Source organism: Leptodactylus fuscus, chromosome 5 (genome assembly GCF_031893055.1).
Source record: "Leptodactylus fuscus isolate aLepFus1 chromosome 5, aLepFus1.hap2, whole genome shotgun sequence".
NCBI classification, from domain to species: domain Eukaryota; kingdom Metazoa; phylum Chordata; class Amphibia; order Anura; family Leptodactylidae; genus Leptodactylus; species Leptodactylus fuscus.
This window is the reverse complement of record NC_134269.1, coordinates 149,395,435-149,467,523: the sequence shown is the minus strand read 5'-3', so window position 1 is coordinate 149,467,523 and position 72,089 is coordinate 149,395,435. Positions and strand designations below refer to the sequence as shown.

The 72,089-nt window shown below is 42.2% G+C and overlaps 1 protein-coding gene across 1 annotated transcript; it reads left to right on the top strand.

The window, feature by feature from the left end:
- The first annotated feature begins 40,804 nt into the window (after positions 1-40,804).
- NUDT4 (nudix hydrolase 4) lies at positions 40,805-67,046 on the top strand. The gene is made up of 5 exons (XM_075274470.1): positions 40,805-41,149; positions 62,901-63,011; positions 64,373-64,417; positions 65,144-65,228; positions 66,640-67,046. Exons 1-5 carry the CDS (start codon positions 41,051-41,053, stop codon positions 66,840-66,842), a joined length of 543 nt encoding a protein of 180 aa, XP_075130571.1. The 5' UTR covers positions 40,805-41,050; the 3' UTR covers positions 66,843-67,046.
- Positions 67,047-72,089: the final 5,043 nt, after the last annotated feature.

The window sequence follows — 72,089 nt, the reverse complement described above, 5'->3', positions numbered from 1 at the left end:
AACTGCAAGAAATTGATACAGAAATTATTCTGGAAAATTGTATAACTTTTCATCATACATTTGTTTCTCAATATTGGTCTCAAAGTGGCCACATTTATTGTGAAATTTTTATTGTGAACCAAAGGGTTGCTTTATTGGAGCTGGGCTTATGTGGAGGCTGCACATGAGTGACATGGATATATGGCCTCTGAATGTAATTGGCTCTATATGCAGGTTCCTTTTCCATATTGTTTGCAATATCTTTTAGCTTCAAATGTGGTACAATGTCTTGTGTCTTCTAAGTTTCAGTGTTCAATGTCTTCTTATCTAACAGCAGCTGACATGTCAGACACTATTAGATGAAGCCTACAGTGGATGTATTAGTGCTGACAGGCTAGAAACCTGAAACAGCTCATTGCTATAAGACTGTGGGATTTCCCTTTAACAACTTATCAGCTCATAGCTTACCACTGCCATATATTTTCTGGGCAGGGACAAGGAGTATGATAGGTAGGATCAGTCATACACAGTCCATAATGCTAAGCAAAGCTTGTAGCAAATAGTTTAAAATTCTCAAATTCCCTAGACATGTGGAAGCAGGTGCTAAAGACTTTCACCTGTACAGTAGAAACTCTACATTTTTTACAGAATTACAGTTCTTTTAGTATCCCCATCATTATCGTGATAAAGTAATTGTACTTTTGATGTACTATAGTTTCAGAATATCTTGTCAAATTCTCCCCAAAAATCTGAATATGTATTGCGTTAAGGATTGTCTAGGAATTGGACAAGCCACAGAGGGGGGTTGGGAAAGGTGTAAAATCATACTCTCTTGTGCCCAGTTCTCTGTTGCCCACTGCTGCTGTCTGTTCCACTATAGAACATGTAGAACAGTGCTTTTGGTGCCATATGAAAGATGAGCGTTTCAGAGACATGATCATTTTTTATGCAGCTGCTCCCAACTTGACTATGTTTGCAACTGATGATCTCTCTGGATATAATACAGATAGGCTAAGTCTCCACATAACGAGCCACAGCCAAAAAGCTCTGCGGAAAAGGTTTTTTTCACAGCATTTTTCACAGAAAGTCTGCAGAATTTACCCCTGTGGACTTTCTGTCCCTATCATACCTATACAAAAACCGCCAGAGTTTCCATGCTGCAATTTTCAAAAACACTAGAACTTTTGAAATCATAGCTTTTCAGCTACAGATTTTTTTTTTCTGAAATGTGTGGATGGGATTAGCTAGAATGTAAAAACGCAGAATTTTTTTGGCGTGGTGTTTCCGCCCTGGCAATAAGGGTGGGTTCACACACTAAAGTATCCAAGTGCTATGTCTGCCCACAGTGGTGAGACTAGACTAACTTAGCTAGACAATGCTAACTGGCATGACTACCAATGATGACTATGATAGCCAACTATAAGATAAGATAATCCTTTAATAGTCCCACAATGGGGAAATTTCAGTGATACAGTAGTATATAACAAGAGAGAAACACATACAAGCTCATGGCAGATAGAGAAATCCTAGGAATCAGAGCAACTAAAAAGGAAAGAAACACAGACACACTGCAGGATCATTTAGTTCTCTGTGTGGAGTGTTGTTAATAATAATAATACAGCCCGACCGTGGTTGGAGGACATGAGGAGGGGTCACAGCATGTGGATATAACAAACAGAAAACATTTTTGCAGAGGTGGGGGGCATATGCAGCTATCATGATAACATGTGGCAGTTCCTTTGGTAGGTGGTGAGATCTCCTGCTCACAGCTGATAGTTTGGTATCTTGTATCAGCACTATTGTCCATTAACCACAAAAAATGCCCCAAATGTCCTTCATCACAAGCCCTCCTCCTCCTCCTTCCTCCTTACCACTGTGTTCTACTTCCCCAGAGAAGTCTGAAGCAATCCAGGTAGACAGGGTGCTGCTCTCTTGCCAAGCTTCCATAACTCCTGGGGGTAGGTGGGTGATGGTTCCCAGGCTGTAACAGAGTCCCACGTGTACACAGTAATAGAAAGAAATTCCAGTCAGCTGTAGCATCTTCACACACCAGCAATACACTCCAAAAAACATCTCCTTGAAGGAAGAAGTCCGCATTTCCATGTAGGTTTCTCCTCCTTGCCGCATGGTGAGCCATGCTGTCCTAGCTCTGGGGGGATGGTAACAGGCACATGTGGAAACCAGCTGAACCAGGTCTTGTCATTGTCCATGCTTTACAATAGAAACAAAATACTCCACAGGGTCTTCCATTCGATTTATAGTTGCTAATTCATAGTGCTAGATTGCTTAGTTACACGATTCTTGAAGATACAGAGGAAAAGAGTGAGAAAGGAAAGATAGAGATTGCTCCCAGCTTGGAGCCCTGTATCGAGGCAGCCACTAAGGGCGCCAGGAAGTAGGAAGATATCATAGTCATCATAGGGCGGGAGTTACGGGGAATTGAGGGTCATTGTGAGACTATGCATAGGGAGTATTCCTGAATTAACCCTTTATCCACAGTACTCCTGCCTGCGACTAGACCTGGTAAGACCGTTTTTGTTTATTACATCTGATAGACGGTTGGTCTCTGCCACATGGGTGAGAAAAGAATAATACTCATGTTTTGAGTCCGTATGCTTGACTATCTATTTGTGTGTATTGTGTATTTTATATAGAAAGAAATAAATGTTATGTTTTAATATTGGGCATCAGTGCTTTTGCTTTTATTACATAATATGGTAGACACCGCAAACTAATAAAATTATGTCTGAATCGGTAACCAGAAAATAGTAATATTAATATTGAATACTAGACATAGCATTGAAACAATTCATTAGTGCCATAGCAGTATGTCCTATATAAGAGCAAAACTGAATGAGAAAATAATTAACCCATTTGGTGTAATATCCATGAATGGAGGAAACAGAGGGCTGACACCACTCCTGTCCTGGAGGTCTCATAGTCATATATACATACCAGTATACCATCCAAACATATTTTATGCAGCTGTGTAAAACATAGGCATGTACATGATATACATGGTTTAACTGATATCATTGTGTAGATACTATTGGTAGCCTTATGGGTTTACATCTGAAAACTCTTGAAGCTCTTAAAGAGGACCTTTCACCATATCTGGGCACAGGCAGTGTTATATACTGCCAGAAAGCTGACAGTGCGCTGAATTCAGCGCACTGTCGGCTTTCCCGATCCGTGCCCGGTGTAAAGCGCTATCGGTCCCGGTACCGTAGCGCTTTACAGTCAGAAGGGCGTTTCTGACCATTAGCCAGAGACGTCCTTCTGCCTCGCTGCGCCAATCGCGCTGTGCTGTGGAGCGGGGAGGAACGCCCCCCTCCCTCTCCTGATAATGCTAGTCTACGGACAAGCTGTGTGAGCAGAGGGAGGGGGCGTTCCTCCCCGCTCCACAGCACAGCGCGATTGGCGCCGCGAGGCAGAAGGACGTCTCTGGCTAATGGTCAGAAACGCCCTTCTGACCATAGAAGAGCTATGGTACCGGGCCGTAAGCTCTTCACACCGGGCACAGATCGGGAAAGCCGACAGTGCGCTGAATTCAGCGCACTGTCAGCTTTCTGGCAGTATATAGAACTGCCTGTGCCCGGATATGGTGAAAGGTCCTCTTTAAATATGTCATGATTTCAAATTGTGTAGACAATTGTGATAAACAGTAAAGCCATTAGTGATGTCATAATTCACATCACTGAGTTCTGGTTTGTTTTTTGGCAGTGGATTAAAGGTTTTTTTCTTATTAGAAATGGGCCTATTATTTTAACCCTATACCATGCTATTGTTGTCTGTGACTAGTATTGGGAGTGACCTGCAATAAAACACAGAGGCTATGGACAAAAGTGATGCTGTGTTCAAGAAAAAGAGCACCTTAAACCCCACATTTATTGCATTGTATGTCACCTCAACACCAAAAACTGTGATTAGATTAGACACATTAGTTATATGCTGACACTTTCCTGCTTTTTTTTTCTTCTTCTAATCGATCCAATACCCTTACCAGCTACTGCAAAAATGACTTTTGGTCACTGCACATTGCACAAAAAACTGTGCAGTGGATACAATGCAATTTCCAAAAACGTTTCGGTTGTGTAAATCGCAGCATAACAATTATACCTACGGAAACACCAGTGGTTTCCCTATAGGTATAATGGAAGCAGTAAGGGTGCATTCACACTGAGTATACGCTCACTGATTCTGAAAGTGTAACTCGTACCGAATCAGCGGCGTTAAAACAGATCCCATTGCTACGCACGTATCACATTGAAAGCAATAGGGAAAAAAGCAGCCCATTCATTTCTATGGGGAGCGCACATATGCCGGCTCCCATAGAAAGCAATGGGATCTGTTTTAACGCCGCTGATTCGGAACAAGTTACAGGTTCAGAATCAGTGAGCATATACTCCGTGTGAATGCACCCTAAGTCTGCAGAGGAAACCATGGCAGTTTTTCTCGCAGTGCTTTTTTGCTGTAGCCCATTATGTGGGGCCGTAGCCGAAAACACACAACATACTGAATACTGTTATTAATTTTGTTTTACTGTTTTATTTAGGTAATTTATTCAGTTTACTTGTATAATACATTACGATGAAATATATACATTATGGACTGGTGTGTTTTCCCTGATAATACAGGCTTCCAGACAGCCTCCTGACATTTGATAATGGGGTAAAAAATAATGGAATGCTATTCTATTGTTCTTCTTGAAATAGTGGTATGTAAGTCCAAAGGTATAAGATATTTAACCTTGAACTTATAGAATTACACCTATGATTTTCTGTTTTGTTTTTTGTTTTTTTTCTAAATTTAGCCCTCTTATTTATGAAGGATTACAAGGTTTTAGGATTCAAGTATTTCTGAATGCAAAAATTTTTTTTTTTTGAAAAATACACATTTAGTCCTGTGAAATGTAACACTAGTTTTGGAATGTGTGATATGTCTACATTATGTGTAGGCAAATGCTGTTAGTTGGTATGTGTTTCATTTAATGTGTACTTCAAGAAGCAAATGTAGCACCCAAATAATGTTTTTTTTTCGTTGTGGTCTGTGGCATTTTACAGCCACCACGCCTCTATAAAATAAGTGCACATTAGGCAGTCTGTATGGTGATTATTTCTCAGACATATCTATTGAAGTAAACCTGTTATACATCATAAAACACTAAATGTGGTTGTTTATTGCAGAGACATGTATTGAGAACGTGTTATAGGTACTTCCCTGTGACTTGTCTTCTGTTTTAATGACCGTTTTTTGTGTGGTGACCATATTTCTGTGCAGTGATTAGGTCCCTACGTCCTGTGCTACATCCATGTTCCTATGCTGTGACCTTGCTCCAATCTTATGTCCACATTTCAGTCCTAGCTCAATGTTCCAAGGTCCATGATCCAGTCTGTCCTATATCCAGGGTCATATCCATGTCTTCACACTTCTCATGATTTATTTACTTGTACTGACTTCATGATCCATGTCTAGTGTTGTATTTGTTCTACTATTGTTCTTAGTAAATCCCTCGGCCTGCTCGCCTTTACTGAAACTTGGATCCAGCAGGCAGACACGGCCTCCCCTGCTGCTCTGTGTCATGGTGGCCTACAATTCGCACACACCTCTAGGCCTGATAATAGGCAGGGTGGTGGGGTAGGATTACTGCTGTCACCTCAGTGCATTTTTCAGTCCATTCCCCCGGTCCCCTCACTCACATTCTCCTCATTTGAAGTCCATGCTATCAGACTTTTCCGCCCACTCTCCTTACGTGTAGCTGTGATCTACCGCCCACCTGGCTCACCCTACCAATTTTTGGACCACTTTGCTTCTTGGCTTCCCCACTTTTTATCCAGTGACATTCCTAACCTCATCATGGGTGACTTTAACATCCCTATTGCCCCCCCCCCCCCCCCTCACTCCCCGGCTGCCTCACAGTTTCTCTCATTAACCACTTCTCTTGGTCTCTCACAATGTTCTTCTTCTGCCACACATATAGACGGTAACATGACTGATCTAGTCTTCCATCGATTCCTCACAGTCTCTAAATTTTCTAACTCTTCTCTGCCGCTTTCTGACCACAATCTTCTATCTCTCACCATCAGTGCTCTCTCCCCTTCACAAGACGCCCCTACCCATCACACATATAGGAACTTGCGTGCTATTGACACCCAGCACCTCTCAGATACTCTACAGTCCTCCCTGTCCCCCATCTCTTCAATCTCCTGTCCCAATCTGGCCACCAGTCACTATAATGAAACCCTCAAAAATGCATTGGATGAGGTTGCTCCCCCCTCCACTCGTAAAGTCCCACATAGGAGGCAGCAGCCCTGGCACACGCCACAGACACGATTTCTTCAGCGCTGTTCTAGGTGTGCCGAACGTCTCTGGAGAAAATCACGCTCACCTGCAGATTTCCTCCACTTCAAGTTTATGCTTAAAACATATAGCTCTGCCCTTTACCTCGCCAAACAAGACTATTTCACCGCCCTCATCTCTTCTCTTTCCAGCAACCCTAAAAGGCTTTTTGAAACCTTTCACTCCTTACTCACACCCAAGGTGCAGACGCCATTCACAGACCTTAGTGCTGATGACCTGGCCATGTATTTCCATGATAAAATTGATAAGATCCGTCAGGAAATTACTGCCCAAGCCCCAGGTGGCATTGACTCCCACACCTACGATAGTACTGATCCCCTCACCAGCCGCACTTCAGACTGTCCATTCTCATCTTTTGAACCTGTCACAGAAGAGGAAGTCTCCCAGCTACTTTGTTCATCTCGCCCCACAACCTGCAGTAGTGACCCCTTCCCCTCACACCTTCTCCAATCTCTGTCCCCTGCTGTCACTACTTCCCTTACTAAAATATTTAACCTCTCTCTCTCTTCTGGAATCTTCCCATCCTCCTTCAAGCATGCTGTTATAACCCCGCTACTGAAAAAACCCTCCCTGGACCCATCCTGTGCTGCTAACTATCGACCCGTCTCTAACCTCCCCTTCATCTCTAAACTTTTGGAACGCCTGGTTTATTCTCGGTTAATCCGATATCTCTCTGTTAACTCTCTGCTTGACCCCTTACAATCTGGTTTCCGTGCTCTGCACTCTACTGAAACAGCTCTCACAAAAGTCTCTAATGATCTACTAAAGGCTAAATCCAATGGTGACTTCTCTCTTCTTATTCTTCTGGACCTCTCTGCAGCTTTTGACACTGTTGACCATCAACTTCTCCTCACTATGCTCCGCTCAGTCGGCCTCAATGACACTGCGCTCTCCTGGTTCTCCTCTTATCTCTCAGACCGCACTTTCAGTGTATCATTCGCGGGCTCTGTTTCCTCCCCTCTTTCCCTTGCTGTTGGGGTTCCTCAGGGCTCGGTCCTCGGCCCCCTGCTCTTTTCTCTCTACACAGCCCCCATTGGACAAACCATCGCCAGATTTGGCTTCAGGTACCATCTTTATGCTGATGACACCCAATTATACACATCTTCCCGTGACATCACCCCTGCACTCATACAGAACACCAGTGACTGTCTCTCTGCTGTCTCTAATATCATGTCCTCGCTCTATCTGAAACTAAATCTCTCTAAGACTGAACTACTACTGTTTCCACCATCTAACAGATCTGTCCCTGATATATCCATTGCAGTCTCAGGCCTTACTATAACTCCTAGGCAGCATGCCCGCTGCCTTGGGGTCATATTTGACGCAGACCTTTCCTTCACCCCTCATATTGAATCACTCGCACGTTCATGTCACCTCCACCTCAAAAACATCTCCAGAATACGCCCTTTCCTTACCAGAGATACACTAAAGACACTTATTGTCTCTCTGATTCATTCTCGCCTTGACTACTGTAACTCCTTACTAATCGGTCTTCCCCTCACTAAACTCTCCCCTCTACAATCTATTCTGAATGCAGCAGCCAGGCTCATCTATCAGGCTAGACGCTACAGCGATGCCTCTGGTCTGTGCCAGTCACTACATTGGCTGCCTATTCATTATAGAATAAAATATAAAGTTATTACTCTCATCCACAAGGCTCTCCATAATGCCGCACCTCCCTACATTTCTTCCCTCATCTCTGTCTACCGCCCAACCCGTGCTCTCCGCTCACTCAATGACCTAACACTTACATCCTCTATTATCAGAACCTCCCACGCTCGTATACAAGACTTCTCCCGAGCTGCACCACTTCTCTGGAATGCTCTACCCCAGACAATAAGATTAACTCCCAACTTCTACAGTTTCAAACGCAAACTAAAGACACATCTTTTCAGACTAGCCTATCACAATTCCTAATGCACAAAATTGTCTGAACACTGTATAAGCAATGCCGCCCCTGCTACCTCTTGTGTCACCCCCTCTACCTCATAGATTGTAAGCTCTTTTGAGCAGGGCCCTCAGTCCCATTGTGTGAAATGACGTTCTTTGTTATGTATGTCTGTATCTGAACCCTATAAATTGTACAGTGCTGCGGAATATGTTGGTGCTATATAAATAAAATGTATTATTATTATTATTCTTTTCTTGCTGCTAATTTGGATAACACTTGGTAAACTTCTTAAAAAAATAATGGGTCACTTTCAATTGAAAACTTTTTCTGAGAAGCTTTGTCAAACAAGAAGCCCATTCAACACAGAGGAAAACAGGTGCTAGGCCCAAGGATGAGAATATTTTGCCAACTATGGAGGGTATTGTGGCTGTCATGGGTGGGATTTTGGTTGAAATGGTAGGAATTGTGGCAGACATAGGAGGATTGGGAATGGAAAGGGAAGCTTGTGACTGGCAGGTTACTCAATGCAATATAGCAAATTACATACATAACACAACCTTGGTTAACCATGATTGTAGACTAGGGCATCAAGGTAGCCACATGTTTTCAGAGTCTGAGGGGGACGAAGGATCAACATCTACTATGAGTCCCTTAGTAACACCCCTGCCTGCTATGCCTGTGAGTGACAGCAAAAGATGAACTCAAGCATACTCTTCTTCGCATAGATCAGTTCTCTGAAAACCTGCCTCTCTCACTAACATCTTCATGTGTGGCAGTGACTCCACAGGGATAGGTCTGTTTCATCTGCTATTCCTAATCTGCCAGTGTGAATCTTGGAACTTAAACAAAAGAAATTGTAAACTGCATATGCAACAGCCACTAGGACTCCAGTGGAGCTAACCTAATGGACCACTTCCGGTCTGTGTTTGCATTACTTAAGACAATCGCTGGCCATAGTATCCACTTATGAACTATTAGATCCAGAGATGTAACTTGAAGCTGCTGCACCCCAATGCAAAATCTATAATGGGGCCCCTATCTAACTTGTGCTATTTACAATAGTGGTATATTTTATGTGGAAGAGGGACTTTTGGGGACCCCTCAGGGTCCAGGGTCTGTTAACAATTGGATTAGGTATAACCATTCTCAAGCCTCACCTTCCTTATTCCTTTTGCTTCTAGGAACTTACCTACCTTAGCATATAGCATCCTATATTGAATAATGTTTAGACTATTTATGACTATTTATTTATGTGGGATATTACTTCTAAATAAATCTCTAATATAACCTGATTATTCTTTGGAAGAAAACATTAGCCACGGTCCTATTTTTAGGCTTCATCTTCCAACACACCTTAAAGTATTATTGCTGCATTTAAAATGACAAGCTGCATAGTAGAAGAAGAGGAAGAACATGACTACTATGTATGGACATAACTGTGCAGCCTGGGATAGAGACCACAAACATTTCAGACACCATTAAACACTGCTGACTTTAAAAGCCTTTATGCAGAAAAGGAATCAGCTACATGAACAAGATGACAAATTGGTGAACTCAATATCTGCAGCAATAGACCATATGTGGTGGTTATTATAGTCTCATGTTCTTCTTTTCTCCATGTTTGTATATTGAGTTTTTGTGCTGAATAATTGTGAAGTTATATTATATATTTAATAAAGTAAAGCAAGTCTTACAATACGGAATAAGACAGGATGCTAGTTATTATATAATCTTGGACTCTGCGAGTGTCTTCTTTGTATAACTTGAATAGAATGTCTGAATGTAATACGTTAATCCAAATGGCTGCTAATAATTATTAATTAGGGCACTCCGCCTCTATTTAGTGAGCTGAGCAACATGAATGTTTCAGCTAAGATGTCTCTAAATAGATCTACATTCTGCTTCTTTAAAACCATACCTCCCAATGTTTCTGAGAGAGGAGAAAGGAAAACCCAATTCTGCTAACATTATTATTTATATCTTAATAGGTTGACATGATGCCAACATAGTCTGTGCCATGTAGTGCTTTGGTTAACAGAGCACAAATTGCCTGGAAAGTGCTGAACATTACAAATTCACTGGATACTATGCCCATGTAAATTTAAGTACCCACAGTGTCATACTTTGGTTGTATGAACCCTATGTGGCTCTGTGTAGCCAAGGTTGGACTTAGGCTCCTTTGGCCCACCAGATAAAATGATGAATGATCTCAAAACCTAAGGAACAGAGTAGGAAGGATACTAAGAAGGGAGGCTACCGGAAGGCCTTGATCTCTGTAATAGTAAAAAATAATGTAAACCCCCCTGAAACTAAAAATCTGCAACTTGTAGGATCTAAAACACTATGGCTTTACTAAAGGAAGATCATTTTAAACTAATCTTATTGATTTCTTTGACTGTATCACAAAAGTGTTGGACTAGGGTGACGCCTACCTCGATTTCAGCAAGGCTAACCGTGTAAGCGGCCACAAGAAAATGGCCGCTTACACAGCTTACTGTACAGTAACCTGTGTAAGCAGCCATTTTCTGGTGGCCGTGGGCATGTGCAGTCGGCTCTGCCTGAGGCCCAATGGCAGAGCCGACTGCGCATGTCTAGAAGATTGAAACCCAGGACGAAAGAAGACACAGGGAGAGGGCGTTCCAGAAGAAGATAGAGGCATCGCTGGAGATCTCTCTTGCAGCATTTGGGACGCCCCTGGTGCTGTTTGAGCGCTGAGGACCACCCCCAGTGCTACGAGAGAAATCATTTCCATACTGAAGAAAACACAGATTTCTATTGAACGGCGGCGCGGAGAAGACATCTAAAGGTAGGGGAAGAATAGCCTTTCTTAAGGCTATTCCTACATGTTAGTCAGAAAAAAAGGGTATCCAATGATAGGATCCCTTTAAAAATGAAGTGAAGCTAAGCAGCAGAGAAAGCAAATAAAGCAAGGTTGCAGAGCTGTATAGCTAGAGGTAGAGATATACCATAGAAAGAAATAGTTTGTAATACATCTGTATAGAGTACTGGTGAGACCACATCCAGAATACTGTGAACAGTTCTGTAGACCCCCCCCCCCCCTCCCGCCAACTACAAAAACGAAAATAGAACAAATGCAACGGCGGTCTACAAAAATGGCGTAAGCATAAAACATATCAGGAGAGGCTTAATCTGTATCACCTTGAGGAAAGAAGGGTAAGGGGCAACATGATTGAAACCTTTAAATATGTTATATAAATAAAGTTCAAGAGGGAAGCAGTTTTAATTAGAAAAAACATAAAATTAAACAGAAGAACAATTGGGCACAATCTGAGATGAGTTGGCGGAGAGATTAGAAGCAATGTCAGGAAATATTATTTAACTGAAAGAGTATCTGGGGCTTGAAAAAAACCTTAAATATGGTTGGGAAGAGTAAGTGCTTGGGACACGTCTATCCAAAGATAAGATGGAAATAATATAAAAGGTAGACTAGGTGGAACATGTGGTCCTTTTCTGCTGTCAATCCTACTTTATGTTTCTATGGCTTAGATTGTTAGAATAAACAACGTACATTTGGGTGTTTTACAAGAGGCAGCTTTTGGAAAAATGGCAATGAGAAAGCCACTGCTAGCCAAAAAGGATTTCTTGTAATATCTTTAACACTGCACAATTGTGCCATGTGCCCACAGTGCCAAGTTATTCTGTTTTTAACCTAAATCATAAGTGGATACTACATGACATATAGACTTCTTTTTCTGGATCATTTCATTAGTTTATCTATGAAAGATTCATCAAAAACTGCATTATGTAAATCACTTTTTTTTTTGATCAACAGACAAGTTTGGTGACTTTACTATTAAGGCTATCTAGGACTATAGTTCTAGTGTTCGCTTATATAATATGTAAGAATCATTAAATTGTCCTACAAGACAACAATGCATACGTGTTTCAGGCTTTCTATGAATCTTAGTCATACTGTGCAGGTAAACTTACATTAGGTTCACACCTGTGTTCAGCAGTCCGTTCTGTGGTTTCCGTCTTCTGCATGCAAGAAGACGGAAACCACAGACCGGGTCCGGCCTTGAGCGGCGGTGAGCGTTTTATGCTCTCCGCCGCGAAACTGTTTTTTTTAAATCCGGACACAGAGTACTGCATGTCCGACTCTATGTCCGGATTAAAATAAACGGTTTCGCGGCGGAGAGCATAAAACGGTCTCCGCCGCTCACGGCCGGACAGCTATCAAACCCATTCAAATGAATGGGTGAGAAAGAGTCCTGCAGGTTTCCGTCTCCTGCCTCTGTTTTGTGCAGGAAACGGAAACCTGCAGAACGAAGACCCGGCGCAGATGTGAATGAGCCCTTACAAGAATAGTTTAAGGCATCTGCCACTGCCAAAATCTAGTACACTGCCTAAATCTAGTAATCTAGTATCCAAATCTAGTACTTTGTTAGCTTCTTTTCATGGTGCTGGGCAACTAAACATCAATTGATTTTGCACTATAGGCCATCTGCTATACATGTATACTGGATTCACAAGTTGTATACTTCAAGGTGTGATTCCATCAAATAACCAATAAACCACCAGACTAAGCTGTGAGATCAAACTACAGAAAAAAAGAAAAAAATTGTAGCTAGAAAAAAATTTGCATTTTGGTTTGCGATTTAACAGATGATGGCCAGTTACACCAAACTGATACCACTGACCAAGAATCCAATCACCTTATTATATTTGTTCATGTAACTGTCCCACCAGGTACATCTTTTATACTACATTAAAGATGTAGGTTTGACAGCAGCACATGTGTAAATGGGTAGGTGCTGCGGACATCCATTGAACTGTATGGGGGAAGGACAATTGCCGTAGCAATTGTTTCTTACCCATGCACTTTGTATCGACCTGTGTAAAAGGCCAATGCAAACAAGTGGCGATTAGAGCCTTATATCATCAGCTGGTGCTCGGCAGTCAGGCTCCGGAAGCTTAAATCCAATTTTAGTCTGTAAAGGACACTTTGTATGTCAGCATATGTGTTACATGCACAGAAGTATTGAGTGTTGAGGAATAACTACAGCAACATTTCAGCTTTATTATGACAAATAGAAGCGATCAAGAAGATGAATAGACAATATTTCATGTGCCAAAGAAGTAGGTATTTGTGATGTATTTGTTTATATCTACTTGTAAGTTCTAGGAACATTACAGTCCTGTTCTCTTACCTTGGAGACGTTCCAGTGGTTTTAAGCTAGCAAATGTCAGTTAATAAATACAATGGTATAGTAGCTTAAGCATTAATTATTAAGGCTATTTCCCCAAAGCCTTGTTTAAAGGCAAGATTCAAATGTTATCTAATGTTATCTAATGGAAATTCTAAATGCTAAGCACTATAAAGTAAATTTATCAAGACTGGCGTATGGTGAACCATCCGCTTGGGTGATTTACTCCTAGTTTATTAATAGACATACATAAGGGACTATTATAATGTGTGCGGACATTATACTGTGGGGGAATAAAGGAGTATTATACAGTGTGAGGGGTTACAAGGGAGCATGGAGCTTGGAGATATGAAGGGCTATTATATTGCATGGGAATCATAAGGGGGTATTATACCATGAAGGAAGCACAAGACAGCAGTGTGCTTAGTGGGACCACAAAGATAGCATTATACTGTGTAGGGGTCAGACAGGGGGGCAAAATAGTGTGTGGGAAACTATATTGTGTAAAAACACAACGTATATGGTATTGTATGGTGTGTGACGGCCACCAAGGAGGCATTATATTGTTTGAGAAGCATTATACTGTATAGGAGCAGTAAGTAGACAATATACTGTTTGGAGGAACTAAGAGGAGGAATTATACTGTATTTGAAGGAATAAGGGGGCTTTATACTGTGTGCACCCTAAGGTTGCATTATACTGTGTGGGGGAACTGAAGTGGCATTATATTCTGTTTGAAGTGCAGTTTTCCTTAGCTGCCTAGGTCAGCAGAATACCTTTCCCTGTGCCTAGGTATAATCCCTAAATAACCAGAAAATTAATAAATAAAAGCTTTTGATAATAGATAATATTGAGATTTTGTTGTGAAGTTACTTCCTGATGTACAGAGATCTTTCTTATTAGTATGTACAATCCAGAGCTACAAGCATATAATAATTAGCTCATCGTTATCCAGCACTTGCAGTGTCTTATTGCTATTAGATAATGAATGACATTTCAAGGACTCTAGGATGTCTATGGCTGTCAGCTAAGATCATGTGTGAACTTCTGCACAAGAGTGGTTCTGAAAGGTGAAGATGTATGAGACGTTTTGATACTACTACATAGATCCTGCACAGATTGCAGTTACTTGAGTTAAAAAGGCTTATCTGGCGGCATATTATTTTCTTGGCTAATGCAAGAGGAACATGCTTGTTAACACCTGTTCTCGACTTGCAGGGTGGTATGTGAATCTGTCTACTCTGTGTTAAATTTAAGCATGACTGACAAAACAGTCAGGTCTTATCCGGATTCTGGAGCCATTTACCATCACCCATGAAACAATGAGACAAAACAGCAACCTGTTCGAATTTTATATGGCACGTGTTTACTATATTTATTATAGAATGGGTTGGGTTGGATAAAAATGTATAATGTATCCTGAATTTTCTGCTAGTGGAAAACAAAGCTAGCAGAACCCATTGAAATCAATAGGAGGCTTTTTTTTTCAGCGCTGAAAATTCAGCACCAAAAAAGCGTCATTTCCTCTGTGTGAATGGACCCTTAGGGCCCATTCACACGGGCACAGAGGGGGCGGATTATGGTGCGGAATCCACGTCATAATCCGCCCCCTCACGATGGTGGTCTATGGAGACCGCCTGCAATCTTTTTTCCGCTAGCGGCATGTTGCTGCTAGCGGAAAAAAGAAGTGAGCTGCCCTTTCTTCAGGTGGATTCTGCGGCTCGTTGAGCTGTGGAGTCCACCTCACGGCAGCAACCTCCGGAGTCGGCCCATTTATTTGAGCCTACTCCGGAGGGAAAAGCCGCGACTGCCAGAAGCCGCGACAGTTGTGGCAGGCGGATTTTGGCCCAAGAGTGACGCGGTGTACAGCATTCGACCAATCAACGCTGGTTCTGCCGGAGGCTCGTCTGTGAGGAGGCAGAGTGTAAGATCGGACCATAACAGTCTCCATTGTGGTCCGATCTTAGACTCCGCCTCCTCACAGACGAGCCTCCGGCAGAACCAGCGTTCATTGCCCGAATGCTGTACACTGGCCAATCAACGCTGGTCAATGCATTCCTATGACAAAAAAGTCAGCTCCCTCGTAACAGCAAGCTGCCAGCTTTCCCAACTAGCAAGGACGAGCCTGCTGCAGAACCAGCGTTGATTTGCCACAGGCTCGTCCTTGCTAGTCGGGAGAGCTTGCGGTTACGAGGGAGCTTACTTTTTATCAGCGCAACTGCAAGTGCTGTGCAGTTAAAGCGCACGGACCCCATAGACTATAATGGGGTCCGTGTGCTTTAACTGCACAGCGCTCCTCCTAAACACTCTCCTCCTGCTACTCGTGGACTTGGTGACTCTCCTTTAGTCGAATAGTGGTTCCCCTGAAACAAGCATTTTTTCCCATAGACTATAATTGGATTTGATATTTGATTGAGTAGTCGAATATTGAGGCTCTACTCAAAACGAATATCGAATATCGAATATTTCACTGTTCGCTCATGTCTAATTTTAACATTAAAGCGATGCAAAATGTTTTTTTTTAAAGATAAACATCATGGGTACATTGTAAAAAGCAATGGTTTTGGAGAAAAATTACCCCATTTTGATGGATTGTAAGTGCTATAAGCTTGTTGCTACGCGAGAGACATATGTGTGGCTGTGAGCCAAGTTGAGAAGTGATTATGAACTGGCTTTTGAAAGAAAAAAAAACACCAAAAATGATCCAGTGTTGGGATCAAATGTGGTGGCAGTTACTGTGGCAACGCATAATATGATGAACCAGGCCAGAGAACATGTCTGCTGAGTGGTGGCAGGCACTAGGCAGCTGTGGCAACTTGTGTACAGCAGGGTATAATATGATGCCGCAGTTACATATCAACTCACCCGGTATTCCAGGGAGTCTCCCAGTTTTTAGATCTCTCCTTCATCTCACCCTCTTTCACCCGGCTGCCCAGAGATTTTCTATGAATTTTAAAGTTTACCTTTATTTATTTTAGGTTTTAAGGATTTGTATATAAGGCTGTTACTCAACTGACTGAGGAACAACCTCTACTAGTTTCAATAGGGTTTGTTTTTTTTAACTATTGTACTGTAATGTATAATGTATTGTATATATAGAGATCTCATTATGTCAGTACATTGTACTGTATACTTAATCATATATTTTCTAAGCACACAATATACTGGTATATAGAGGGATTTCTCCATATATCATACATATGCAGTGAAAGGAAAAGGTTGGTATGAAAAAACATAATTAGTTGTTAGGGGACCCTGGAACGGGGACACAAGAGACAGTGAGCCCTAGGCTTATGCCCCCCGCTCTCCCTTCCTATTGCCAGGCCCTATCCTACGTAATAGGCGGCAACCACGAGGACAGTCCCTCCCTGAGTATGTGACACACAAAACGCAGACAAGACGAACAACAACAATGGGAAGTCAACTTAGCCAAGGGTCAGTAACAGTCGGGCAATACAGTACCAAATCGGAGTCCAAAAAGAGAAGTCAGTGAGGAAAGCCAAAGGTCAAGTATAATAGAGTAATCAAAAACAGCAACAGTCAGAGCAGGTATGCGCACGGCAATAGCAAGCGCCGGTGTGAACAGGAACCAAGGTTAAATAGGGAGGAAGAACGCGCCCATGGAGTTGACAGGAAGGCAGCTGTCAATCACAGGGCACGGCCAGATTAACCTCTAGAGGATCAGAGCAAACTGAAGGTGAAGGAGATGGGTGTGGTGGAAAATCAATCACCAAGGTGAAAGAATAGGGCAGTGTTCAGACAGAGCAAGGAGAACCAAACGGAAGAAAATCACAACCGAACACATCTCCTGCGCCGCAGCATGCGGCCGGATGTTACATTAGTAAAACAAATTATTAAAATAAGGCTTTAGCAATTTTTTTTAAAATAAATTATTATAAATAAATGTATATTTAGTATTGTGAAAAAATGAAACGAGGAAAGGGGAAATGGAACCATGGCTTGCCAAGTGATCCCAGGTTCAAGTTCACTAGTGAAACCATATATAAATAACAAAAGGAATTGGAAAGCTCATAAAAAAAATGAATAAATTATAAAAAATTGATTAAAAAAACTCTCTATCAATTTAAAAATAAATATAAACAACAGCAAAAAAATGAAGTGTTGCCAAGTACATGTAAGTCTTTACTATGCAAAAATAATGTTATTTATCCCATATGAAAATGTGATACCCCTAGCAAATAGTTTATCTCAAAATGTTGTTTTATTCAGTAATAGTGGTAAAAAATAATAAAACAGGTATAAATATAAGAATACTGTAATTGTAATGACAAAAAGTTGACAGACCTCCCAAAAACATTAATAAATACTAATCAAACATTTTATTATAAGCCCTCATATGGCTATGTTGAAAAATAAAAAAGTGATATAAAGTGAAATAAATGAATTTTGGAAAGAGGAAATGGAAAATAGGATACAAGTCACATAGTCTTAGCAACTAATCTACCCCACATCCTTAAAGGTATAACTTAACAGTAATTGATACTTAAGAAGTCTTCAGATATTCTCTCAGTCCTTATAAACATGGCTGTATTACAGATCTGTGTAGTAGGTAGTAACAGTTACTGACAGCCATGACCATGCTCTAATTTACAAAGTCTGTGAAGAAAAGGAATGATAATGGTTAGTAGGAACGCAGAATCAATAAGAACGGTAAGTTATTCTCACTAATTCATTCATACTCTAATATAAGTGCAATGCACTCATGAGAACTCAGATCACATGACTGGAGCATGCAGAATATGACACCACTGTATGACTGTGATGTACATTCTTCTAGGAGGACCAAAGGCCTAATGTGAGGACTTACATTTCCCTGCACTGCTTTAAACAGGAGCTAGAAAGTGTCTGTTCCTTCTGCGACTTCAAAAAAATGTGATGCCAAAACCAAGCAAAAAAAAAAGATGTCTGAGATGTTTTGTGAAGCTGGAGGAGTTTTTACAAGTTATTGTGATGGCAGATACCATCATTTTGCACTTCACAGTGAATGCTACTATGTTCCTATCACACTTCTGAAATACTGTACATACCTATATAACTTAACCCTTTAAAGGGATTCTACCACTAAAACCTTTTTTTTGTGGATAAGACGTCGGAATAGCCTTTAGAAAGGCTATTTGTCTCTTACCTTTAGACGTGGTCTCCGCCTCACGGTTCCTTAGAAATAAATTTTTTTACCGGTATGCTAATGAGTTCTCTGCAGCAATGAGGGCGGGCCCCAGCGCTCAAACGGTGATGAGTACGTCCCCACTGCTGCCCGAGAACAGGCTCCAGCGACGCCTTCTTCTTCAGCTGCATCCTCCCCTTCTCTGTCGTCTTCCTTCTTCATCAGCTCTGATGCCTGTGCAGTCTTGCCTTGCGGCCTCGAAAATATGGCCACCGGCCGGCATGCGCGGTCGGCTCTACCATTGTCTCGCTGGCAGAGCTGACTGCGCAGGCGTCAGAGCTGACGAAGAAGGAAGACAACAGAGAAGGGGAGGATGCAGCTGAAGAAGAAGCCGTTGCTGGAGCCTGTTCTTGGGCAGCAGTAGGGACGCCCCCATCGCCGTTTGAGCGCTGTGGCCCACCCTCATTGCTGCGGAGAACTCATTAGCATACCGGTAAAAAACGGTATTTCTAAGGAACGGCGCGGCGGAGACCACGTCTAAAGGTAAGAGATGAATAGCCTTTCTAAAGGCTATTCCGATGTCTAAAGCAGAAAAAAAACTGTGGTTTAGTGGTAGAATCCCTTTAAGAATGCAGGGTAATTTGTACGTTAATTCTCAGCCACTTTTTTTTCCTTTCCCGCTTTCCGAAATTCATAACTTTTTTATTTTTCTATTGACATATCTAAGTGAGGGCTTATTCTTTGCGTGACAAGTTGTTGTTTCACTTTGCACCATTTTGGGATGCATATAATATTTTGATACTTTTTAAAAATCAAGCATTTTCTTGGGGTCACCATATTCTGACACTTATAACTTTTTTTACTACTTTGCTGATGGAGATATGGGAGGGCTCTATATTTGCGAGGCAAATTGTCCTTTTTATTGGTACCAACGTTTGGTATAAATTACTTTGTGATCTTGCTATTTTTGTGGAAAGCGAAGTGACCAAAATATCTTAATTTGTACATTGCGGTATTTTTTATTTTTTTATGGTGTTCACCATACTAGATAAATGACACTATTTTTGGATAGCCAAGACATATATGCACATAGAGATATCAAACATGTTTGCTTATGTTTTTGTTTACATGCTTTTTGTTTTTTAAAACATTTGATTAAGTATTCCTTTTTCATACTTTATTTAATTTTCAACTTTTTAAAAAACATTTTTACCTGTTCCACAAGGGAACTTGAACCTGGGATGTTGCAGTTCAATGTACTGCAATACACTCACCGGCCACTTTATTAGGTACACCTGTCCAACTGCTCGTTAACACTTAATTTCTAATCAGCCAATCACATGGTGGCAACTCAGTGCATTTAGGCATGTAGACATGGTCAAGACAATCTCCTGCAGTTCAAACCGAGCATCAGTATGGGGAAGAAAGGTGATTTGAGTGCCTTTGAACATGGCATGGTTGTTGGTGCCAGAAGGGCTGGTCTGAGTATTTCAGAAACTGCTGATCTACTGGGATTTTCACGCACAACCATCTCTAGGGTTTACAGAGAATGGTCCGAAAAAGAAAAAACATCCAGTGAGCGGCAGTTCTGTGGACGGAAATGCGTTGTTGATGCCAGAGGTCAGAGGAGAATGGCCAGACTGGTTCGAGCTGATAGAAAGGCAACAGTGACTCAAATAGCCACCCGTTACAACCAAGGTAGCCAGAAGAGCATCTCTGAACGCACAGTACGTCGAACTTTGAGGCAGATGGGCTACAGCAGCAGAAGACCACACCGGGTGCCACTCCTTTCAGCTAAGAACAGGAAACTGAGGCTACAATTTGCACAAGCTCATCGAAATTGGACAATTGAAGATTGGAAAAACGTTGCCTGGTCTGATGAGTCTCGATTTCTGCTGCGACATTCGGATGGTAGGGTCAGAATTTGGCATCAACAACATGAAAGCATGGATCCATCCTGCCTTGTATCAACGGTTCAGGCTCGTGGTGGTGGTGTCATGGTGTGGGGAATATTTTCTTGGCACTCTTTGGGCCCCTTGGTACCAATTGAGCATCGTTGCAACGCCAAAGCCTACCTGAGTATTGTTGCTGACCATGTCCATCCCTTTATGACCACAATGTACCCAACATCTGATGGCTACTTTCAGCAGGATAATGCGCCATGTCATAAAGTTGGAATCATCTCAGACTGGTTTCTTGAACATGACAATGAGTTCACTGTACTCCAATGGCCTCCACAGTCACCAGATCTCAATCCAATAGAGCATCTTTGGGATGTGGTGGAACGGGAGATTCGCATCATGGATGTGCAGCCGACAAATCTGCGGCAACTGTGTGATGCCATCATGTCAATATGGACCAAAATCTCTGAGGAATGCTTCCAGTACCTTGTTGAATCTATGCCACGAAGAATTGAGGCAGTTCTGAAGGCAAAAGGGGGTCCAACCCGTTACTAGCATGGTGTACCTAATAAAGTGGCCGGTGAGTGTACATGCAGCACATCACTCATAGGCTCCCTATGTCTGATGGGAATTAGGCAATCAGGAGGCCATTGCAGTCAACTCCTCAGGCCCTGCAATCTTATTGGGGGATCCCAGGGGTGATGGAGTCCAATCTTTCCCCTGGATCCCCTGATTGCTATTGATTACGGCATCCAAGGGCTTAGTCCATTGAACTCAAGTGGCTAGTTTCAGGCCATGGCTGTGCAATATAGCCGAGTGCCAGAATTAATGCCGCATACAGTAAAGCGTCATTCTATTACGGTGCTGAGCATTAACTACATATTCAGCACAACGCAATAGTACAGTGCAGACTGGGAAGGGGTTAATGTTTTTATCATTTATTATGATTTTCTAATTATGTCTTTAATGCATTTTGTCCATACATTTTCATTAATTTGGTCAGAAAAAAAATAAATCAGGCTGGAAATTATGTATAGAACACATTGAAAGTGCCTGCTGCCAGTTTTTTCGCTGTTTCACCCCTGATAAAAAAAAATTTAATAAAAAGTGATCAAAGCAGTAGATATTCCCCAAAATGGTATAACTAAAAAGTACACCTGACCCTGCAAAAATAGAGTGAAATTACAAATGTTATCAGAATATTTCAGTTGTGCAATGTTAGGTTTTGGGCCTATATTTCAAGTCAGCATAGTATGATATGAAAAATATAAAAAGAGAAGGGGGTCATGTCTCTCGTACGCAGACATGTGTCCTCGACGCCTCACTTTTTACTATGAAATTTGTCTTCACCGGTCTGAATTGACCTTAGTCAGTGTCTTATCAGCTACCTTAGCTTCTGCTGCACACTTTCCCATAGTTTTAGGTCCAAACCAAAAGAGTAGCGTTACTGTAACCCTCAATGTGGATATTGTGTTCTGATGGGCCACAAGACGTCTTCCTTCAAATATTATTGTCCTCCCTTAAGGTGCCCACTGAACTCCCTTGAAAAGACCTCAGCTAGGCAACCCATCAGAGTTTTCCTCATTTCTGCCAATTCACTTTAGAGGGTTCCTTAAAGCCTTCCTACAATGTCCTCCATTAACTGAGGTGGCTGTGTCTGCCTGGTGACTTGACATACCTCATATTGCCCTTTTCCCTGGCTGGAAACTGAGATGTACAGAATACAGAAAGTCTGGGCACTCTGGTAAAGAGGACATTACAGGAGACAATGATTTTCTCCTCTTCTACATCTTGTTAGTGATCTTCCTGGTATCTTGCTTTAGACAATACTATATACTATGTCTCGGTCTCTCACTTAATGCTCTGTTTTCTTTTTGGGGACAGTGGGCCTGAGCTCTAGCTTTCATTACTCCACCATCACAGGTCGGTGGAAGAAGGCATAAGCCTCAATTAATACAAGGTCCTCTTTTAAAGCAGTTGCCCAGTGTTTTGACATCAGTTACCCATCCTAAAACCAGTGTCGATCACAGTGGAACGAGCTGGGAGCAGACAGATCCATTTATTCTATAGTGGCTGTGGTGGATTAGCTCAGCTCCAATTACAGCTCTGTAGCAACCCAGCATTGTCACTACACAATGGATAGAGCTGCCTGCTTTTGGCTCCATTCCTTGTATAGCTCAGACACCCATGTCTGCTCTGAACAGCTGATTGGTTGGTGTGCTCTCGTATAATATGAAATTGACCTGTCTTAAGAACAGGTCATCAATATCAAAAGGCTGGACAATTTTAATGATACCACCACTTGTACATGCTCTATTGGGGCCTGCTTTCCTTGGTGCCAGGGGTTTAATACCCCATGAGATATGCCTATTATTGGTCTTCCAACCACTATGCTTATAACCACCCCTGTGGGGTGCTTTGCTATAATTGATGTACATGACTAGTCTTTATATATGCCTGCTTATCCAGCCTGCTTTATGTCTGATTTATTGGTTTCACCCACATATATATTTATGCTTACCGTACCCTGTAGTTGGGAAGAACTGACCTTTGACATTACTTGTTGTAGGCAAGATCTACACAGGGGCACATATACTCCTACAAAGACGTGTTTACTGAACCCAAAATCTTGTATCCCAAATCGTATGATAAAATGAATTGTATTGGTTCGGATTTAGTCTTCACATTGTTTTGTTTTGTTTGTCTTTGTTTAGCAGGAACAATGTGTCTCATTTGACTTCAAAGCTGCAATACAATCTTAATACAAACTAAAGCTTTCGGTTTACAAGTTATTACACAGAGTAAAGGTACTTGAAGTGTTATCACTGGTCAATGGTTAAACTGTTATTACAGGACAGTACAGTGCATCTTGAATAATATCCTATGTTATCCATGAATGTTCCCTAACACAAGGCGTTGTTTTGCAATCTTTTATGTAAAGGTGGTATTAGAAGAGTAGATTTAAAAAACAAAACAAACAAACAACCCACGAGCGCTGATTGACAACAGAATATGACGATTAGCAATCGCTCTGCACTGGCATTATTACACAGGCTGATGCTAAAGCAATCATTCCTCCAGTATGTATTTTCGTTGTCCATCAGCAGCAGTTTTTTGGGTAGCAGCACATGGTCCTGACAATGATTTTTTGCCCGGCTGAAATAAGCTGTTCACCCAAATAACAAGCAAACGCTCCTTCGATGGGCAGTATTATTAGCCTGGCCCTTTGTCGGGAATTAGTGCATGTACAAGTGTTCATTACCTACAACTGGCTGCTAAATCTCCCCGTCTAACGGTAAGTTCACACAGAGTTTTTTGGTCCGGAACCTGAGGAGGAGGCCGCTTCAGGTTCCGGACTAAAATACAGGTAGCTGTGACTGGATGCTCGTGCAGTGTACCAGCATCCAGTCGCGCACTCCGCTCCGGATTAGGCCCAAATGAATGGAAGGGAGTGTCTTCAGGTGGATGTCGTGAAGCGAATTCACCTGAAAGAATGAGCATCTCGCTTCTTTTTCCGGGAGCCGGAACAAACTTCTTTTATATCAGGGTTAATCCATGGTTTGTTCTTAGAGAAGCACCTCACCACTTTCGTGGGTACTTTCGTGTTGTCCACACAGAAATTAATGTAGTCCGTTATGCAGTGTGTGAGACCTTCTATGTCATCCCCATATGAATCCTGCAGCTCTTCATAGGCAGCTGTGCCAAAACAATCCCTCAGAGCCTCATGACAATCCTTGGACCGGACCATATCCTCACTGTGCAAGTGACTGCTGGTTCACTATGTACAAGTGGCTTGTACACAGGTCGCAGATGCACCAGGTTGTGATCCTATCTTCCCAGGGGCAGTAGGGCTGATGAATTATATGCCTTCCTTCCATCGGCAAAGAACAAGTCCAATGTTTTGTTGTCTCTTGTGTGGTAATTTACATATGGTGTGAACTGGGCAGTGTGGATGATGGAGAGACATGGCTGAAATCTCCAAACACAAGAAGGAAGGCCTGGTAGTGTAATGACTGCAACTGGCTCACCGCGGCTTGTAGGACCTCACAGGCAGCTTAAGCTTTTGCAGAGGGAGGACATATGCATCTATCACGATGACATGCGATAGTTCCCTCGGTAAGTAGAAAGGTCTCATGCTCACAGCTAGTAGTTCAATATCCTTACAGCAAGTTTGCTCCTTAATCACAATGTGCCTAGAGTTACACCATCTACCATTCACAAATATCACCAGCCCTCCCTCCCTTTTATCTCTTACAGCTCTCCCTTGTCCTGTCCACCTGAAGAAGTTTAAAACCATCCAAGGAGGCAAGAGTGTCCAGAGCAACTTCAGTAAGCCAAGTCTCTCTAAACAACATCATGCTGCACTCTCGAAATGCCTGATTATGCCTGGCCAGCACTGCCAGTTCGTCCATCTTATTTGCAAGTGTTCTCACATTGCTCATAATGATGGAGGGTTCAACAGATCTATAGCCTCTCCTCCTAGTCCTCAGAAGAACTCCAGCTCTACACCCTCTTCTCTTTTTCTTCCTTATTTCCTGGTGGATGTCTGGTCTAGTAGCATGAAGCCCTGCTGTGTTCCTGAGCTGCAGAAGCTCTCTCCTGAAGTAGAAAAAAGAATCCTGGCTACATGCAGGATCTCAAGACACAATAGCTCCCAGTGAAAGCACAATAAAAAGTACTGCAAAGATCCAAGTCCAAGTCCTCACATGGTTATTTAAAGAGCAATGCCCCTTAAGTAGAGTAATAAGACAAAAAAGAGAAAGCTAAAGAAAAGAAAGCTCAAGTTGAACAGGAGTTGCAGTAACAGGCTACCAGCATAACAGTTATGCCAGCATAACTGGCATAACTACCAACGTAGCAGCCGAAGCAGCCCAAGACTGTAGGAGGCCCTGTGGGCCCCTGCTGCTTTTTTTTACATTATTTTTTGATAAAAAAACAACAACTTGCCATTATCTTCTGGAGTAACCCCAGTAGGTAATAGGCCCTATTTACTTACCGATCCCAGCTCCTAACCACTGCCGCCTCCTCTTCCCCTTGAGCCCTCTGCTGACACTGACATGATATGGGATGTACGGGGCCTCCTGGAGGGCTGAAGGGGAAGCGGAGGCAGTTGTGGACAGGAGTGGGAACTGGTAAGTAGGGCTGGGCCTGTGGTAAGAGAATTTGTTGGGCAAACCACAAGGTGCCAGTTTCATTTGGACTTAATATGTCAGAACCGAAACTGCTATTATTTTACTTGGGGATATCTTCACTCCCCCAAGTACAATAAACAGAGGCCTGGGGTCAGTGATCAAACTGAAAAATACAGTGTTACTCATCTCTTCTGGGCTCCGGAGTGACTCCCTGCTGTCTTTGGGCCTCTTTAATGGTGTCATGTCAGTCAGGTTGGCATCATGACGCATAATTATGCTGATGTAACCCATGTCTGTGACATCAGTGAAGAGGGCTGAAGACAGCAGGCAGGTGTGCCAGAGCCAAGGACAGGTAAGTAAAACTTTTTTATGTTTGTTCACGTCCCCTGGGCCTCAGCTCATTATACTTGGGGGTCTGAAAAAAAAAACTAAATATAATAGTTTGTGGGTGTGTACCCCATAAATTTCAGATTCTGCTGTACCCTAATTTTTTAAGTATTTGCCAAGAACACTGAAGGGGCCATTATGAGACATTTTACTGTGTGCAGGGGTTGCTATGGGACCATATACTGTATCCAGGGGCCACTATGGGACATTATACTGTGTGGAGGGGCCGCTATGGGACATTATATTGTGTTGAGGGGCCACTATGGGACATTATTATGTGTGGAGGCCATATTGAGACATGATATGTGTGTAAATGGGGTGTTGTACCATGTGGGGGCCAAGAAAGGGGGCGCCATGCCGTATTGGGGTGATGGTGGCCATGTTAAAGGTTTGCTATAGGGCCCAGTTTTTGCTACTTATGCCCCTGCCAAGGACATAAGGTTTTTCAGGCTGTTATCTCTCATGAAGATGTTTTGTCATCTCTTTTATATCTCTGTGGGTGTTGTAATAGAAGACGGGGATAATGACAATTTCACTTACCAGTAATTGGATTTCCTATGACAGTACCCCATTTAATTCCCACCCTTTTGGTTGATTTCTGCACTAGCAGCAACACTAAAAAAAAACAAAAAGCTTTGTAACTACATTGAAGCCAGAAGAAAGTCTGAAAAGATTTATGGATTACTGTCCTTGGAAGCAGCTCCTCCTCTCAAGGAAAAGAAAGAAAGAAAGTACACTATGAGTGCTGTTATGGGAGAAGGGAAAATGTAGATTTAATTTACAGCTCAAAAACTGTCAAGACCATGCCAATTTCATTCCTGAAATGCTTCATTCCTACAGTGAGTGCAGAGGCCAAGCTTTCCCTGTAAGCAAAATTCTGCAACAAAATCAGATTACATTACATCCATGTCATTTTACAGTAAAATTTACCAGATTTAATTAAATAAGTAGTAAAAACTACAGTAAAATTTTCCAGATTGATGCGTTTCGAAATTAGCAGTCTACGGTCAAAGCCACACCACACAACTACCACACAAAGGCGTGTATTCATAATCTGAGATTTATGAACCTTTACATTCAAAATAACAACTGAAAACAGTTTTGAGACATTTGTTGAGGCATTGTCATATCATAGTAAAGAAAGCAGAATCTTAGCATGCCAACATTCTTCCATATAATACTACTAGTTCCTATAAGCATAAAGCATATGCTGAAGAGACTCACATGTAGACACATGTAGACATTACTAAAACCCTGCACGATTGGCAACGGTCATCCAGCTAACACTGGGAACGTGGCACAAAAAGTGAAATGCATCTAACTTTAGACCAGTTCTCTGTCAACTGTTATCATATGCTAGTCAATGCCACTACACCTTCTACTATTATACTGCATATCCTAAACAGTGCAGATCTCCAGAAGCCAACCCCTCAAATATTGATCCAATGTGTTACAAGAACTACAGTATAATCTCTGGAAGGTCCTTGAAAGAGAAAAACAAGGATTTTTGTAATACATAAGGACAAGCAGCTCATGCGTTCAGCCCTTGCCAACCTCTCCACTGCAACTAGTGATGTCACATTGGGTGTAGAAGTGGAATTCCAACCTGGGAGCTCCAGAATGGATATGTAAACTAGCATAGGAAACACTCCAGCCAGGAGTGTGAACACCATGCACACAGCAAAAAGTCTGCTCCAAACTAGCTAGAAGTGGCATCAATACTTGGAGTACATAGTCCAGCAAGGATTAAAAAACAGCTTCCTCCTATGTGCTACAGAAGTCTCAGAGAGCTCCACAAGTTGAAACTTTAGGTTTTATCCATGGAACTTCCACTTACATTATGTACTATGGTGCCTAACCATTCAGATCCTACAAAATCATGTGATAGGGGTCAATTCACTCTGCTTCCTTTAATCTTGCACTCACCCTTCACTCAGGCTACAAACTGAGCGTAAATCACCCCCCAATTCAATTCATGCTCTCCAAATACACGCCACCACCTATTGTATTTTCAGTGCTATATATGAGAAAGACAAATAAAAGATAAGACAAGCAAACTGTTCTAAAAATTAAAGTAGGAAAGACCAAAGAACATAATAACCTAGAGTCATTTTGTTTCCATGGTGCTTTGGAGAAGAAATAATTTAATGATGGTAAGGTGGGAGGTCATTAGAAGTTCTTCTGGTAGTAAATTCAACTTTCACCCCTTACAAAAATATATATATAAAACACATGTAGTTTCAGAAAACCAACCTTTAATCAATGACAATATAGTAGAAAAAATTAAAAAATGAAGGATTTAAATGATCCAGCATCTTCAAATGTCTATAAAAAAGTTGGCTAAACATTCACCATAGTTGTACGGTGAACAGACATTACACTAAATTATATTATTGGTTACTAATCTATACCTATATAGCAGTTCTAGGCTACACTCAAAACATCTCTATCAATGCAACAAGTCAAAGTAGCCAATACATACACAGCGGGGACGATGGATAAGCCAACAAGATACATAGTGAACAGCCATTTCCCTGATCTCTATTGGAACCTAGACATGCTAATGATAATCCCAGTTCTAGGGAGTTTAATTCTCATGGTATCAACGACAACATAACATTTTGAAAGTTTGCAATAGTTCCACTCAGTCCTGACGCTCAAAGTAACCACTATCTTGTGAGGGGCCATGGATTAGCTGACATCCACCATACAGTGGTATGGTGAACAGCCATTTAAGTAGAGGGTATTATAATGCTAATGCTAGTGTGAGGGAGAACCAGTTTCATGTGATAACCCCTCCATTATCATAATAGCAGTGTGACAAACAGCCAGTATTTGGATAAGTACAGGGATTAGAAATCCCAACCAAGCCCGAAAGGAAAGTGAAATATATGATTGCTATATGACTTGTGAACTTCATGACAGCAGCTCCTTCCAGCTGGTGCAGATGTCCAGTGACTAGATGTGGTAGAGACTGAACTGAGGATGGAAGTTATTTCTTTCTGGAAGTCTAGGTCCAATATGTGACAGCAGCATCAAGTTCCCCTGTTAACAGAAAAATGTTGGGTTTAGTAATTTAATCGTGAAAATGTGCTGTACAATATTAGAAAAACATATCTGATTTATTACAAAAAGCCGCATCACACCTGCCCACGGCTCCCCTCCATTGAAGTGAACATGGCCAGGCTGCAATGCTGTATACAAACCATAGAAAGGTGTGGCACAGTTTTTCTAATTCTGTACATTTCTTTCCTTCACTAGTTAAGTTTTTCAAGCTAAAATCGGGTGTGAAGCAACAGTACAGGCGCTACTTTGTCAATCCATTCCTGGTTTTGGCTTCAAGGCTGAAACTAAAATCCTGAATGTGTCAACTTCAATTTACCATATGTCCCACATGTAGGATACCTGTGGCAGATACACAACAGAAACAAAACATATTCCCTGATGGATACTGCCAAAACACTATTTTACCTTTTTTATCTGTACAGTGGATACTGCCAAAACACTATTTTACCTTTTTTATCTGTACAGTGGAGGCCTATAAGTTAATTTAATATGTGCCAGGAGCATCCCGCACATTGTAGCTTGGATGCTAAGACCACAGCATGGGTCCACTGGTTTCCTACCACACTTTGTTTATGTCAGCCATATATTGTCAGCCATCTCAGGTATTTGGCTTCTGGCTGAATAAGATAAAACTCCCAGGGCAAACTGGCCCATCTCCTTTCACTGCTCTAACCTATTTGCTCAGAATTCCTTGGGATCAAAGTTATCTGATGGAATGTAAAAGTACTCTAGTTACGACTGTACCTACTGGGAAGCCGCTAGGTGTCAATTGACTGTAGGTTCACACTTGTGCTCAGGTTTCTGTTTTTCCACCTGAAAAATGCATTTTTTCAAACAGAATGGGGGACAGAATCCCCCGATGCTCACACAGTGAAAGTGTGAACCCAGCCTGAGTCAGGTGGACTGAGAGAGGGCAGAGATCACCTGGGCACACATGAAACTGGCACTTGCATCCCTAAAAGCTACTGCAAGTTGGGTATACAGACTATCCTGATTATGTGCCAATTTTGCTTCCCTTTGGGAGAAATCACCCATTTTAGCTTTATAGCAAGAGTCTAAAAGCACAGCGATCCAGTACTCATTCTTCTGTTTGATGCTAATAATACACTTCTCACTGTGTAAGCAGCAGAGCATACAGCCTGACGTGCTTGCATGTGGGTGCATGGGCACAGTGGTCTGCTATGGATGGTCTTCTTGGCCAGCGTTGTTACTATCACCACCATCTTCCTCATATTTCAGTTTGTCACCCTGAGCCAGGTCCTATCCATAAAAGAATAATTGTCATTGTCTTTACCGCTGATCATGGACATGGGATTCTTGGACATCCTCATAATTTTCATACCCAGATTTCCTCCTAGTGTCCCTACCAGAACGACAACCATTACTACACCCACTGTCATTACTCCACCTCCACCAGTTATGTCTTCCTCTACTTGCAAAAAATGCTGGGGCTAGAAAAGAATACATTGTGTCCTGGTTGTTTGCAAATCAGGCCAACCAGACAATAGTTATTGCATAGTTTAGATTACTTATATTCCCTCATTCATGCACTGTATATATTGTGAGAAGGTGACAGGCAGAGTGCTGGAGTCCCGGTATATCTCCCCCAGAATCCTCACATATGTGTGGTCCAGGGCGGGCTTGAGTAGGCCTCAGCCTAGGTGTGGGTCCCGGGCTCGTTACTGGGCCATAAAAGGCTGCAGAGACTGCACTTCAGGGCAGAACCTGAGAGTGAGAGAAGGCGACTGGGTCTGTCCTGAGTTTGGTGAGACTGTATTGCACTATTTTTGTTTACTCGTGTGGTTGGTAGTAAGCCACATGTACAGTTAGTACGTTATTGTTTAGTTAGAGCTCAGACGAGCAGGTTTTTGTTTGACATTCTTTTGCCTGAAGTTAAGGCTGTATTTTATTTTGCTCATTTTATGCATGAAGTGAAGGTTTATTTATTTTGCTGATGTTTCTAAATAAACCTGTTTGCTACAGATTTTGTGTCCCTGTCTCTGACTGATTGGGTCTTCAGCATTGCTTCTACCGAGCTACCTTCACGATATTTATATCATATAATTCTAACTACTGGACATATAATAATACGTCTACGCTCAGCTTAGACTTTTACTTGATGGCGGACCTTGGTCAATGGACCTTTACTAAAAATACTTGAGTACCACTGTCATATAAAATTACTTCTCCTGCAGCCACTATTCTAATGGTTTAGGGGATAGCAGCTGAGAGATGTCTGTAGCTCCCAACCAGTGTGAATATTAAAGATCAGGAAAAATACGGAATACCTCTCTCTTTTGCTCAAACCACTCCTGGCTTTGGCTCAAAAATTGCAGCAAAAAAAAGCTAATTTTCTGCAATGTGGGGCCTTAACCTAAATGGTTTTAGACTTGAATGGGAGCCGGCATACGTGCCCCCCCCCCCCCCCCCTGAAATCAATGGGAGGCTTTTTTCCCTATTGCTTTCAATGTATTACGTGCGTATCACATTGAAAGCAATAGGGAAAAAAAGCCTCCCATTGATTTCAATGAGGAGCGCACGTATGCCGGCTCCCATTCAAGTCAATGGGAGCTGCTTTTTACGCGTTCATTCTGAACGTGTTTTTACGTTCAGAATGAGCGCACCATAACTCTGTGTGAAGGCTCCCTTAGTATACTTTTGATGAGCTTTGCACAAAAGATAAAACGTTTTGGTGCAATTTGCAACTTTTTGTACTGTTTTATTTTGGGGATTAGTTTGCTCCAAAACCGGTGTAGAATAATAAATCCCCATCTGATTATTAATTTCTCACAATCATTGAAATCTCTGCTTGCTGTCAGTAAATTAAACCATTCTCATTTTGCTAAAAATGCAGCTTGTATAGTTTTGGAGTGCTGGCATATTAAAAACTTGCTGAACTCTTCATTATTTAGTAAATAAACTATATTTACATACAGTTGGGTCAGTATATCAGTCATGAATTTTGTACAATTACCAAATGGACTGTTCTAGAGATGACAGGTATACGAGGGCTTCCCTAACATCAAAGGTTTCTCCAACACAATCCTTTCTGTGAATGCTATATTAATGTTACCTTAAGAACATCTGATATATCCCAGGGCACGATGCTACAAAGACATAGTGTAATTTTATAATGGGTCTCACATTCTCACATAATTCGATGGCTCAAAAACTAGCTATTTTCTTAAAGAAGACGTCTACGCTTGTCTTTCTGCATTTTCTTCCAATAAACAGTTTACTCTATGGCAAGTCTAAGTCAACATGGTTGTTTGCAGAGTGCAACTGTTATTGGTTGTTGTCTTTGTAAAATGTTTTACTTTTTAATCATGAAAGATAGCATATCATTCTCAGATATTTGTTTAAGTTGTGGCATTGTTAAAACATTTATATGACTGTATCTGGAACGTGCCATAGAAAATGGTGAATGATATTATATATACAGTAGGTCCCAATGAGCATTAAGAGCACCTGTCACCTCTCCTGTCACGTCAATTTGAATAACTTTTCTATCATTGGGGTTGACCATTAATATAAGATCTGCAGAAGTCTAAAAGCCTGTAATGTTTACATATCAGGAGCCCTGCTGCTCCCTCACCATATCGTATAAAGCAGTGGCTTTAGGTACAGCAGTGCTGTCCTATAGACTTCAAATGGACAGCAATGCAGTACCTAAATCTGCCGCTACACCCTGTAGGGTAAGTGAGCAGTAAACATGACTGTAAGTTGTGCTGTCCAATTGACAGGGCCCCCACATATCTAATCGGATAGGCCGACAATATTAGAAAGTGGATAACGCCTTTAATGCGCTGTTTCCAGCTCATCTAAGAAAATAATAGTCAGCCTCTTCAACCTCAGGCACAGGGGCGTAACTAACGGGGTAGTACTAGTAGCAGCTGCCACAGGGCCCGGGACATTAGGGGGCCCAGCAGGCCCCTGATGTTTTTTTTTTTTTTTTTTTAATAGGCTGTTACTTGGAGTAACCCCAGCAGGTAACGGACCTTATTTCCTTACCGAGGCAGCTGTGATCAGGAGAGGAGATCGGTAAGTAAGGCCATGGGCCTGTAAACCCCACAAACACAGCTGTCATTATACTCGGGGGTCTTTTCAGACCATGTCAAATCTTCGCCTTAGGGCCCAGGCATTCCTAGTTATGCCACTGCTCAGGAACGTTATGAATCCACTTAGTTAACTGGCATTAAATATTGTAATGTTGTTCTTGTATTAGACATTGTAAGATTGCCTCAGAACCTACGGCACGTATGCCAGAGGTGGCACTCACAGCCCTCTCTGTGGGCACCCATCTGTGGAACAGACTGTACTGTGTGGGGGCCACTTTGCAGCAGATTGTACTGTGTGGGGGCCACTGTGGAGCAAATTGTACTGTGTGGGGGCCCTTCACTATTTATATCACACAGTCTCTGTTTTATACATGATATTAATACAGGCTGTAATAACATTGCACGTTCACTGTAAAACAGATCCTGTGCGATGTAAATAGTGAACATTAATTATTCAAAATTATGACAAATGCAAACTGTTACCTTTCAGTACAAAGCTGTTTTGTATCATTGAAAGCCCTATTCACACAACTGTATTTTGCGGGTCCGTAATTGTGTTCCACAGAGTAGTAAAGTTAATTTCCGTGTTGGTACTTTGTGATAAATTTGTGGATTTTGGATTGCAGTTTGGGCACTCTGTCTCTAATAGGCTCACCATCACTGCTCTAGGTGGACTAAAAGAGAAAGTCCTTTGTTTTCCACTATTTGTCATCATTGGCAGATAATCTTTCATGTGATATTCTAAAAGTAAATGTGCTGGTGGGATCAAAGTACGTACAGTAAACCTATTGCAATATAAGGAGGCAAATGATCACAGGTCAGATGAACTTAGTATTCTTACATAGTCATTTGCTTTTCTTATACGCAGCTATATCCTTCCGAACTAACGTGTATTACGCACAGCCACTCTTAGGTTGTTTTAAAAAAAAAACAAAAAACACAGTCAAAATACTCTGCAATAGAGCACAAAGAAAACAGAAAAATGCAGCGTTTCCACAAATAAAATGAACATGCTGCTTTTTCTACGGCATTTTTTTCTGCAATGTGTTCATCAGACTAAATTAAATCTCATTCACTTTGCTCAAACTGTAAAATGGTGTTTTTTTCCGATGCACTTCTGCAACAGCCATAAACGCTGAGTTTCGGCAACCTTTGGCCTCAGCCTTACTGCCAGAAGTAACCACGGCCTCCATTTCCTAGGGTAGAGATATTGCAAAATGTGCAAGATTGTGTACATAAAAGAAATGAAGGAAAGGTTGATCATACCGCCGCTCACTAAATCAGCTGGAATTTTCTCCAAATGTTATATTTGCCAGTGCTGGTAAGTTTATTGATATGGTAAAAAGTGTTGAAATACTGACATAGTTTAATGCATCGGAAATGATAGCAATGATAGTGGACAATTATTAACAAGAAAAGACTAAGGATAAATAGTTTTTTAATCCCATTCAAGACAATTGAAGACAACTACCTTTACTGACCTGTGAGTTTCATGCTTTTATAACCACAATAAATGGGACATAAAACTCCTCTGTGCCTTACTGAATGTTCCAGTCTGTTACAACTGGGTAACTAGTTATCTCACAGAGTTACTTCCTCTGAGTGTAAGGCTCCGTTCACATCTGCGTTTGGCCACTCCGTTCCCCTCTCCCAGCGCCGCACCTCCCATGAGGCGACTTGAAGCGACCGCTTCAGGCGGCGCCATGTCAGGGCCCCAGGGAGGGCGGCATTTTTACTTACCTAAGCCAGTCCAGGACAAGCTGTCCTGGACTGGCTTAGCACCGAGCGGTGGATTGGGGAGGCCACTGGAGCCTCCCCTCACGCTCAGGCAGAGAGCAGGTCATCTCCGTGCCTGCTCTCTGCCTGCGAACACCGCTAAGCCCCACCCCCTCCGCTCCATCACGCCCCCTCCTCCGGGGGGGGGGGGGGCTTTCTGTTGTTCGCCTCGGGCGGCGAAAGGGGAAGGTTCACCCCTGCCCTCTCCGCATGAAAAATGTGGAGAGAAAAGTCCTCCAAGCAGCACTTTTCGTGCGGAAATCACACAGACCCCATTATAGTCTATGGGATCCACCAGTTGCCTAAGGTAACTGCTTTTTTTATGCAGATTGGGTTTCGTTGGGGGGGTTCCACAGCGCATTCCCCGAACGGAACCCATGCACAGGTGTGAAGTTGGCCTAACATGCTGTGGAAGCACAGCTAAAAAATACACTGCGGAATAAAGCACAGCAAAAAGACTTGTGCGTTTTACTGCTTTTCCACAGCGTTTTTTTTCTTCACATAATATCATTCATTTTGCTATAATTGTAAACCAGAGGTTCCCAAACTTTTTTCTCATAGACCACTTTGAAAATTTTACTGGTTTTGGTGGACCCCCTGCTGCTACATTTTTACCATATTCCCAAAACTCGTCAAAAAATGTGAAGATGAGATCTAACGATGGATATTTGCGTCGCGGCTGAGTTCCAACCTTAAATTCGGAGTGGTAAAAAGAAAAATAGTATATTTACTTGTGTTCTATTTATTAAAATAATATGATTACAGACTTAATAGAATTAAAATGAAACATTAATATGGGAAATCAACAATATGCAAATCAACAATTAAAAAAATAGTCATAATTTTAATGGGAGGGATGTACTTGATGGATTGACAGCAAATTATCCATATTTGGCTTCAGTTTTGTGAGGAATAACCGCAAATCTCCCCGTTCTGTGATGTCCAATCTGCTCCATATAGGACTGTATGGTGAGGCATTTTATGGAGGAGGAATTTGAGTCAGTTTCCTGACCAAATTCCTCACCAAAAAACTCAGTGTGAACGCAGCCTAAGGCCTCGTTCACATCTGCGTTGGTATTCCGTCCGGGGGAGTCCGCATGAGGATCCCTGAATGGAATACTGAAAGTAACTGCAAGTGGTGTGCAATAAAAGCAGACGGACCCCATAGACTATAATGGGGTCCATGTGCTTGCCGCGCACTGCCCGCACGAATCATGCATACTGGAAAGTAGATTGCGAACTACTTTCCTGTCCGCATGATCCCTGCGGCGATCTGGTGGCAAGCACAGGGCCCCCATTATAGTCTATGGGGTCTGTGTGCTTTCACTGGCACACCGCTTGCAGTTGCGTTCGGTATTCCGTTCGGGGAAGGGGGGTCCTCATATGGACTCCCAATACCAATGCAGATGTGAATGAGGGCTAAGGCCCAGACCCCACATAGCGGCCACAGCAAAAAAGCACTGATGAGCCTACTTTCCAATATAAAAAGTCTAAAGGACCCAATTAGTCAAGGGGGAAGATGAAACCGAAACTGATCTATCATATTTGTAATGGATCCTGTAAAAACAGAAGTCATATACCACAATGAACAGAGCCATATTGATACCAAAATTATTACAGCCCCAACAAAGTGTGAATCATATACTATACATGTGTTAAAAGGCAACTGCATGCATGGTAACAAAATATCCACTGTTGTCTTCTTACAGCTTGAGTATTGTTGTGATATAATTTTCCCTGCCTAAACATGTTATATTGAGTCTAAATTTTACTCTTTCCCAATTTGTGCCGAATGAATTGCAGTTACTCGGCTGAGCATATTTAGTAGCCATGGGCTTTTGTAAAGAAATTTTCCAACCTGGTAGTTTAGTACCCACCCTTGGTTTAAACATCTTCTGTATATACACTTGTCTTGATCGTTCCTTTGGATGGTAATCTCTGCTTTCCTTATAGTGTGACTGCATTGGACATACATGGCATTAAGGTCAGGGCCCCACACGGTGTAAACCCCTGCGGACTTTCTGTGAAAAATGCTGCGGTAAAACCAGTGATGCGTCGCTGCTAGAGATGAGCGAACAGTGTTCTATCGAACACATGTTCGATCGGATATCAGGGTGTTCGCCATGTTCGAATCGAATCGAACACCACGTGGTAAAGTGCGCCAAAATTCGATTCCCCTCCCACCTTCCCTGGCGCCTTTTTTGCACCAATAACAGCGCAGGGGAGGTGGGACAGGAACTACGACACCGGGGGCATTGAAAAAAATTGGAAAAAGTCATTGGCTGCCGAAATCAGGTGACCTCCATTTTAGACGAATAGTGGATTTCAAATCCGGGTCATATGAGAATGTGAACTTTGTGACTATGAGACAGGGATAGCTGTACAGGCAGGGATAGCTAGGGATAACCTTTATTTAGGGGGGAATGTTATTAAAAATAACTTTTTGGGGCTCTATCGGGTGTGTAATTGTGATTTTTGTGAGATAAACTTTTTCCCATAGGGATGCATTGGCCAGCGCTGATTGGCCGAATTCCGTACTCTGGCCAATCAGTGCTGGCCAATGCATTCTATTAGCTTGATGAAGCAGAGTGTGCACAAGGGTTCAAGCGCACCCTCGGCTCTGATGTAGCAGAGCCGAGGCTGCACAAGGGTTCAAGCGCACCCTCGGCTCTGATGTAGGAGAGCCGAGGGTGCACTTGAACCCTTGTGCACCCTCAGCTCTGCTACATCAGAGCCGAGGGTGCGCTTGAACCCTTGTGCACACTCTGCTTCATCAAGCTAATAGAATGCATTGGCCAGCGCTGATTGGCCAATGTATTCTATTAGCCTGATGAAGTAGAGCTGAATGTGTGTGCTAAGCACACACATTCAGCTCTACTTCATCGGGCTAATAGAATGCATTGGCCAGCGCTGATTGGCCAGAGTACGGAACTCGACCAATCAGCGCTGGCTCTGCTGGAGGAGGCGGAGTCTAAGATCGCTCCACACCAGTCTCCATTCAGGTCCGACCTTAGACTCCGCCTCCTCCGGCAGAGCCAGCGCTGATTGGCCGAAGGCTGGCCAATGCATTCCTATGCGAATGCAGAGACTTAGCAGTGCTGAGTCAGTTTTGCTCAACTACACATCTGATGCACACTCGGCACTGCTACATCAGATGTAGCAATCTGATGTAGCAGAGCCGAGGGTGCACTAGAACCCCTGTGCAAACTCAGTTCACGCTAATAGAATGCATTGGCCAGCGCTGATTGGCCAATGCATTCTATTAGCCCGATGAAGTAGAGCTGAATGTGTGTGCTAAGCACACACATTCAGCACTGCTTCATCACGCCAATACAATGCATTAGCCAGTGCTGATTGGCCAAAGTACGGAATTCGGCCAATCAGCGCTGGCTCTGCTGGAGGAGGCGGAGTCTAAGGTCGGACCTGAATGGAGACTGGTGTGGAGCGATCTTAGACTCCGCCTCCTCCAGCAGAGCCAGCGCTGATTGGTCGAGTTCCGTACTCTGGCCAATCAGCGCTGGCCAATGCATTCTATTAGCCCGATGAAGTAGAGCTGAATGTGTGTGCTTAGCACACACATTCAGCTCTACTTCATCAGGCTAATAGAATACATTGGCCAATCAGCGCTGGCCAATGCATTCTATTAGCTTGATGAAGCAGAGTGTGCACAAGGGTTCAAGCGCACCCTCGGCTCTGATGTAGCAGAGCCGAGGCTGCACAAGGGTTCAAGTGCACCCTCGGCTCTCCTACATCAGAGCCGAGGGTGCGCTTGAACCCTTGTGCAGCCTCGGCTCTGCTACATCAGAGCCGAGGGTGCGCTTGAACCCTTGTGCACACTCTGCTTCATCAAGCTAATAGAATGCATTGGCCAGCACTGATTGGCCAGAGTACGGAATTCGGCCAATCAGCGCTGGCCAATGCATTCTATTAGCCCGATGAAGTAGAGCTGAATGTGTGTGCTAAGCACACACATTCAGCACTGCTTCATCACGCCAATACAATGCATTAGCCAGTGCTGATTGGCCAGAGTACGGAATTCGGCCAATCAGCGCTGGCTCTGCTGGAGGAGGCGGAGTCTAAGATCGCTCCACACCAGTCTCCATTCAGGTCCGACCTTAGACTCCGCCTCCTCCAGCAGAGCCAGCGCTGATTGGCCGAATTCCGTACTCTGGCCAATCAGCACTGGCTAATGCATTGTATTGGCTTGATGAAGCAGTGCTGAATGTGTGTGCTTAGCACACACATTCAGCTCTACTTCATCGGGCTAATAGAATGCATTGGCCAATCAGCGCTGGCCAATGCATTCTATTAGCGTGAACTGAGTTTGCACAGGGGTTCTAGTGCACCCTCGGCTCTGCTACATCAGATTGCTACATCTGATGTAGCAGTGCCGAGTGTGCATCAGATGTGTAGTTGAGCAAAACTGACTCAGCACTGCTAAGTCTGCATTCGCATAGGAATGCATTGGCCAGCCTTCGGCCAATCAGCGCTGGCTCTGCCGGAGGAGGCGGAGTCTAAGGTCGGACCTGAATGGAGACTGGTGTGGAGCTATCTTAGACTCCGCCTCCTCCAGCAGAGCCAGCGCTGATTGGTCGAGTTCCGTACTCTGGCCAATCAGCACTGGCCAATGCATTTCTATGGGGAAAAGTTAGCTTGCGAAAATCGCAAACTGACAGGGATTTCCATGAAATAAAGTGACTTTTATGCCCCCAGACATGCTTCCCCTGCTGTCCCAGTGTCATTCCAGGGTGTTGGTATCATTTCCTGGGGTGTCATAGTGGACTTGGTGACCCTCCAGACACGGATTTTGGTTTCCCCCTCAACGAGTATATTTTCCCCATAGACTATAATGGGGTTCGAAACCCATTCGAACACTCGAACAGTGAGCGGCTGTTCGAATCGAATTTCGAACCCGAACATTTTAGTGTTCGCTCATCTCTAGTCGCTGCTGTGGTTTTTCTTGTGGTCCGCTATGTGGAGACAGTTGAATACGTTTGGGGAGGAGGTAGACTTCCTTCAAGGCGCACTAGTCATAGATGGTATGCTATAAAATACATGGCCGACCGCTACCTGCAAAGTGCTGCACTTGAGGGACAATCGCCTCTGGTCACCAAATTCTGCACATTCTTCGAGGTTTTCTCTGTCACGCAAATTCTTTTTTTCTACAAGTGCTACACCAGTAATGTTTTGAGTCACAGAAAATCAATAGCAATCTTTGGCCTAATTTTACAATTTACTTTTTTTTTTTTTTTTAATTAAAAACCAAAATGTCCAACCCCAACATGGAGACCCTATCAAATCCTTTGAGGTCTGACTGAAGTAAATGGAGCAGCTGCATATTCAAGGCCAGTTGCTTCATTCATTTGGATGGGGGAGGGGGGGACTTGGGACCTCCTCCATGATCAGCTGTGGGTAGGGGGTAACTTCTTCTTACCAGACCACCCCCTTTAATTGTAAAGCTACAGACTGCGGGACAAGCTATACACAGTGCAAGCATATATAACAGTACGACACCAGCCGTGAGGCGCCTCTTACTACTCGGCAGATTCTACCCGTACTAGCCCCCGGTGTACCGTATGATGTGCGGTACACTGCCCCCTAATATCATGTATTACATAGCGGAGGCTAGCTGCACAGCACGGTGAACACATATCCGCACACCGATAATACGGCACTAATAGAGCGGTTGTCTGGGTAACGCGACGAGCAGGGGGCGCCGCCATACGCCACTTATCCCCTCAGTCAGCAGCGCACAGCCCCAGGGCGGGGCCAGCGAGGCTACAGGAATGCGCGCTCCACGTCTAGTACGCTCGCTCTTCATTGAGAGCTGCGGCCAGCGTCCCGCCCTCGTCCCCGCGCATGCGCCTCAGGCTTTCTCTCTTGACCGCGCCGTGGAATGCAAGCCCTGCTCTCCTAGAGAGACTATCAGTGTGCGCGCAGGGGCGGGAGTGACGGGGGGGGGCCGGGGGAGTGCAGGCAGCGGGGCCGGACCAGCTGAACGGACACAGACCGGAGACGACACAAGTCCATGGAGAGACGCGTCTGCTCCGGGTGCTCACTTCTCTCTCCCACCACCAGCCTCCTCTAACCCCGGGCCGGCTCTCCTCCTGCTCCGGGCGCTCGGACGTGTTGTGCGGATAGGGAGCGGCAAGCGTCGCGGTGACAGCAGCAGTAGCATCCGGGGAGCTTGGAGGAGTAGCCGCCTCTATGATGAAGTTCAAGCCGAACCAGACTCGGACTTATGACCGGGAAGGCTTTAAGAAGCGGGCGGCCTGTCTGTGCTTCAGGAACGAGCGGGAGGATGAGGTGAGACCGGGAGACCCGCCCCCAGCACACCGGCCTGGCATCATCCCCTGGCCGTTTACTCCTCGTCCTGGTGCACTGAAGCCCGGAGGCCGCAGGTCGGGGGGAAGCGCCTGTGTCAGTGTGTCTGGAGCCGGGCACCCACTGACAGAGCCCCCTAAGCCCTTCCAGTATCCACATGTGTCTGCCTGGAGTCCAGCACCCCCTGCTGCTGCGCCGTACTGGGGACTGTCAGTGGGCACTGCATAGACCTAGCAGTGGAGGTGCTTATCTCCGGGCCAGTCTGCTCCTGTCTGCCCTCATCTATTACTGCCATCAGCCTGAGTCATGCTCATACACCAGCACACATCGCCGCTTCTCTACGCCCGGGTCTCTTGTCATTGTTCTAGTGTCTGGGAAATATGGAGGTTTTATAAAGAGACTGAGCGAGGCTGATGTCACAGTGGGGCCCTGTTCACACTTGTGTTCTCTTCTGACGGGGTTGCCTGTGTTTACATCCTGTTGGTGCATGCTCTGGGTATAGGATGGGAGTACATAGTGTGTATATTACATATATATATATATATATATATATATATATATATATATATATATATATAATACACGCCACATGTTAGGCATATGTTACGTGGTGTAGAGCCGTGTGTATTGCACTATTCTGTGAAAAGTTAGAAGTCGATGAACATATCGGTTATAAATCCAGTAAAAACGGAAACCTGACGCTAGTGTGAAAGGGCCCTATACTTACTACATCAAAAAGGGGGTTTGGGCCAAAATGTGATTGCTGTGGGGGACTGACCCCTGACATATGCAGCGATCTTGAGAATAGAGATCCCGAAGTCTGTGTGAACAGAGCAGCAGTATTTTATTTTTTTGTCTTTAATGTCAATGGGATGCGTGGTGATGGCGGTTTATGGGTGCCCTGGCAGTCCTGTAGTAGTGATGACCTCACAGGGGATATGGGTACCCAGGTTTTGGTATTCAGACACTTACAGCAGATGTAGTGCTGTTGGGGGGGACTCTACATTGCAGGTTAGGGGCTCCTACAGTGTTTGTCTCCATAGTCACTTGCACGTTGTTAGTTCTGGATCAGTCCCAGCAGTCAGTGCAGTGACAGATTTCCTGCTCATGTTATAACATTTTAGGTTATTTTCTGCTGCTGTCAATGACAGTTGTTATTGCTGGCCTACTAGAATAGACTGGTTCTCCGGTCGGCTCCTTTCTTTGGTATCTCTGTCATATTATGTCCATTTCTAATCTTCTTGGTTTAGTAGCTGACTCTCATATCACCAGTGTGCAGAGTGATGTGGAATTGAGACCTAGACCATATGTCATAACAGAGTCTTACACCCCCCTTCATGTGTCATAGCTGGTTATCAGGTACAGACACAAGGCCCATGTTATGGAAACTATCCAGAATATAGCAAATATTGTTTTTTCTACGCTTTTACATGGGATCAGATTACTAACTACTGCCTGACTGCAGCTGCTTCACACTTGTGTTTTCTTTGTTTTGATTTCTTTATATTATATAATATGTCCAATTGACCTTTTCCAATGTGAGACCTGTTAACCGTAGCAATTGAAAAAACAAAGATCAGAAATCCAAAACCTTATGAGAAAGTCATATGTGTTGTATGGCTTTGTAGTAAACTGGTATCATGTGCCTCCATAGGCTTATGATTTAGCACAGGGAAAAAGCTGCAACATGTGCCATTCTAAGTCCTATTAGGCTGAGGTCACACATTGCGGCAAATCTGTATTTTTTTGTGTTGCTGCTTTTGAGCCAAAGCCAAGAGTAGTTTTCTAAAGGAAACTCTCATCCTCCCTTCAGCTAAATCCATTCCTGTCTTTGGCTCCAAAAATGCAGTAAAATCTTAAACAATAAACCTACCTTTTCTACAAGGTGTAGCCTCAGCCTACCAGGTGTAGTTTTCCAAAGAAACATAGTGCATGCCGCTCAATAACTGTGCGCAACCCTTAGGCCTTAATCACATTAGTACTTAGTTCTGTCCTGTCTGTTTTCTGTTGTTTTTTAATAGGCAGAATAGTGTGTAATGCATACGTTCTGGGGACCTAGCACTTGCAAGGAATTTGAGACTGTCTTTGGCCTCAGATGCCACTTTAAGGCTGAGGCCCCACATTGCAAAAATGCTGCTTTTTTGCTGAAGATTTTGTTGCATTTTTTTGAGCCAAGAATGGCTACATTAGGAATAGAAAATATATAGGAAGTTCATATACTTCTACCTTCTGTTCAATCCATTCCTGACTTTGGCTAAAAAAAACGCAGCAAAATCTGCAACAAAAAAAGCTGCGTTTTTGCAATGTGGGGCCTCAGCCTAAGTTTAAGGCTAAAGCCCCATGTTGCAGAAACGCAGCTTATTTTATGGGGTTTTTTTTCTGAGCCAAAACCAGGAGTAGATCGAGCAGCAGGGAGAAGTATAAGAACTTCCTATATACTTCCCATTCCTTTTGCAGCCATTCTTGATTTTGTAGCAAAAAAACGCAACAAAATCTGCACCCAAAAAAACCGCGTTTCCGCAATGTGGGGCCTTAGCCTAAGGCCCCACGTTGCTGAAACACAGCTTTTTTTGTTGCGTTTTTTTTTTTTTTAGTCAAAGCCAGGAGTGGATTAACCAAAGGTAAAAGTATAAGAACCTCATACTTATTTATTATTCCTTATGAATAGAGATGAGCGAGTACTATTTGAAACATCCGTTTCGAATAGCACGCACCCATAGGAATGAATGGACGCAGCCGGCACGCAGGGGTTTAGGCTGCCGGCAAAGTCTGCGTGCTGGCCGCTTCCATTCATTCCTATGGGTGCGTCCTATTCGAAACGGATGTTTCAAATAGTACTCGCTCATCTTTACTTTTGAAGTTATTCTTGGCTTTGGCTCAAAAAACAACAAAATATGCAATGTGGCGCCTTAGCCTAAAACGCTAAAACTGAGCCTCTCCAACTTGCCGTGAGTTTGTACAATGGGTTTACACAGGCATGTGGCCTTGCGCTGCAGTTACTGCAATCATTCAATTGCAGAAGCTGCGACCAGATGAAGCAGAATGCTGCTGCTTTTTTCACCAAGTTTTAAAAGGGGGGGAGACACCAGTTACTGCCTGTCATTACATACAATAAGAAGCAGAGTTTGCCTTAAAATCAGCCCCACATAGCGAGCCACAGTCAAACAGCGCTGCTGAAAAGACAGGGACCGAAACTCATTGCGTTCAGTTTTACCCACCACAGAGTTTTTCACAGAAAGTCCACTGAGTTTTCTTCTGCAAACTTTCTCTCTGTCATAGCTATATGGAAACCGCCAGTGTTTCCGTAGGTATAATTGACATGCTTGGATTTAGGGAGCCTTCACACGGAGTGTACGCTCACTCATTCTGAACGTAAACTCGTTCAGAGTGAGCGGCATAAAAAACAGATCCCATTGACTTAAATGGGTGCCAGCATACGCGCGCTCACCATTGAAATCAATGGAGGCTTTTTTACCTATTGCTTTCAATGTGATACGCGCATATGCCGGCACCCATTCAAATCAATGGGATCTGTTTTTTATGCCGCTCACTCTGAACGAGTTTACGTTCAGAATGAGCGGAGCGTAAACTCTGTGTAAAGGCTCCCTTACACTGCAATGTGCGTATGGGGTTAGCAAGAATCCTATCTGTTTTTAAGGTACTGTAATATGCTCCCCCCCCCCCAGTGTTTTTGCCGTGGCCAAAACACTGCATATTCAACATCGGTTCCCAGCCTTATGAGTTTTCTTGCTTTTTGGTAGTTGTAGCCTCATAACAGAAAAAAACGACACATTTTACAGTCCTAGCAAAGCAAATGAGAATGTTTAAATATTGTGTTAATTTTAGCTGCGGAAATGCTGCATTTTCTACCTATAACTTCTATGGGTTGAGGAAAAATGCAGTGTTTCTTTGCATAGAATTGGAAAAAAAAAGCAATGTAAAAACAGGTACAAGTGTTTTTTTTTTTTTTCTGTTTACATTTCTGTAGTGGTTTTTGGTTCCATTTTCACTATATGTAGCCTTTGCTTTTAGGCTAAAGTCAGTGTTTTTTGAGCCGATAACAGAAGTAGATATATCTCGTACACATCCCTGCAAGATATTGCTGCTTTTGTTCCATTTAAAAACATTTTAAAAAAGTGTGTGAAAGGTTAGCGTTTATGCACACAGCAGTATTCGCTACTCATACCAAGGTATGTGTCTTGTGGGATTCTATACACTGACATACAGGCCCAATGTGCAGGAGTCTTTACGTTAAGCAGCAAACTTATTGTTTGAAGTAGGATTTTTTTTTAATTTTTTTTATTATTACTTCTTCTGTATCTGAGAAGAAACTCAGACTTCAGGCAAGGTTGGAGGGTCCATGTGCTGAGACCCATAGTGAAGAGTTGACATTGCAGTGTTCTTGGCCATGGCTTGATGGACAGGCTTTGGTTATGAGATGATTCTCTATATCCTTGACAGGGGGTTAGCTACCATATATTAAATTCTTGATGTTCTTTGTGACTGTTCCATGCGGTTCCAGTTATATACTACACAAACGTTCGGAAAAATCTCCATAGTTGCTGAGGAGCTTTGTCGTAATCATTCAGAGTAGTATGTTTGTATTTTGTTTTTTTTTTTCCCCCTATGTTTTTTACATTTGCACCTGAGCAGGTAAAAAAGATTACATGACGGATCAGTAGAAAGGGAGATACGAATGTTACCACATTGGGGGATATTTAACAACCAATCACTGTACCAAGAAAAAAGTGTGCTTTTGCCATAGTAACCAAACATATTCTACTTTTTCATTCCTGTAGGGTTGGTTTATCTGACGTTTTCTGATGGGCTGCTATGGCAAAAATTATTAGTAAAATTTAATGCACTGCTGCCACTTTGTTTTCTGAAGTTGGGACAAAAATGTTGCAGTTTTTGCCAAAACCTCACAGGAAGCACCCTGAAGAGTCTGTAAACTTGTACACCATTTCCTGTGGATGGAGACATTGGGGGGATTTATCAAGATTGATCTTTCATTCACCTGTTTCATTCACCTCCTTTGCGTTTTGAATGAAAATAGGAGCTGCTGTAGATTTTAACTATATAACATATGCCACTTTCTTGAGTAGGGGTGAGTTCACATCTGCGCCCGTGCAAGCTTTAGCTAATCCAGATGGGTTTCCGTCTTCTGCCTCGAGAAACTGGAAGGGGGACGGAAACCTGGCAGTCACTTTTCAAACCCATTCAAGTGAATAGGTCTGAAAAGTGTCTGCCGTGAGCGTTTTGTACCTGTCTGTGGCGAAACCATCTTTTTTAACCAGACACAAAGTTGGACATGCAGGACTTTGTGTTCGGTTAAAAAAAAAAAAAAAAAAGGGGTTGCCGCGGACAGGTACAAAACGCTCACGGATTATCACTTTTCAGACCTTTTCACTTGAATGAGTTTGAATAGTGACTGCCGGGTTTCCGTCCCCCCTTCCAGTTTCTCGAGGCAGAAGACGGAAACCCATCTGGATTAGCTAAAGCGTGCACGGGCACAGATGTGAACCTACCCTAAGGTGTAACAATTTTTTCAGAGAAGCAAAGTATAGGGAACAGACATCAGTGGTTTTTGGTTCAGAATCAGTCTTGCACCAAAACTTTTAACTTGTCCATGCCAGATAATGTTGATACATTACCCCCATTGTTTGACTAGCTGGCTACTTGAGTAGAAATCAAAAAATCTATTTATGGAGGGCAGGTGATGATTGTTAGAGTTAAGTCCTCCATCTTTGTAACTCTGCAACATACTCTTATGAGGACACTTTAATGTCCCCAACATGATCATCTCATTTGATTGTTGTCCTAAGTGTTTGAGGTTTGTTTGTTGCTATCTTGAAAAGTTGAATGAAAGATGGAACCTTCTTGTCCGGTCTACTCTTTTGCCTATGGAAGTGGTATAAATACCATTTTTAGACCTCAACTGGGATGAAGTACTTTACTATGCTGTTGTGGATGCCTACAATGGTGTAAACTAGTCATACATGCAGCTGATATTGGGCTGTCTGGTGGTTGGTTGGTGGGTTTTTTTTGTGTTTAAGAAGTGATGCTCATGTCACCAATCCCTTACTGCTCTTACTCTAAGGTCACACTAGCGTTTGGCTTTCCATTCTTCAGGCATTTCTTAAGCAGATAAGGGGAGGGAAACCACAAACATAGTTCAAACACTGGTGTGAACCCAGCCTTAGTCACACTTCCCAAGCCTCTGCTTCTCTCTACTTAATGGTCCCCCTTGATGCAGGAAATTACTTCACTTTTTTTCTTTGTTTTACCCCCTCTGATATTAAAAAAAAAAAAATGCCCACCACATCTTTTAATCACGATTTATGTTAAAACATATTTTTTTAAGAATTCTTGGTGAGTTAAAAAAATAAAAATAAACAATTTCTGTGCAACATAATTCTACATAATGTTTTCTATATTAAAAAAAATACTAAAAATCATGTAGTTTTCAGTTTTGAAGACAAATAATATACTGAGACTTCCTTCTGTAGGAGATTTCTTTATGGCACCCCCCTCACCTATCAGCACACTCATGACCACATCTATCATCTATAAGCAGGTAAGGCTGGATTCACACAAACGCTCGCTTTCCATTGGGGGATTCTGGCCCCCATTCCACTTGAATAATGCAGGTAGAAAAGTCCTGCAAGCAGGACATTTGTCTCCATATTTTTCAGGCAGAAATCCAGCGGATCCCATTACAGTCTATGGGGTCCGTGGGTAACCGCTTTGTAAGTGGATTGGGTTTCTGTCTTTCGGGTCCCCAAGTGGGTCCAAAGAATGGAAACCTAATGCAAGTGTGACCTTAGAGTAAGAGTCAGAATCCACCAGTCATAATAGATCCGTTCCCCGATTATCTTTAAAAACTCCCATTTAAGTCAAAAGGGTCTGCTGCAGACCACTGGTGCAAAGTTATCAATCCTTCTTGGCATAAAAGGATGATATTGCGGCGCACATTTGGTGCAAGGACAGCATGCAATTTTCTGGCATGAGTAATAATGGAAATCTACAACAGTTCCCAATTTTGAGGCAGGGGCATTAATCTCTCGTTCCCTTTTCCAGTTGGGTCCTTTATTATAACTTGCATACGATACTCTTGTCTTAATAAATGTGCCATCTTAGCTCATGGTCCATCTGGACAAAGGAAGAAAACAATTTTAGGCTTAGTGGTAAGAATTTGAATTACAAGATTTTTAGGAACAAAAAATGTTTAAAATATGTTTAACATCAAAACCTTATTTAAACATTCGGTGAGGCCGTCTCTGTAATAGTGCACATATGATATGGGTTATGTCTGCAGAAACACCACTCTATGCTAACCCTGTGTGAGCGGTTTCTTGACAGAACTGTGTTGTCATATACAGCACAATATTACGTAAAATTAGAGGAAGTTTGGACAACTATAAATAAGGCTTGCACCACAAAATATGAAAAACAACAACATTAAGCCAGAGCATTAATATGTTGGAAAGTCGATCCTGATAGTAAATGCCTGTACTGTCCATGAAATAACAGTTTTGAGTCATTTTTTCTTATAACTGTGTTGCATCATTCCTTGGTTACGTCTCTTAGAAGCTTAGAATAAGGAATATGCAAATAAGACCTCCCTAACAAAAAAAGACACAAATAAATTGATGACCGAGTGTTACTGTTCACATATTACCTTATTCACATATTGATGTTTTGGTCCATGATTTGTATTCGTTATTGTAAGGTAAAACTAGAGTGGTGGCTACAGATAGGTTAAGTGTAATGTCTTACACTTGTTCTGTGTCTTAGCGCTTGCAATCACTGATGCCACTCACTGGCCAGAACACTGATGTGCGACTGTGACCTCATGCACGTGACCGTGTGCAAGAGCTGGGTGGTTGTACAGCACGATTGGCACATGGGTGATATCTGTGAACCATCCATGCCCTCTACGGACCTATTAAGTTCAGTGACCCAGGCTACAAAACAGAAAGGAGTAGCACCTATCCTGAGGTGTTCTCTGGGCTCACTGCCCCGTACATGGGCCCGTGATAATACAAAAATATCATGGTCTGTGTGCATGAGGCCTAAGATGACTAAGTGCCCCACATTTCATTAGTCCCTGCTCAACCATGGATCTAGACATGTGGTGTGAAGACATAATCTGACATTTTAGATCATTAAGCCCACGGTCATCCCAGGAGATGTAGCTGTAATGTGGGTACATAAATACACTTTATTATACTTGCCTAAAACTAGCCAAAGAGTTGAGAAATAGGCCTGTGTATGCAAGCCAAGTTGTACAAAGCTGTTGCATTAGACGCCATGTCTGGGAGATGTTCTCGGTCAGACGCAGGGCTTCTAAGGAAGAATCACTGAAGCTGTGTTATCCAACCACACAGCAGCAATTGGTGCATTCTCCTGTACACTGCTCTGATGTGTGCGAGACCTTATGCCAGGCCACACACAAGGCTTAGTGCACCAATGTGCTCTGACATGAGGTGTATGCTACTGGCACACCACTTTCTTATAAATCATACAAAATTGTAATTGGACATAAATGCTCCTGTTTCACATATATTGGTAACTGTTCATATTATGGATCATCTATACAATAGTTTTACTTCTAGGCAGGAATTAGAGCTATACAATAGTCCCCATGAAAGAAGACCGCTGTCCTACAGATGGGCACTGATCACATATGAATGTATCTATACCTTAACCACTCTCTATGGACTTAAGACAAAAGAAAGTACCACATGCTATCTGCAAAGTTGCTTCACTTTTTATTTTGGGTGCATTGAAGCAATTAAAAAAAAAAAAAACTAACTTGCTATAGTATAAATTTTGTATGCAAAGAATAAAAATGTTACTTTGCATTGAGTTTTTACGTTGTGGTTAGCTTCTTTAGCAGCCCCTAAAGCTGTTACTTTGTTTTGAAGCTATTACAGTCTGTCCACTACATAGTTTTTATGATAGATTGATGTGGATTGTGCCCCCCCCCCCCCCCACCTGTGCTGGGCTGTTTGTCAGTGTTTCTGTCATCGTAACTCCACTTAGTTGTGGTCTTAGTTGAGGACTGGAGTAGACTGTTCTGATGTACAAGGGGCCCCAGTAGTTGGAGTGTATTGACATATCAGCAAATATAAGTCCACAGCAAGTATCTATAGAAAGAATAATTATTTTTTAGGTTGAGTATGTGTGGCTGAAAGTCATTCCGTAAAATCTTGGCAGAAACCTTGTACATGATACAAAACCGCAAGGCCAGCCCCTTTAGACTGTGTTCACCCTTCCGCTAGTAATTTCTGTTCTGCTTTTTTGGGGCAGTACAGTGACATGACGGCACATGACTAGTAACAATAGGGCCTATAATGGGGGCTGTTGGGTTTTTGACTGGCATTTTGGCTTTTTTTTGATGATAGAGGTTCCTAATGGAGAATACAGCAAGAGACAGTCCACATGTCTTGTTGTTCTTTGGTAGATAGTGTAGTCCTCCAAGAATATTGTACCACAAAACTGTGCACCACAATTGTAAAGGCTACACAATTATGAGAACAGGCCACACCTAGTGAGGAGATCAGTGCATCCCCTGCTCATCCGCAGCTTTTTGTTAGGCCACATGCACACTCAGCCTAATTTTCTGCATCAAAATCTACTTGTGCCACAAATTTTGTTCCTAACTTTACCCTCTTATTAAAGTAGGTGAAAATCCATACAAAGAATTGACATCCTGCAGATTTTAAAATCTATATTTTAAAAAATCCCTACTAAGAAAATCTGAGATCCTTCAATTCTGCCAAATTTCCACAAGTAATCCACAGGGTGCACATGGGGAGAAACTTGTCAATGGTGCATGCATATCCTGAATACATTGACCTCCTCACTGATCATATAGTTGACGGAGCGCTGGAACCGAGCTGTTTCCCTTCTGATAATGTTATGTATAGTAATTCAGGTAATATTGCTGGCCTCTAGCTTTACTACGTAACTTCCTGTTATCCTATTTATGTTTGCACAGAGCTATGTATACTGTCGCTTCATGTCTGAATAAGTAGCATTCAGAGAAACATGTCAGCAGTTCACATAGGCACACTGCTCAATTCAGTGGTTAACTGTGTGAGTGCCAGCCATGTGGCAGAGGCTGTGTCATGGCGGCAGCTTGTGGACACTACACAAATGTTGTTTTGTTAAGACGCTTTTAAAGTTAAATGTAAACTTGCCCTTCATGCTTCACCTCATCACAAAGAAATATTGTAGACGTAGACTTTCTTGTAGGTCCACATGGGTAAACTGCTATTGAATGATTCATTGCCAAAAGGTATTTATTTTTCTTAGTTTACTTTCACAGTACACAGTATATGTTGAAAGTCTACACCCCAACGTATCTGATAGTCAGTGGTGGTCTGTTCTGGCACACAATTAGCGTCCGCTGTTCTGGTCCATCAAAGGACCAGAATATATATATATATATATATATATATATATATATATATATATATACACTCACCGGCCACTTTATTAGGTACACCATGCTAGTAACAGGTTGGACCCCCTTTTGCCTTCAGAACTGCCTCAATTCTTCGTGGCATAGATTCAACAAGGTGCTGGAAGCATTCCTCAGAGATTTTGGTCCATATTGACATGATGGCATCACACAGTTGCCGCAGATTTGTCGGCTGCACATCCATGATGCGAATCTCCCGTTCCACCACATCCCAAAGATGCTCTATTGGATTGAGATCTGGTGACTGTGGAGGCCATTGGAGTACAGTGAACTCATTGTCATGTTCAAGAAACCAGTCTGAGATGATTCCAGCTTTATGACATGGCGCATTATCCTGCTGAAAGTAGCCATCAGATGTTGGGTACATTGTGGTCATAAAGGGATGGACATGGTCAGCAACAATACTCAGGTAGGCTTTGGCGTTGCAACGATGCTCAATTGGTACCAAGGGGCCCAAAGAGTGCCAAGAAAATATTCCCCACACCATGACACCACCACCACCAGCCTGAACCGTTGATACAAGGCAGGATGGATCCATGCTTTCATGTTGTTGACACCAAATTCTGACCCTACCATCCGAATGTCGCAGCAGAAATCGAGACTCATCAGACCAGGCAACGTTTTTCCAATCTTCAATTGTCCAATTTCGATGAGCTTGTGCAAATTGTAGGCTCAGTTTCCTGTTCTTAGCTGAAAGGAGTGGCACCCGGTGTGGTCTTCTGCTGCTGTAGCCCATCTGCCTCAAAGTTCGACGTACTGTGCGTTCAGAGATGCTCTTCTGGCTACCTTGGTTGTAACGGGTGGCTATTTGAGTCACTGTTGCCTTTCTATCAGCTCGAACCAGTCTGGCCATTCTCCTCTGACCTCTGGCATCAACAACGCATTTCCGCCCACAGAACTGCCGCTCACTGGATGTTTTTTCTTTTTCGGACCATTCTCTGTAAACCCTAGAGATGGTTGTGCGTGAAAATCCCAGTAGATCAGCAGTTTCTGAAATACTCAGACCAGCCCTTCTGGCACCAACAACCATGCCACGTTCAAAGGCACTCAAATCACCTTTCTTCCCCATACTGATGCTCAGTTTGAACTGCAGGAGATTGTCTTGACCATGTCTACATGCCTAAATGCACTGAGTTGCCGCCATGTGATTGGCTGATTAGAAATTAAGTGTTAACGAGCAGTTGGACAGGTGTACCTAATAAAGTGGCCGGTGAGTGTGTGTGCATATATATATATATATATATATGCATGCACACTTTTTTTTTTTTTTCCCTCAGTGATCCTTGGTCTTTGAAAAAAATGGACATGTGAATAGCTCCATTCATTGTAATGGGCCGGCCTTCTGTCCACATGGTGTTGTTTTTCACTCAGGGATGTCTCTCCTGTCGTTTTAATGCCGTTTTTTTACACATCACATAATAATTGTGAACACCTTTTGTGTGTTCCTTTATTCTTGTTTTTAGAAAAGTATACATTTCCATATGGTTGTCCCCAGTCGGGCTGTGCCTCACCCCACTCTGACATTGTCCAATCTAGCTGACCATGCCGGACTGAGCAGGAACACCTCTATGACATGGGCTATGGGAAATGCCAGCTGGCACAACACAAGGTGCTCCAAAAGTCTTCTCATGGGGAAGACATATATTTACTAAAGCGGACATGTCAGGATAGGTGACAGATTCACAGCTTTTCTATAAAGGGGGCAGTCAGGTGATTCTCTGCTTTGGGATGGTTGTGGGCAGTGTCACATCCTGATACTTTACTTCAGCAATACTGTCACCTGCTGGCTCTGGTGCACAAGTGCAATTCCCAGTTGCCATGACAGAGTATGTGTATAGCTCAGTACCATTTATTTCTTTAGTCATTAGCTTTACCATCCTGTGCTGCCACTTATTTGTGCCTTTCAGTGTTGTCTGCTTTGCCTACACCCATTCTGGTGACCAGAATACAAGAAGGCTGCAGTGTACCTTTATTGTAGGCACCTGATGCGAGACAGATCAGTATCAGACAGATCAGTTATTCTCCCTCCGAAATCTACAGGAGAGCCCTAGTTTTGCTCATTGTCCTGAGAACATCTATTAAGCCAGTATACTTCAGGGAATTTGACAACATTTGAACTTAAGAAGGGTCTTTACCCCCCTCCCCATGAGCAGCAGGTTGAAGGAACTGTGACTGTGTCAGGTACTTCAGGTATCTCAGTCCATTTTAATGGGACAGAGCTGAATTGCCAGGTACAACCACTGCTAAAATACAATGCTGTGCTTGATGAAACAATGAAGTGGCTCCAGTATGAAGGGTAATGGTGGTGTTGGGATCCAGACCTCCACTAGCTGAGAACTTATATGTAGCTGCTGCTGGGAAGGTTAGACTTGAGGATGCAGCCCCATTGCTACTATTGGTATCCTTAGCCAGAGTGTATATAGCAGTGCTCAGAATGCGAGGCGGCCTCTTTACATTGCCTGGGTCTGAGGCAGTTCTAGTTTTAATCTGGAATGTTAATGGGTTTGTGTGACTGCATAACATGGCCTGATCTCCAGCTCTGCGCAGTGCTGCTGCATAATGTGTGCCTGCTCCTCTGCATCTCATACAAAGTTATTCATGTTATAGACATGTGAAAAATGAATGCACGAGGCAAAATAACTTTTTGTAACCAGCAGAAATGAAAGATTGATGTTTGTAGAGTGTCTTACCCTCCTTATATTCTTCACCTATTTGGGTTTTAATCTATTAGACCCTTTGTTTGCTGTGTAGGGCTTATTCCTACAGTCAAGTGTAATACAGTTCATATTGTGGTCACGACCAGTGGTCTAATAGATCTGTATGAAGCTGCTAGTTTTGGATTTGAGGCTGTAATACAACCTCTATTTATAAGGGTCTACTGGGCCCAAATCGGATTTTAATATTGATGACCTTTCTGCACAATAGGTCACCAGTATATGATGGGCAAGTATTTGGAGCGGCACTACAGTTCACCGCTATGCAGTGGGCAGACTCCTGCGGCACTACATATGGGGTTTGTCCTCTAATTGTTTCATACACCAAGGTTGCTGGAACAGATTACTTGTGCAGGTTCCAGTTGTCAGACCTTGACAGATCTCATACTGATGACCTGTTCAGTGGAAAATTCAATTTGGGGATTAGAAACCCCCTTTAATTGTGCAATGTGAATAACCCTCTCAAAGATGTACCTGTTCTCTGTTTTTAAAGGGTCATCATTTGGGGAAAAGGAAATGTGTATCCATTGTAATCTGAATGAAAATGTTTGTTTTACAAGCTTACAGCTATGGTCTGACTATTAGCAAACAGTTTTATCATCAGTTTACTATAAGCGAGCAGCACTGCGACTGTATTGGAGGTGGATCTGTAGTCTCCTATTACTGACTGCTGCTTCACCTCTTGTTTCATTGCTTTACACAGATTTATCATTTGTGGCACCCCTGCATTGGCATGTTCTGTGGAATCTTCATCACTTACCAGACACAGCACGGTCCATGGATGTTGTACCTGGTACTGAAGTTTGCTGTAGACCTGTCTCAAAGCTACAAGCAGTGACTGACCTTCACAGATCCAGTATTGCTGGCCTGTCCTAAAGCTAGACCATCAATCATGAAGACCCCTCAAAAACCCCTTTAAGGCTGGGGCTCCATGTGGCATAAACTTTGTTGTAAAATAAAATATGCACAGTGGACATGCTGTGCTTTCCAAAATCATTATAGCTTTGGAAATTGCAGAATGTCAACTATAACTACGTAAACGCCGGCGGTTTCCCTACAGGTATAATTGAAGCAGAAAGTCTGCAGAGGAAAACTCTGTGCAAAGTGCTGTGGGAAGAACCACGATGCGTTTCCACTGCGTTTTTCCCTGTCGTGTTTCTTTGCTGAGGGACACCACTTGGGGCCTTAACCTTAAGGTGGTCTATGCAACTCTTCCTGTTTTACTGCTGTGGTTGACTTGTTCCATAGTTTATCAAAGGGCAGATAAACTTGTTAGACTTAGACTAGTACATAACATTCTGAATTGTCAAGGGTCAACTCACATGTGACAGATTTGTTGCAGGAAAGTTTTGTAACATTTAATAACCCCATTCTGAAAAGTAGAGCTAATTTTCAGTTGCAGAAATTTCTGTAATGAATGTGTTAAGTGTTATTGTATCCTAAGATTGTCTTATTAGGGCTAGTTCACATGGGCACAGAGGGGGCGGATTATGGCACATAATCCACGTCATAATCCGCCCCCTCACAATGGTGGCATATGGAGATCACCAGGCTACTTTTTTCCGTGAGCAGCATGTTGCTGCTTACGGGAAAACAAAGCGAGTTGCCCTTTCTTCAGGCGGATTCCGCAGCTCGTTGAGTCCTGACAGCAACCTCCAGAGTAGGCCCATTCATTTGAGCCTACTCTGGAAGGGGAAGCTGCGACAGTCATGAAAGGCGGATTTTGGCCCGAGAGTGACACAGCTCCCCACGTCACTCTCGGTTCTAAAATCCGCCCTTCCGGTCCCCATGTGAACTAACCCTTACTGTTCTTTAACCCAGTAAAAGAGGATCTTTCATGTCCTCGGGCACATGAATTCAGCGGACTGTCGGCTTTCCCCTTATGTACCACAGGGCTGGAGATGTCCTTAGGCGTTCCTGACGGTCTAGCTGGGCTGTGAGGAATGTGCCCCCGCCTCCCCGACTGTACTCGTCCATAGACTTGTTTTGGGCAGCGCTCCTCACAGCTTAGCTTCATCACTGGGTGGTAAGGAACACCCCCTGTGTCAGGAGGGGCGTTCCTCACAGCCCAGATAGACTGTCAGGAACTCCCTTCTAATAGTGGGCTGAGATTTTTGCCTTTATAACGGCCAGGTTATCTCCAGCCCCGGGGCACATAACGGAAAAGCCGACAGCGTGCTGAATTCAGCACATTGTCTGCTTTCTAGTGGTATATAAAACCACATGTGACCAAGGAAATGAAAAGTCCACTTTGAAGGGATGTAACCTATACCAAATACTCATTAGTCTATAGGAATTGACAGTGAATATGCAATAAAATCCACATGTTAATACCATGGATTTTGCAGTTTCAGAACAGCAGATTTGCAGCTGTGTGTGGTGGAAAAATTCTGCCTTCTCCCCATGAGAAGTGGCCACCTCTCCTTTACCAGCAATGGATACTTGCTATGTCTATATTACATTTTGTTGTGATGTGAGCAAGACAAAACTTCAGCTACTGATCTGTCGGTACATTGTTCATTGTAGGATAAAATGCATTGATTCTTAACACCGGGAAATGAAATAGCATCACTTCATGCCATTAAGGCATAATGTATCATGTAAAAGTGTACACAGAAGCCTTCAGATCTACATGGACTGCAAATCAGGTGAGCAGAGCAAATCTGTATTGCAGTCAGTGTGGCACTACCCTGTATGGAAATTTAAGGCAGAGGCCCACAAATTATCTCCCTACTATGCAGATCCTGTATAGATCTGCGTATGAGCCCTGAGGGTATGCGCACATAGTGTCAGAGGCTGACCCTGTGCTGCAGATCTTCTTCAGTAAATGGTGCTCATCAGCTTGATGCTACCTGCCATGGTTTCTGCGCCATTTATGACTTGAATATTTTTCCCCACAGTGTGGGATAGAAAGAGGACCTTTACAGGCGCCATTCCACTGATTCTGATGAAGTTGGAATTTTTTCTCTAGCCCCCACCATTTCCAAGCAATCAATGCTGTTAGTTTTGGTGCCTGATATGCTATTTAGGCTCTGTACTGTCAGGAGGGTAGTGTCTGGTAGGAACAGACAAGGGGTTTAATTCTGAGCTCTAACACTAGCTGCTTCTTATTGGAGCTCTAAATCACACCCCTTGTCTGATACCACCCTTCTGACATTACAGAGCGTAAATAGCACAGCGAGCACCAAAACTAACAGCGCTTGTTGCTCTAGAATGATGGGGGAGGGGGGGGCTAGAGACAAAACTGTGCTGGAATCGGTAGAGTAGCTATTAACAATTGCTAAGAACTAGAATTGGTAGAGGTGACGAAAGGTCTTCATTCAAGAGGACCTTTCACATCCTTTGGCACCTGTGGTTTTATATACCGCTGGAAAGCTGACAGTGTGCTAAATTCAGTGCACTGTTAGCTTTTACAGGAACACGCCTGGGTGCTGGAGAGATCGGTGGTGTTAGTTTAGCCGGCACCAATATCCTTTCACCGTCAGGTGGGTGGACCTTAATGTTCAGTGCCATTGCTGGGTGCTGAGGAACCCCAACCCCCCCCCCCCCCCCCCGACAGTACAGAGCTATGGAAGAGTACTGTTGGAGGGGGCGTTCCTTACCGCCCAGCGATGACGCTAGATGGTAAAGACCACCCTTCTGACAGTGGGGAGATATTGGTGCTAACGACACTTGTATCTCCTGCACTCGGGCGCACATCAGGAAAGCTGACAGTGCACAGAATTCAGCACGCTGTTCTCTTTCTAGCTGTCTAGCTGCCAGAAGACGTGTAAGGTCCTCTTTAATTCAAGAGGGCACATCAAAAAATGCTGCACAAACATGCCCTTAATGCAGTCTTATGGCTATTACAGCATATAACTCTTCTGATATTTTATTGTAAGATGTAGTGTTCTCAATCATTTCCCATTGCATTGTATGTCTCTGTTGCATATATAATTTTTATTCTGTATATCTCTATTACATGGATGTGTTCATTCCCAGCTTTGAATATTTTTCCATTGTGTAAAATCCCTTGTATTAAAGATTAACTGAAGCTGCCGGCACTTGCACATTTTATGCATTCCATGCTGTCATGAGTGACTCGGTAGGGCAGGCTTATCTTGATTTGGCTTGAGATTCGGGTTCAAGGCTCAGAATTGTGTAGCATGTAAATGATTGATCTAAGAGCAGCATTCGACATCACTCCATTAGCAGCCTTATCCATAATGGTTTCCTCCGTGTGCTCTGTTGAAATGCTGTTGTATAAAGTTAATGTGTCCTTTATTCTGTCAGCACAGAGACCAGGGAACACAGTTTAGGAGGAGAAAGGTTTGAAGTTTGCAGCCTTTCATTTCAATAGGCAACATGGATAGTTTTTCCTGGCTCATTAAAAAAATATATATACCGTATTTTTCGGACTATAAGACGCACTTTTTTTCCCCCAAATTTGGGGGGAAAAGAAGGGTGCGTCTTATAGTCCGAATGTGGCGCCTGGCACCCGCTGTAATAGAGAGGCGGATGCCAGCAAGGGATAGACGCCGGGGCCTGAGACATCGCTGCGCTCCTCTGCCCTGCATGAAGCCAGCAGGGGCGATGCTATTCCGCTCCTCCGTCCCCCCGCCGCTGGCTTCATGCAGGGCAGAGGAGCGTAGCGATGTCTCAGGGCCCGGCACCTGTGCCAGCGTCTATCCGTCCCCGGCATCCGCCTCTCTAGTACATCGGATGCCGGGTCAGTATCGGTGGCCCCGTCTCCCCCGGGGCCGGTCCCCACCGGCCCCGTACCTGTGAAGTTGCAGGCCGGCTCCTGCGCGGCGATATCGCAGGAGCCGACCTGTTCGGGTGACAGCCGGGAGCCTAATGAGGCTCCCCGGCCTGTCACTGCTGTATTAGTATCGCGGCTGGGTCTATGACCAGCCATAATACTAATAGACAGAATGTCCCATAGAGTGCAATAACTAAAAAGTACAGCTGGCCCCGCAAAAAAAACACTCTATGCATCCCCGTACAGCTGCAGGGTCACCTGTCAATGTGGCCTTGCAGCTGTTGCAAAACTACAACTCCCATATATTAAATATTTTACCATTTTTTGCTTCAAAATTTTTTTTTCCCTATTTTCCTCCTCTAAAACCTAGGTGCGTCTTATAGTCCGAAAAATACGGTGTTTAAGACATGGCATTTTCTAAGGATTGTTATTTAGCTTCACAAAACTTCTGAATTGCTTATTTTCCAATTTTTACTTACTAATGTACTCCACCCCCACCCCCCTTCATTCTTAGGTTTGTAGAGCACAGCAGTCTTGTTCCTCTGCCTCTACGACTCTGTTATGTGACAGACTCTGCTTTCAAAATGATACCTAGAGTAGAATGGGCTCAGTCACATGACTGTCACCGTGAGAGGCAAAGGAATCCTACTCCCCAGCATAACCTAAAATCATGCTTGATGCATTTCGATATGTATTTTCTCTTTTGCTGTTTCTACTACCCTTAGACATAAGACAGCTTCAAGTTTCCCTCCATGAGAACCTAGCCTTACACACTCCTGCAACCATTTCATACTTCTCCCTCGATTTCTTCTAACTATATGCATATTCTTAAGGAATTTCTTAGAAACATGACTCTGTAATTATATGTTTAAAATATTGGTGAAAATTAGTTTGTTTTTTTCCTTTAAAATATTATGTCATGTGCTACTTTAAAGGTGCTTTGCTATGAAACCTCCTCCAGTTCATTACATTCTGGCACAGTTGGAAATTTCTCTCTAGACCCCATTATTTCCGGGTAATTATTGCTGCTCTTTTCCTCATTATGATACTGTCAGGTGGGTGGTCCTGAAACACTAGCACCACCCACCTGGCAGTAATTTAATAATTATGTTGATACTGCTGTAACCAGAGTCATTGCTTGGGAATGGTGTAAAAAAATTCCAACTGTGGTAGAATCATTGAAGAGGATGGCTATTGAATGTTGCTTTTTTTTTTTTTTTTTTTCCTTAGGAAATGACATCCTGTACGTTTGTCATTGATTTGCCAATAATGTTTTTGTGTTTTGTTTTTATGGCCACTTTTTTTTTTTCTTTTTTTCTAGCAGGTAATGAGTTTATGGTGATACTGTATTTATATATCAGTAGTTTTTATTATACTTAATCTGTTACTAAATAAAACATCATTATATGAAAATAAACTAGCTAGGGAGCGCACCGTATTCTTGCATCCATTATTTTATTTACCGTATATACTCGAGTATAAGCCGAATTTTTCAGCACAGTTTTTGAGGAAGTGTCTTAATGGATTTGCTTTCAGTTTCACTTTGGTAAAGTATAGTGTATTCCAATGCAAATGTATCACAATGTACTATAGTAGCAATTGTGTTTACCCAGTGCCTTAGTACGGGACCAATTACAAATGTTTAAAAAAAAAAAAAAAAATTAACAAAAATAATAAAACATAACCATGTTTGCTATTTGTCCGTAACAAGCCATACCATAAAAATAGAACATTTTGTCCTGCACATAAAATAATAAACAGAATTGCTGATGACTGGTCACATTGCCCTAAAATATTTGTGTGCATATAAATTTTCAAAATGTCATATAAAACCCAAAATCGTACCAATAGAAACGACAGCTGATCCTGCGAGGGGTAAAAATGATCAGGAAGCCACAAATGTTTCCCAAAATGGAGCAATAGAAAATGACAACTCATTGTGCAGAAAACAAGCCTTCATATGTCCCAAATCGCATTGTGATAATGCAATCTGTGCTTTATAGTCCCCTATTGTCTGAATTCCACATGCCAACACACTTATTCAGTGAAGCCAGAGTGTATGTGCAGGATCTTTGATGCATGCGCAGTGAATAGGAGGGTGTCCATCTCTAACTTCATTGAAGAACATCACATGCATCTGGTGTACTAGAGAGGAGTATGAGAGAAACCTCTCCAGGTACCTATAAAGTGGTTTTTTTTTTTTGTTTTTTTTTTTTTTTTTAAGGGCACAAATTTCATTATAAGAGGGCGACTTGGGATGATGGGAAGCACAATCTTCTTATCTGTGTGTCATGTGTAGGGGATGTATCATTTATTTTCCATCTACTAGGGAAAACCAGCAATTAGAATCTGAGCCCACAGAAGCAAAATGTGGAACACAAGACATAAAATGGTATTTTAAAGGGGTATTCCCATAACTCTTGTTCTGAAGGCTCTGTACTCTCTTCACTTCCTGGATTTCTCGCACATTGGTGGGCGGGGTTTCACTTGCTCTGCCATCTGCTATGATCCACAATATGACGCTGATGTGGAAAGTGATGTAGCAGAGCTGGCTTAGATTGCGCATTGCATTACATGCAGAGGTAACGGACTCCTTATCTCAGCCCTTATCAGCCAAATTCAATTAAACCGACTGATAAGTGGCAAAGCTGAAGATAGACAGCACAGTAATCCTGGAGCTCTCACCTCCCCCCTCCCCTATATGAGGAGCTCCATTGCTTGTCAGCCCCTCTCTCACCCCCTCAGAGCAGGCATAAGCAGGCAGTTAGGTCTCTTGACAAATGAGCAGATAATCGCAAGGGCCAGTGTCAACAATGAAGTGAATAAAGTAATATAGCGGCCAAACAAAGCAAAAGTCTTCTATCCACATAAACTAGCAGTATAGATAGGATCCTTGTTATGGGACAACCCCTTTAATGTTAACACACAACATTTAGACTTCCGCATCCGTTAGACTCTTAATGTCAGTATTTCTTATAATAATGGAAAAGCTCTAATGGCATAAGTTGATAGATTTCTAGATGTATTTTCCCATTCATATACATTGATATATACCAATTGATTTTTGTGTGTGCAATATCTAATATATCTGTCTATGGGGTTCTTTGGGGGGGGGGGGGGGGAATGCCCTATTTTAGTCAGTTTGTGGAACAAAACAGATGCTCTGAAAATTGCATTTATCCTGTCATGTAATCTTTTCAGTGAGGATACGTTCACATCTGCATCTGTTCACATCAGACAGTGCATTTATAGAACGGGGTAAGAGTTGCAACTGGAGGCTGAGGGGGCCTAGAGGCCTCATTACAGCATAAAGAGACATCAGTATTATGCATAGCACATGGGAAGTGGGTTCACTGTTAAAGATTTTGCATCAGGGCTCAGGAACTTCTAGGTATGTGTAAAGCCTGCAACCCATTTTTTTTTTTTTTAGGTCTGTCATTGCCTGTGGAAAATAAAAACCCTGCCCCATTGTAGTCAGTGGAATACAACACCACACATGTGATTAGGCCCAGCTTAAAGTTTATACTGCTACTGACATTTGTTACTCTAGGTTCAAACCTGCGCTTGGGTTTCCGTGCTTTGGTGCTTACAGGACTTTACTCCACGCTTTTTTTTCAAGCAGATTTGCGAACAGAATCGCCAGACGAAAACCAAGCGCTGGTGTAAACCCAGCCTTAAGTTGTTAGAGGTGAAAGCAGTCTTTAATGGGTAAACTATTTCATGTGATTAGACTGAAGAGATGTCTATCTGCATCAGTGAAGATTTACAATGTTGTTCCAATCTTAGATACTCTTGGTCAGCAGCAGTCGATACCCGGATCAATGGATTGTTCCAGGTGGAGGAATGGAGCCTGAGGAGGAGCCCGGTGGAGCAGCAGTGAGAGAAGTGTATGAAGAGGTATAATAAAAAGTGTTCTTATCTTCGCATCACTCTTTATTGACTTGGGCGTTGTTATTCACGTGATATAACTTTTTGTTTTTTCTTTGGCCGCCAAGATACTATAGGAGCAATTGGCTCCATTGAGTTAGCATTGCTTAGATAAAGAGTTTGTTGACCCTTTCCGCAATAATAAATGGAGAGAAACATTACAACAGCAATAGAGATGGAGATCTGTGTTTCCTAGTGTAGTAAACTCTGCATCCTCCACAAGCTTGACCTTGATCAGATTGCTGGTTTTTAACCTTGTAGTGTTTAGAATTAGATAAGCAAATACTGAAACTGCTGATAAATCAGTTGGCTATTAACCTAAGAAAAAGCAGCCTATTGTGTTTCCATTTGACAGCATTCCACCAAAACAAGGCCTTCACCTCTTAAGAGACTGCAAAACAAACAGCTTGGATGCCCTATCCTGCACTTGTGATCTAGGGAGCAGTTATTTGTTGTGGCTGTGACCTAGTGCAAATGCAAGCGGGAACTGCTAGTATTCAGAAGAGAGCTTGGGGTATGGGCTGGAATTATATTGCAGTGTTTATGGCAGTTTGGAGTGCAAACACAGGAGTAAATACAAATAATCTAAAAAACCCACAAAATGGTATAAAGCTGTATGTGTAATTCCAACCTTTAAGAGTAATATCTGCAGAGTGCTGTAAAATCAAGAAGCCTCCACAATGTGACTTCAGTCTAAAGTAGAATGATTTAATGGAGCTCATTTTCACAATATTTTCTGTGTTTGAATTACAGCATCACTATTTTCTATGGTATTAAAGGGAGCCTACATCTCCTCCTGCAATCACCATGTTACAGAGCACATTGCACTGATAAACCACATACTTTTATGTCACTTTTGTAAATCTGTACAAAAACAACTTTGAAGTTGTATGTAAATGTGACAGTTGCTGCAATGGGGGGGGGGGAGACTTAAGCCTACTGGAGCGTTGCAATAAGAGTTGATCCATCCTGATATCGCACCTACTTAAGCAGCACAAGCAAAGGCCCACCCCTAGTGCACCAGCTTCATTTGCATTGCTGTTTTTCTTTAAAAAAAAAAAGTGAGATTCATAACAAAGATGTCATTTATCACTGTAATGTCATGGTGACAATTGGAAATGCTTGGGGGTGGAGGGAAGTGTTAGACTCCTATTAAGGAACTATAGCATACAAGGCACCTTGGAAACTTGTCTTGATAAGGCGAATGACCCTAATAGCTACATTTTATTAATGGAAACTTACCTGGAATTACACTTTGGGATAAAAAGAAGTTTTAGACATACAGTGCAATTCTTGTGTATTTTTAAGGATATTTTTGTTTTTTTACCCAGGCTGGTGTAAAGGGGAAGTTGGGAAGACTCCTGGGAATATTTGAGGTGAGTGATCTTTAATAATAATTTTTATGGACTTCAAACGATGGTTCCCATTCTATTAGAAAGCTGAATAAAGGGTTTTTATATGTATTGTGGTGTTTTGGTTTTTTTTTTGTTTATATATTTTCCATGTTCGCTGTATTTAATAAAATCTTAAATTGTGCTATTAACCACTAAGCCAAGTTATGTTCCTTCATATCCTGTAGGCAATTTTTTTTTCTGGTAACTAGTTAGAATGTACAGTATATGTAGATAAGACACAGAATCCACCAGTCACAATATCAGCACTTATGCGCCTCTCCTCTGTACAATGACCCCTGCACAGGTCACTGAGCATGCCTACAAAACTCTTCCTTAGAAGCCAGTAGCTTCTGCTAAAGACTATTGTATCTGTGACCCATGGTCTATCTCCAGGAAACAGTAATTGACATATTATTTTAGACTTAGTTGCAACTTAAGTCAGAATGTTATTTTGGCACATTTAAGCGGTCCTCCTTTTTGTGAGAAGCCACACCCACATGTCTAGTAAGTTGGAAACATTTTAGCTTAAACTAGATACACCTGAGATGCACCATATCTATACCAGAGTTTGTATCCACAACAGTAAATCGAAGCCAGTATGTTTGATACAAACTGGATTTTAGCAACCGGCCGTTTTGTTTTGACATTTCTTTTACCATCTATTTTATCACACTGAAGATTTTTTTCTTCTTCTTCCCTTTTAAGCAGAATCAAGATAGAAAGCATAGGACTTATGTGTATGTGCTCACTGTCACTGAGGTTCTAGAAGACTGGGAAGATTCTGTGAACATAGGTAAGTTGTCACTTTGCTAACTTTGGCTGTGTTGCCAAGTTCCCGTTTTGGGGTTGCTGGTTTTCTAGCAGTAACATTTACTTTGGCTAATGCCACACAACATGTCCATTACCTACATCATCTTAGTAAATGATTGAAGTGGGAATGACTGGTCCATCTGACCAAGATACTTTTGAGACCAAAAGTTTATAGACTCGCACACTTTGGTTAAACTCATGTATACTCAGTTTTCTGCTACTATATAAATTTAATTTAACCATTTAATTTCTCTTTGCAAAGTCAGCTGAATTTTAAACAATTAGCTATTTATTTCATATGCAAACTTTGTTGAAAGATTAATGACTATCTAGGCATACCCTAGGAGATTTGTCTGCTTAACTTGACTAGTTAATAATAGTTTAATAATACTTAGTATGCAGTGCTGTACTTGTGTTAACTTTTTTTTGGTTTGGAATGTTAGTAACTGTATCAATCTACATCATAAATATCAGAACTTTTTGGGTATGAACATCTGAAAGAAAAATGTGCAAAACTGTATATGTAAAAACTAATTAGCATTGTATTAGTGCTAAGACTCCCTGGGGTTCCAAAAAAAAAAAAAATTAAATCACCCCTACCCCTTTTCTTAGATTTAAAAAAAAAAAAAAAAGTCAAGAGTAACTTTTTTTTCAATGTTTCGCTTTCTATAAAAATGTAAATAAAAAGCGATCAAGCCATCCAACATTCCCCAAAATGGTGTAAATGAAAGGTACATCTGGCACCATAAATAAATAAATGAAGGCCCTGTACATGAAAATATAAAAAAAAAAAAAGTTACGGTTGTAGAAATATGGCAGCAATTGTTTTTGGATTTTTTTTATTTTTTAATTTTTTTCTTCTTCAGGGGTTACTATGTAAACACACTCATGTGGCTCTAAATGGAAAAATAAAAAAGTTATGGCTTTTTGAAGGAGACGAGTAATAAATGCAAATTGGAAAGGGGTTTTCCAATAACAGGCAGGGAACGTTCATGGCCGGGACCATTTGATCCACATTCTGTTTAAAGTGAACGGAAAGTGTTTTAAAAGTTTTAGCTTTTACGAAGAGTAGACTAGCGCTTCATTGACAAGGATTCAGAGCTGACATTACCGAGCATTCACTGCCGGTGTAGCACCTCTAACATGGGAGAATCGACAGTTTGGAGAATCAGAGTTCTGTAGCGTCTTGCCTTTGACATGGGGAAAACTAAAGCTGTCCATTCACATTAGATCAGTGTGCCATCCAAAACCGCCAGTTATGATTCGGGGGAGATGAGGCCTTATGGAGTTGGGTAGTGACTTTCTACACTCTTTCCATTTAATACACATGCACCGCTCAGCATTGGATTGGACGCTGAAATGTATAACTCAATACTTTTGCCGTCTCATTTCAGGGAGGAAGAGGGAGTGGTTTAAAGTTGAAGATGCCCTGAAAGTCCTGCAGTGCCACAAGCCTGTTCATGCAGAATATTTGGAAAAACTGAAATTGGGATGCTCCCCAACTAATGGAAATTCTGTAGGCCCACCGTTATCGGACAACAGTTCTTTATATGTAACCTCTGCACAGACTTCTGGCTTGCCATCAACAGTGAGATAAACTCTGCACTTTACAAGGCAACTTGCTAAATCGGTGGGAAGAATGGCCTTTTGTGTTCTCATGCGGACATCCTAATATTTAGACCTGGATTCTCTTGCAAAATGTGCTAAAACCATTTTGGTTTCTTTTCTTTTTTTTTTTTCTTTTTTTAACTGTGTAAAATATCATTCAGCAGATAAAAGCCATAGGAATGTTTTGTTTTTACTTTTTTTTTTTTTTTTTTTTGGTAGATGCCTTACATGGCCATTTTTTCTGGTCTTATGTTTAACTACATGATTCTCAATATGGCTTCTGTGCCGCACTATGGCATTCTTTTCCTACTGCTTTCTTTCTGTAAGGGCTTTAACTACCGCTGGATGCGAGATGGGCCTTTTGTGTACTATGTTAAAGGTTCAATACCAAATGAGCAGTCCTGCAGAGTAAAACTAGATTAGTCTCTATTTGGTCTCTTCAGCTTTAAAGAGGGCTGCTACTACATTACTGGCTACTCCACACTGCAAAAGACTGGTTGAATTTCCTTTTTCTTTTCCATGTGAAGTGGTAGGTCACTGGAAGGCAAATGATGTATATATCGGTTTGTGTGGGATTGAGATTCATCCTTCAAGCCTCGAGCCCCTACATTTAAAGAGGGTCTGTGACCACTCCTGATGTGTCTGTTTTGATAAATAGTTACATTGTCCTTATGTTTTTTCATAACTCTGCTTTGTGCCATTCCTGTTATTTCTCCTACAAATTTATGAATAAAGAGACAACTGGGCATTACCATTCAACTTGATGTGGCCCTACACCGAACGTACTGATTGGACACTGTCAGACTCTGTAGGGGCACACCCCCAGCTGGTAGCGCCCAGATGTAAGTTTGTTTATACATCTTAAGGAAGAATAATGGAATGGCAGAACAGCGTGGTGTTGAGATGCTCCAGAGTTGTTACTTTGTAAAGAATACAAGTATTTGCTGAAGTAGGTGTGTCAGGAGAGCTCGCCGATTGTCATACCATTACTAAATATGTCCACACAATCTTAAGAATTTTTTTTCCTCCCCAATTCCTTTGCTGGCTGACATTGCATATTTTTGCTTGTGGGGCCTGCAAATCATATTGTCTGGTCTTCCTCTGTTAGCCATTGATATGTATGAATGTAGTAGTAGGATTAATATATATCTTTGATATATAGGTCATGTCTTGAATTCCAGGAGCCAGGTAGCCAATGCTCAAAGAGAATTACAACTCGAGTCTCACTTATTTAGTTCTTTTCTGTAGAAGTTTAAGGTGTTGTTTTTTGTTTTTTTTTACCTGGTCTCTACAGTTTACAGTATTTTATTAGTCCCTGGCTTAGGACATTGCTTTCCTCTCACGATGAACCTGCCATGTAAAGTGTATCAGGAAATGGGGCAACAAAAAGAGTGAACAGAGGTCTGGCTGGAACCCCCCATAATAGAATTTACCATGACATTATAACATAGCCGCAGTGTGATGTATGTGTGGGCTGCCATATATTTGCCTCACACTAGATGGATACCAATAAGTCTGACATTTTCCTTTCTCCCGAGATGAGCAGTGCCATAGGTATGTCAGGCAGAGCCACACTTGTATAATATTGGAAGGTGTGGGAGATTGGCCAGCTTAATAATGACATTGCTCTGTTATCTCATCTATTGCAACCCTAGTCTAAATTTTTACCCTTTGTCTACCAGTACGAAACACAGAGGCATTATGGGATGATTTAAAGATGGAATATGGCTGAGGAAATGTAATGCAGTATTGCTATGAAACAGTCGTGAGCCATTGATGCGTTCGCCTTGGCTGCCAAAGAAATTGACATTTCGCTTTTTGCTGCACTGGTAGACTGATAATCAGGGACCCATAGCACTTTCCTGTGTGGTACCTTTAATAGGAGTAGCAAAGCCGAGCCTTTCTTTTAATCTTTTAGACTTAAGTGGTGCCTGCAGTGTTGATGACGTCAGACATCTGAATGTGCCTCCTATTCATAGAGACACAAAAGGTGAGCAATTTCTCTCAGGTTTAATACCACAGAGCTGTATATATAATTCTGAGCTCTTTGGGCTTTTATGTCAACATGTATTAAGCAAGATGTCTTAAAGAACATCTTACTCAACTCGCAGTCTGCCGTTATTGTGTTCACAATGCATTTGTTTTCTGGGGCTAGTTATACCACATGAGAGGAGAATGTTTTTATTTCAGCTACCCCATTGAAATTGTGTCCCATCAGTCACAAGCTCCTTTAAAAATTTACATCATGAAAGATATGGAAAACTTGTCATGGTCCACGTTAAACTTGCACATGGTTCACACCTGACACCACTTGTATGTGTACAGTATTGTGGCTTTTTTTTTTCTGCAAATACAATGGTTGACTTCACACTTTTTACATTGTTAAATTCTACATTAGTAAGGCACTTCCTTCGTAGTAAGTTAAAAAATTAGCCGGGGAGGGGGTTATTCTCCTCAAAATATGTCCCTAGTTGTATTAAAAGATCTGTACATACATAGTAATTTTGCTTCCTGCATCACCATATTCCATGTAAAAAAAACAAAAAAAAAAGCAAAAACATTTTTGTAAATAATCCAGTAAATTTACAGTGAGTCCACAAAGGATTGTTGTAATTTAAGCATTTTGTTACTCAACGTTGTTTTCTTTTCTTTTTTTTTTAATTTTATTTTTAACACAAACTGTGTAAAATGCTGCTATAAATTAAAAAAAATTGTGAGTGCTGTTACTCTTTTTTGTTAAAGAAAGGATGGTGCCACAATTGTTCTGTTAGTTTCATGTACCTGTGCCATATGATTGCCTTTATACTTTGTAAGAGTAATGTTTGTACCATGCATATATTTATAGTCATTCTTTTTATTTCTCTGAAGCTTTTAACCCCTATTTCTACTCTTCTAGGTTTCTAGGCTACTCATATTCTTGTATGTTCTGGAGGGCTAGAAATGGTTTACAAATTTAAAAAAAGGCAGACCTATTTCTGGTACACCTTAAAAGGAATCTGTCATCTAAATCTGGGTCACTATATCACCAACAGGTCCTAATGGACAGGACTGTTGGTTTATTGTCCGATATATATTCCTACATAAAGATCCTCTGCCACAGTATTAGAGTAATGAATGAGCCTAGTCTGGAGGAGGGAGTGTCTTCAGGCCTGAAGAATGAGCACCTCGATTCTTCTACCGGGAAAAAAAAAAAAAACTGGCCGGCTCCCATTGATATCAATGGACCCATCTTTTTGGTCAGGATTTTGAGGCGGATACGGCCTCAAAATCCTGACCAAAAAACCCCATGTGAACTTACCCTTAAGAGTCTGAGTCTCGTCAGATTTATCTCTGCTGCTCCTGAGGCACACTTAGTTCTGCTGTGGAGCTGAGGAACTTCACCTTGACTTTACTGGGCATGTGTTGGACCTCAGGACCACACACAGTTAAGCTGTAGTATACTGTTCTGGCTTCATTGCAGAATTACGCATGCACTGGGAGCAGTCGTTGCTAGGTAAGTATAAGCGCCAAACCTCTGGAGTCAATAAGGACTTGTTTGTGGTTCAGTGTACTATATTTGGGTGACTGTTTCCCTTTAAGTAACAAAGTTTGGCTGCTAAAAAATAAAAATTATTCAAAAAAAGGCTCAGAATGGTGTTAAATTTAAAAAAAAATTAAAACTCGGCTCATGGTTTTCTCTCACTGTTGGTCTCTACCTTCTGCTACCTCTCATTACTCAGAAAATGACTTCTTAGTCAGTGACTGCAGTGATTGGTTAAGCAATTGTCTCCTGTATGTAAAGAACCAAGATAACTGTTGGGTCGGTGAGTTTTCTTTCTCTTTTACATCATTCTGAGCCTTTTTATAGATAACTTTTACTGGCTGGACCACCCATTTTAAAGAGTAGCTGTAAAATATAGGGCTCATAAAGCTTCCAAACTTTTTGAGGTGGACTTGGGCTTTTGAGTGCGGGGTTAAATATCTTACATTAGTTAAGTTGAGCTTCATCACAGACTCTTTAGCACACAAAATTCCACTTTTGAATGAGGTTTCCTCAAGTTGCAAAATACAAGTATTAAAGGGGTTTTGTAGATAATCTAAAGTTAGAGGTTTGTTTTTTTTTAAGAACCTAACCAGTTAAAATTGTAGACGAAAGTTAAACATTTTTGCAAATATAAATAAACAATAATAAAAAAAAATTGGCATAAGATTTTCTGTAACAGTCTGTCGTCTTGATAGGTTGCCAATGGATATGACCACGAATGGAGCATCTTTGTACACTCTGAAACCCAGCCAAAATTTTCTTGTAGCCGGGTTATCTCCTGATGCAGGCACTGTCCGTGTCTGATGACCTCACCACAATATGGAAATCATGGCTGGGTTTTCTAACATGTCCCAGATCATAGAAAGTTCCTGCATTCGTGGTTATATTCATTGGCAACCAATCAAGTCAAAAGATTTTATCAATTAAGGCAATTAGAGAAAATCTTTGATTCTGTAAAATCTTTAATAGTTTGTTTATAAAAAATGTTTAACGTTTGTCTACAAATAAAATTATTGTATTTGTGGTAGTATCCCTTTAAATGTGTTTGAAATATATATAGATAATATAGATTTATAAATAGTTGCAGAGTTTTAAAGATGTTCTTTAACCATATTCGTGGTGATAGTCTTTTGTCTTGATAGGTTGCCATCATTTCCTTGTTGTGGCGGGGTTATCTTCTCTTACAGGAACACTACATGTATGAGAAGATATCCTGGCTACAGTAATGAATTCAAGGCTGATTTTTATTTTAATTTTTTTTAAAGTGCTAGACCATAGGTTGCCAATGGATATCATGAATGCATGAACTATCAGGGCAAACCACTATCACCATCTAGATGGTTAGTGAAAATCTTTAAAACTCAGCAAATGTTTAAAATGATTTATATTTGCAAAAATGTTAAACTATATCAATTGTTTAAAAATGTGAATATAGTTGTAGGAAAACCCCTTTAGGCCGTGATTTTGCCAGTATCTGCAAAGTGGATGGGATTCTGTTATACCTAATGAAACACTGGCAAATAAGTATAATTAAGGCAGAAAGTCTGCTGAGGAAAACTGTGCAGACTTTGGCTGGGGCCCCACGGGCCGGAAATGCCGCGGGAAAACGCCGCAGCGTTTTACATTACTTGCAAAGTGGATGGGATTCATGTGAATCCCATGTCCACTTTGCGTTTAAAACCGCAGTGTGGACACGCTGTGATTTCCAAAACC

What these genes read in the sequence shown, in the direction of transcription:
- NUDT4 (XM_075274470.1), top strand. Translation starts at nt 41,051, where the DNA reads ATGATGAAGTTCAAGCCGAACCAGACTCGGACTTATGACCGGGAAGGC. An exon ending in GGAACGAGCGGGAGGATGAG is followed by an intron (nt 41,150 to 62,900) that starts GTGAGACCGGGA and finishes TTCCAATCTTAG; the next exon opens with ATACTCTTGGTCAGCAGCAG. An exon ending in GACTCCTGGGAATATTTGAG is followed by an intron (nt 64,418 to 65,143) that starts GTGAGTGATCTT and finishes CCTTTTAAGCAG; the next exon opens with AATCAAGATAGAAAGCATAG.